Here is a 72,089-nt window from a genome sequence, read left to right as displayed (position 1 = left end):
AGTGTGTTACCAATTGTTTTCTTGGTGACTATGGTGCCAGCTGCCTTGAGATCATTGACAAGATCCTCCTGTGTAGTCCTGGGCTGATTCCTCACCGTTCCCATGATCATTGCAACTCCACGAGGTGAGATCTTGCATGGAGCCCCAGGCTGAGGGAGATTGGCAGTTCTTTTGTGTTTCTTCCATTTGCGAATAATCGCACCAACTGTTGTCACCTTCTCACCAAGCTGCTTGGCGATGGTCTTGTAACCCATTCCAGCCTTGTGTAGGTCTACAATCTTGTCGCTGACATCCTTGGAGAGCTCTTTGGTCTTGGCCATGGTGGAGAGTTTGGAATCTGATTGATTGCTTCTGTGGACAGGTGTCTTTTATACAGGTAACAAACTGAGATTAGGAGCACTCCCTTTAAGAGTGTACTCCTAATCTCAGCTCGTTACCTGTATACATTTACATTTTACATTTTAGTCATTTAGCAGACGCTCTTATCCAGAGCGACTTACAGTAGTGAATGCATACATTTCATTTCATACATTTTTTTTTTTTTTTTTCTGTGCTGGCCCCCCGTGGTAATCGAACCCACAACCCTGGCGTTGCAAACACCATGCTCTACCAACTGGGAGCCAGAAATCTTTCTGATTGTGAGGGGGTCAAATACTTATTTCCCTCATTAAAATGCAAATCAATTTATAACATTTTTGACATGCGTTTTTCTGGATTGTTTTGTTGTTATTCTGTCTCTCACTGTTCAAATAAACCTACCATTAAAATTATAGACTGATCATTTCTTTGTCAGTGGGCAAATGTACAAAATCAGCAGGAGATCAAATACCTTTTTCCCTCTCTGTACACCTCAGGTAACTCAGGCAAGCAATAAAATCAGTTTTGAAAAATGGATAAAACACCTCAAGGAACAACGTGGACTGTGCAGAGACACACACACTCTAACACATTATTCGTAGAACTGTTCCTTTTTTACCCTTTTTAGTCGTGTTCTTTAATCGTAGTGTTCTTAGTGTTGCTGTTCCTGTCCATTAGTGTTGTGATTTATGTCATGTTCTATGTTCTGTGTTCTATGTTCAGCCTATGGGGGTCCGAACAAAAATCATAAATCAGGTTTATATGTACATTGTGAGGATTTGTATGAGGCATGTGTGGCCGCAATACTAAGCAATGGGAACAGGAACACTGTTATTCATTGACCATTAGTCTTTGGTATTTATAGATTGCACAATCCTTTTAATGACCATTTATATATAACAAAGTTGACATTTCCATTCATGTCTCAATGTGTTGTTGAATGAAAAGTCATGACACTTTGCACAAATATTTGCGAGCCACAGCCTTACCAAAAACAACAGCTATTTTATTTAGAAGTCTCAGAGTATCGGCTCTGTGCCCTGAGACTGGGACCAAAGCAACTGACTCAGAACCACACAAATAGGCGCACACCCCACACACACACACACACACACACACATGCACACACGCACACAGCTAAAGTTCCAGCAGCCACAGCACTCTGTCTTGATAGGGTAATAAGGACAGTTGTAATACTTCAAAGTTAGCTAATTATTCTTCACTTTTTCATTTCCAACAGTTTCAAGAGTTATACTTTTCTCTCCAAATCAGTAGCGTATTATTTCCATTCAATATATCATTTTTCCTCTTTTCCATGCAGGAGATCAATACTCCCTCTGATAATGCAAAATGATTCATGTGGAATTCTGTGTCTGAGCCCCAGCTGCCTCCATATGGCTTACAGTACCTTCAGTATTCACACCCCTTGACTTTTTCCACAGTTTCATGTGTTAAAAAGTGGGATTGAAATGGATTAAATTGTTTAAAAAATATGTCAACAAACAATCTTCACAAAGTATTATGTAATGTCAAATCAAACTTTATTTGTCACATGCGCTGAATACAACAAGTGTAGACTTTACCGTGAAATGCTTACTTACATGCCCTTAACCAACAGTGCAGTTCAAGAAGAAGAAAATATTTAACAAGTAGACTAAAATAAAAAGTAATAATAAAAAGTAACACAATAAGAATAACAATAACGAGACTATATACAGGGCACCGGTAACGAGTCAGGGTGCGGGGGTACAGGCTAGTTGAGGTCATCTGTACATGTAGGTGGGGGTCAATGTAAATTGTCCGGTGGCGATTTTATGAATTGTTCAGCAGTCTTATGGCTTGGATGTAGAAGCTGTTGAGGAGCCTTTTGGTCCTAGACTTGGCGCTCCGGTACCGCTTGCTGTGTGGTGGCAGAGAAAACAGTCTATAAATTGGGTGACTGGAGTCTCTGACAATTTTATGGGCTTTCCTCTGACACCGCCTATTATATACGTCCTGGATGGCAGGAAGCTTGGCCCCAGTGATGTACTGGGCTGTTCGCATTACCCTCTGTAGCGCCTTACGATTAGATGCCGAGCAGTTGCCATACCAGGCGGTGATGCAACCGGTCAGGATGCTCTCGATGGTGCAGCTGTAGAACCTTTTGAGGATCTGGGGACCCATGCCAAATCTTTTCAGTCTCCTGAGGGGGAAAAGGTTTTGTTGTGCCCTCTTCACAACTGTCTTGGTATGTTTGGACCATGATAGTTCGTTGGTGATGTGGACACCAAGGAACTTGAAACTCTCGACCCGGTCCACTACAGCCCCGTCGATGTTAATGGGGGCCTGTTCGGCCCGCCTTTTCCTGTAGTCCACGATCAGCTCCTTAGTCTTGCTTACATTGAGGGAGAGGTTGCTGTCCTGGCACCACACTGCCAGTTCTCTGACCTCCTCCCTATAGGCTGTCTCATCATTGTCGGAGATCAGGCCTACCACTGTTGTGTCGTCAGCAAACTTAATGATGGTGTTGGAGTCGTGTTTGGCCACGCAGTCGTGGGTGAACAGGGAATACAGGAGGGGATTAAGCACACACCCCTGAGGGGCCCCAGTGTTAACGATCAGTGTGGCAGACGTGTTGTTGCCTACTCTTACCACCTGGGGGAGGCCCGTCAGGAAGTCCAGGATCCAGTTGCAGAGGGAGGTGTTCAGTCCCAGAGTCCTTAGCTTAGTGATGAGCTTCGTGGGCACTATGGTGTTGAACGCTGAGCTGTAGTCAATGTACAGCATTCTCACATATGTGTTCCTTTTGTCCAGGTGAGAAAGGGCAGTGTGGAGTGCGATTGAGATTGAGTCATAAGTGGATCTGTTGAGGCGGTATGCAAATTGGAGTGGGTCTAGGGTGTCTGGGAGGATGTGAGCCATGACCAGCCTTTCAAAGTACTTCATGGCTACCGATGTGAATGCTATGGGGCGGTAATCATTTGGGCAGGTTACCTTTGCTTCTTTGAGCACAGGGACTATGGTGGTCTGCTTGAAACATGTAGGTATTACAGACTCAGTCAGGGAGAGGTTGAAAATGTTAGTGAAGACACTTGACAGTTGGTCCGCGCATGCTTTGAGTACACGTCCTGGTAATTCATCTGACCCAGCGGCTTTGTGAATGTTGACCTGTTAAGGTTTTGTTCACATCGGCTACCGAGAGCGTTATCACACAGTCATCCAGAACACCTGGTGCTCTCGTGCATGCTTCAGTGTTGCTTGCCTCGAAGCAAACATAAAAGGCATTTAGCTCATTTGGTAGGCTCGCGTCACAGGGCAGCTCGCATCTGGGTTTCCCTTTGTAGTCCGTAATAGTTTTCAAGCCCTGCCACATCCGACGATCGTCAGAGCTGGTGTAGTGGGATTCAATCTTAATCCTGTATTGACGCTTTGCTTGTTTGATGGTTCGTCTGAGGGCATAGTGGGATTTCTTATAAACGTCCAAATTAGTCTCCTGCTCCTTGAAAGCGGCAGCTCTAGCCTTTAGCTCAATGTGGATGTTGCCTGTAATCCATGGCTTTTGGTTGGGATATGTACGTACGGTCACTGTGGGGACGATGTCATCAATGCACTTATTGATGAAGCTGATGACTGAGGTGGTGTATTCCTCAGTATCATTGGATGAATCCCGGAACATATTCCAGTCTGTGCTAGCAAAACAGTCCTGTAGTGTAGCATCCGTGTCATCTGACCACTTCCATATTGAGCGAGTCATTGGTACTTCCTGCTTTAGTTTTTGCTTGTAAACAGGAATTAGGAGGATAGAATTATGGTCAGATTTGCCAAATGGAGGGTGGGGAGAACTTTGTATGTAAAACACATGCAGTCGTTTTAACTAAATGTTTATATCATCACTGTATGTCTAATACTGTATGTCTAATCACTGTGTGTTTATTTAAGGAAAATAACTCCAAATATATTATTTATAATTTATTTCCATGAGCCTCCTTTTGCCATCGAAACACTTGTGTGGGCGTGTTGATACAAATCTAAATATATTTACATACACAGCTCTGATTGGCGGATAGGATCATCTAGACTCTACCTTACCCTGCTTACCCCTTCAAAGTAGGAGGACATTTATGCAAATAGAAGATGACTGGTTATTGATCAGAATAATCCGATCAGACTGTGATGTCATGCTGTTGGCCAAAAACTCCATCCCACCTGAAAATAATGAAATTCTAGTTGTTATTTTTTAAAGCTCTTACACTAAAAGGGAATTATCATAATTTTCACAATTCCAGAGTATTATTTGGACCTCAAAGTGTGAAAAAGATACAGGAAATTCACGTTTTTGACTGCACTGCCCTTTTAATGAAAAATACAACTATAATATATCTTGATACGGTAATAATTCACCCCCCTGAGTCAAGACATGTTAGAATAACCTTTGGCAGTGATTACAGCTGTGAATCTTTTGGGGTGTCTCTAAGAGCTTTACACACCTGGATTATGCAATATTTGCACATTAATCTTTAAAAAATTCTTCAAGCTCTGTCCAGATGGTTGTTGATCATTGGTGGACAGCCATTTTCAAGTCTTGCCATAGATCTTCAAGCAGATTTAGTAACTAGGCCACTCAGGAACATTCAATGTCATCTTGGTGAGCAGCTCCAGTGTAGATTTGTGTTTAAGGTTAATGTCCTGCTGATAGGTGAATTCGCCTCCCTGTGTCTGGTGGTTTTCCTTTAGGATTTTGCCTCTGCTTAGCTCCAATCCGTTTATTTTTATCCTGTTGCCGATGACAAGCATACTGTACTCATAACATGATGTAGCCACAATGCTTGAAAATATGAAGAGTGGTACTCAGTGATGTGTTGTGTTGGATTTGCCCCAAACATAACACCTTGTAATCAGGACAAAATAGTTTTGCCACATTTTTCACAGTATTACTTTAGCGTCAGAATATTTTTACAATGTATAGGCTTCAATCTTTTCACTCTGTCATTACGGTTAGTATTATGGAGTAACTACAATGTTGCTGACCCATCCTCAGTTTTCTCCTAAAATCACCATTGGCATCATGGGGATATCCATGAGCGGTTTCCTTCCTCTCCTGCAACTGAGTTAGGATATTCAGTGTCTGCTTTTTTATTTGTTTTACCCATTTACCAATCGGTACTCTTCTTAGCGAGGCATTGGAAAACCTCCCTGGTCTTTGTTGTTGAAACTGTGCTTGAAATTTACTACTCGACTCAAGAACCTTACAGACGCTTAGAAAAATAAAACCCAATAGGCCAAAAAAAAAATCACCCTATTACCTATATAGTGCAGTACTTTTGACCAGAGCCCTATTCACCCTGGTCAAAAGTAGTGCACTACATAGGGAAAGGGTTCAATTTGGGACACAGTCAAATGATCCTGGCCGGATCATGGTATGCTTTCTGCTTTGACGCTTGATTCGAGAGGATCTAGGTTTGGCACGAGACAAGCTGTGATTTGGAACCTCTTCACTGTTGACATAAAAAGTATGGCTGCCGTCATTTCTCTCTGTCCTCTGCAATGCTGAGCTCATTTATTAACCAAAGCTCAGTGTCAGATTTAAGCTCCTCGTTGGATACATGTCAAATTACCCTGGCACTGACACGTGGATAAATAACGCACCTTGTGTTGATAGCACTTTGTTTGAATTTCAGGGCGCATTTTTGGATCTGACTGACTGACTTCTGGATAAAAAATTGAGCACAATCTTCAGTTTGAATCCTGTCCAGTTCCTCCCTGCTGTAACGATGTGTGCTGAGTCGGGAAGCACATTCAGGGAGTGAGTGTATTAATAAATAAACGCAACATAACACAAAAGAAACACCAACAGCACACAGACAAGAAACAGAAACAATGATGCCTGGGGAAGGAACCAAAGGGAGTGAACTCAGCAAAAAAAGAAATGTCCCTTTTACAGGACCCTGTCATTCAAAATTCGTAAAAATCCAAATAACTTCACAGATCATTGTAAAGGGATTAAACACGGTTTTCAATGCTTGTTCAATGAACCATAAACAATGAATGAACATGCACCTGTGGAACGGTTGTTAAGACACTAACAGCTTACAGACGGTAGGCAATTAAGGTCACAGTTATGAAACCTTAGGACACTAAAGAGGCCTTTCTACTGACTCTGAAAAACACCAAAGAAAGATGCCCAGGGTCCCTGCTCATATGTGTGAACGTGCCTTAGGCATGCTGCAAGAAGGCATGAGGACTGCAGATGTGGCCAGGGCAATAAATTGCAATGTCCGTACTGTGAGACACCGAAGACAGCGCTACAGGGAGACAGGACGGACAGCTGATCATCCTTGCAGTGGCAGACCACGTGTAACAACACCTGCACAGGATCGGTACATCTGAACATCACACCTGCTGGACAGGTACAGGATGGCAACAACAACTGCCTGAGTTATACCAGGAACGCACAATCCCTCCCTCAGTGCTCAGGCTGTCCACAATAGGCTGAGAGAGGCTGGACTGAGGGCTTGTAGGCCTGTTGTAAGGCAGGTCCTCACCAGACATCACCGGCAACAACGTCGCCTATGGGCACAAACCCACCGTCGCTGAATGTCCTTGAGTGGCCCACCAGAGTCCGGACTTGAACCCGGTCGAACATCTCTGGAGAGAACTGAAAATAGCTGTGCAGCAACGCTCCCCATCCAACCTGACAGAGCTTGAGGGATTCTGCAGAGAAGAATGGGAGAAACTCCCCAAATACAGATGTGCCAAGTTTGTAGCATCATACCCAAGAAGACTCGAGGCTGTAATCGCTGCCAAAGGTGCTTCAACAAAGTACTGAGTAAAGGGTCTGAATACTTATGTAAATATGATATTTCAGTTGTTTGTTTTTTTATAAATTAGCAAAAAATTCTCAAAACCAATTTTTGCTCTGTCATTATGGAGTATTGTGTGTAGATTGATGAGTGAAAAAAACCCATTTAATACATTTTAGAATAAAGCTGTAACCTAACAAAATGTGGAAAAAGTCAAGGGGTCTGAATACTTTCCGAATGCACTGTAACCAGCAATCTATGGTCTATCTACCGGTATACTCACCACTACTGCACTGGGGACCAACGAACTCCGACCACCTATTCCGCATGATAGGTTCCTTCGGCAGAGCATGCAAATCATAGTTGGACAATCCTATAGGGCTTTTCAGTCTCAAACGGCCGTGATCCTTTGAACGTTTTGGGGGCGAGAAAACAGAGCCCCATTCAATGAAGGGAAACAAAGTGGGCGGAGGGGCGATTTGCACATGGAGAAAGATTTAAACATGCAAAAGGGGCATGATTTGTTGACATAATTGTAATCCAAACCCAACCTCATTTACCCGTTGTGACACATTGAGGTTCTATTTACACTTTGTAGTCAATTTTGACACTAAAATAAATGTTCGAGTCTCATATCGATGCCACACAGGTCGTTTTCAAAGGGATTAGTTGGTTTTTAGGGGCAGTCGCTTTTTAAAGGTGCATTATACAACATTTCCATATGCAAAGCCTGATTTTAATGTTAGCTAGCTTCTGTGTTGAGGTCAGCTGTTGTCTGGCTCTTGTAAAAACCTTCCATTACCAAATATAGCTAGCTACCTTTCTTTGCCTGTTTGTTAGCTAGCTAGCTTTCAACTGACTGGTGGTAGCTAACTACAGAGGCTAGCTGCTGGACTTTGGACAAGCAAGCTAACGTTAGCTAGCTACCTAGCTAATCAAAATATCTGTTTGCGTTTATTGATTAGCCTCAGCTTGAATACGATCATATAGCTAACTATCTAAAGTAGCCTAGGTTTGTTCGCATACACTTCTTATGATTGGCAGCCTGGTGCAAGCATCTGTGTTGTTGCTGAGCAACCGAGTTGCTCAACCTGGTGTTAGAACTCTGTGCTTCAGCTAACAAAGATGTTAGCATTGTCTGAAATACTACAAAAGGTAGCCTGGGTACTAGACTCTTTAGCTAACATTGTACTCCATGTCATGTGCCAAAGAGACTGGTCTTTCTGATATCTTAAAATATATACATTCTATAATTAATGAGCTAGAGAAGAACAAAGGATTTGATCCTGATTCGATAACCCTCATAGCTATCCTCCAATCACAACGATTATGCAAGTATTGGAACACTATGCATTTTTTCTCTCCACAGAACATGTTGGTATCCAGTTGCTATGCAACCATTTTTTGCTTGTCCAGATGAAACAGTCTGTCAAAAGTTGCTAGCTCACATGTAAATAAAACAAAATATATACTGCAATTCCAACCACAAAATGTCTTAGCTTAGATTTTAAGCCTCAAAATACACCAACTTGCCTAGCTAACAGCTAAATGTCTGTTTTTGACTTTGTTATAAATTCAGATTCATGAAAAATATGAATGTTATTTCCAACAACCACTGAGAAACTCCGCTGTAAATCCAGCTCCATATTGAACGTTGAGATTGCCAAAAGGCCGGTCTCTTTGGCAATGACAAGGAATGGAATGTTAGCTAAAGAGACTGGTACTCAGACTAACAAAAAGGTAGGACATTGTTGGTTCTTAATGGACAGAAATGAGCATGTGAGAGCAATAAATTATAAATGTAATCAAAACTGTTGCCCCTACAAACTTACTCAGCCCAAAATGTGGCAAGTCTAATGGTCACTTTTTGGACTCTGTAGTCTTGTTCTTATCCGACGCTTAGATACTGAGCTAGGTCAGGGCAATAAATTAACATTTTTTCCTAATGCAAAAATTTCAAAGACAGGATTATGTTATCATTCTAACCAAATTTCCACATAGACAAACCTTGTATGAAATATGTTGAATTTGAACCTTTAAATGTCAGGGATTTCTTCGTCGGAGGACGATATGGCGAAATCATCATCGGAAAATGAGGACCAATATGCAGCAGAGTTGAGATGGTTCATTTTGAACTTTTAATAAATTCCAAAACGAACATACAAAATAACTAAAACGACCGCATGATACACTGACAGTCCTGTTAGGTTCACGCACGCACGCACGCACGCACGCACGCACGCACGCACGCACGCACGCACGCACGCACGCACGCACGCACGCACGGAACAATCTCCCACAAATACACTGACAAACACACCCAACTAATATAGGACTTCCAATCAAAGGCAACACCACACAGCTGCCTTCAATTGGAAGTCCACCCCAATTAACTCAACATAGAAACAGATCAACCAGACTACACATAGAAATACATCAACATAGACCATAACTCAAAACCCGGAAATAATAAATCAAACGCCCTCCTAACTAACACACCACCCTGAACCACATAAAACAAATACCCTCTGCCACGTCCTGACCAAACTAAAATGACAATTAACCCTTATACTGGCCAGGACGTGACATTAAAACAACGTCAGATCTTCAACATACAACCCTGGTCTCCCATCCAGGGTTTTAACCAATCCCAGCTATGGTATTTATCACTGACTATTATCCAATGTGCTATCATTATTGTTGAGAGATCTCCACTTTTACAAACAAAATAGATTCACTGTTGCTATCAAAGTCATTCTAAAGGGTAGGTTTATTTACAGAGCAAATTAAATGTGACCATACTTTATCACTCATATAACATCAATGATGTCATTTTGGCCTATATCACCTGCAAAATTTTTTTTTTTAAATGGACAAGCTCTGGTTGATTTAAAATGTAATGATATTTAGTGATACTGAATTGTGTTTGGTTGTCAACACAACCAAATATCAACATTTGAAAGAGATTACAGTATCTGCTTCTTGGATAGTTCCATCTGTACCAATGACTTAGTCTGACTTTATTTCCAGTTTGTCTACAAATAAAAAGTTTAAAATCTCACCCAAAAATCAAAGTTAAAGAACAGGAATAAATCATATAAAACTTTATTTAACGTTCATTTAAAGTTTGATTTGATTTAGTCCTATTCTTTAGCCTTGATTTTTGGTTGAGTTAGAGAATCCAACATATAAATGGTACATTTGCTTAAAGAAAAGTGAATTAAAGTCAGAAGTCAGTGGTACAGATGGATCTATCAAAGCACTAGATACATCTCCTTTAAATGTTAATATTTGTTTGTGTTGTCAACCAAACACAATTCAAAATCACTTTTTTAATAGTTAAGGCTATCTTACAAACTATTATAACATTCAACCTTAAAATGAGTAAATCATTCATGGCCACATTGAGGTTACCGTAACTATTCTTCTTATGTAATCATATAAAGCGTGCTTGTTCAAGATAGCATGTATAGGTCATCGCAAGTGTGTGGAGATTTTCACAATTGCTGCAATAATCTGCGCAGATCACTTGCACCATGTACTTTAATGTAATCTCAACTGCAATCCAGGTAATTTGGTTGTGCTATTAGATGAAGGACAGTGATAACACATTAGTCTGTTGTATAAATAAACTGAATATCTGACATTGTATTCCAATTTGAACTTTGCTGTGCTTTTAAATGTTTGAATGTGCAGTGATAGATATTTGGGTGACAACTAAACCAAAAACCTTACATTGTTTTCCCATTGGAATCTGGTTGTGTCTGGATGAAATCATAGTGATAACACATTGGAAATTCAACTACATTTTGGCTGTCTTTTGAGTGGATGAATATCGGTTGTAATCTCATTGATCAACATCTCAACCAAATATTACTCAATTATCCACTTTGAAATGATGTGGTGTGACTGTGGCCTATTGCAGCTTTGATGACTAATGATTGACCAACAACAACCCACTGGGCACAGACGTCAGTTCAACATCTAAATCCCAAAATAATTTCACCATGTCATCCGATTTAGGTATAAAGTGTAACGCCCTGGCCATAGAGAGGGGTTTTTGTTCTTTATTTTGGTTAGGCCAGGGTGTTACATTGGGTGGGCGTTCTATGTTCATTTTCTATGTTGTCTGTTTCATTGATTTTGGCCGTGTGGCTTCCAATCAGGCACAGCTGTTGTTGGTTGTTGCTGATTGGGAGTCACACATAAGTGCCTATTTTTCCGTTGGGGTTTTGTGGGTAATTGTTTCTGTTACATATTGCACCTGACAGTACTGTTTGGCTGTCAGTTTTCTCGTTTTTGTGTATAGTGTTCTTTCGTCCATTAAAATCATGATGAACACTAACTCCGCTGCGCCTTGGTCTACTCTCTCTACCGACAGCCGTTACATAAAGTTGGGTAAATCCAAATCCAATCAGTTTTCCACGTTGATTCAATGTCATCACATTGATTTTCTTGGTTGAAATGACGTGGAAACAACGTTGATACAACCAGTTTTTGCCAAGTGGGAAGCTACACGTGTCATGCTCCACTCTTGTGAAAAGCAACAGCATAAATGATAAAATCTCTCTCTCTCTCTACTGCAGCAGTCACATTCGGATCTGTACGGACCCTTCCGGACAATTCAGTTAAAATTACACATACCCGAGACCCGTGACAATCATTCAGATCCGACCCAAACCCGTGACATTATTTAGAATTCTGGAACCGGACCCACTCGGGTCCCGGATCGGGTCTCGGGTATTCGGGTACACGTGGATCCGTGAAGACCTCTATCACGGACACAAACGCATTGATTTAGAATGCTGCCAGGTCTACAAAAGCTGGGCTGTCTTCCTACGGCCCAACAAAAGACCATTGCCTTTTAGGCCCTCTGTGTGTGTGGGGGATGTCTGTGAGGTGTACTTGTTTCAGCTTCACCAATCACCTTGGTTGTTTAATAGCGTAACGTAGTGTAAGCTCAACATAAGCCAGATAACAACCAAGGGAATACAGAGACACTAATCCTTGAACGTTGTGTAGTCTTTAATATGTTCATACAAATACTACACCCATATAATGCGTCTCAAACAAGAAGGGGGAAAAAACTGACAAATGAATCCAGTTGAAAGTGTTTGATCACAATCATAACACATAGCCTACTGTGTACATCAAGTCATGCCTAGCCCTCTAATGGTATGCATTCATTCACCAGGAGAGTAACCCCAGCTGACCCTCTGTCCTCTATATGGACCCAGCCTAATAACATGCGTGTATTTGTATGTGTGCGTTTCAAGTTTCAAAGTTTGTCAAGTGTACAGGATACAGAAGGTGTAATAAACTGCACTGTACTGTATATTTGTGTGCACTGTAACGTAAAACTGTAATTTGAGGTTTTATCAACACCTAAAATACTATGAAACGTTTGACTGCAGCATACTGCAGTATGGGCGGAGAAATATTTGCTGCATTTGAAATGATACTGTAATTCCACCCCACAGAATACAGTACCGTATCTTTCAAGACCAAAAACCTTTTGACCACTATAGTGGTTGCATGGTATTGTGGTTTCTGGGCCATTAACATATTTTGAGGCGTGCCTTGTAAGAGGCTATATTTGTTGCACCCGCGAGAGAGAATGCTGTAGCAATTGAACTCATAAGTGGTTATACAGTGAGGGAAACAAGTATTTGATCGCCTGCTGATTTTGTACGTTTGCTCACTGACAAAGAAATGATCAGTCTATAATTTTTAATGGTAGGTTTATTTGAACAGTGAGAGACAGAATAACAACAAAAAAATCAAGAAAAACGCATGTCAAAAATGTTATAAAATGATTTGCATTTTAATGAGGGAAATAAGTATTTGACCCCTCTGCAAAACATGACTTAGTACTTGGTGGCAAAACCCTTGTTGGCAATCACAGAGGTCAGACGTTTCTTGTAGTTGGCCAGCAGGTTTGCACACGTCTCAGGAGGGATTTTGTCCCACTCCTCTTTGCAGATCTTCTCCAAGTCATTAAGGTTTCGAGGCTGACGTTTGGCAACTCGAACCTTCAGCTCCCTCCACAGCTTTTCTATGGGATTAAGGTCTGGCTAGGCCACTCCAGGACCTTAATGTGCTCTTCTTGAGCCACTCCTTTGTTGCCTTGGCCGTGTGTTTTGGGACATTGTCATGCTGGAATACCCATCCACGACCCATTTTCAATGCCCTGGCTGAGGGAAGGAGGTTCTCACTCAAAATTTGACGGTACATGGCCCCGTCCATCGTCCCTTTGATGCGGTGAAATTGTCCTGTCCCCTTAGCAGAAAAACACCCCCAAAGCATAATGTTTCCACCTCCCGGTGGGGATGGTGTTCTTGGGGTCATAGGCAGCATTCCTCCTCCTCCAAACACGGCGAGTTGAGTTGATGCCAAAGAGCTCCATTTTGGTCTCATCTGACCACAACACTTTCACCCAGTTGTCCTCTGAATCATTCAGACGTTCATTGGCAAACTTCAGACGGGCATGTATATGTGCTTTCTTGAGCAGAGGACCTTGCGGGCGCTGCAGGATTTCAGTCCTTCACGGCATAGTGTGTTACCAATTGTTTTCTTGGTGACTATGGTGCCAGCTGCCTTGAGATCATTGACAAGATCCTCCCGTGTAGTTCTGGGCTGATTCCTCACCGTTCTCATGATCATTGCAACTCCACGACGTGAGATCTTGCATGGAGCCCCAGGCCGAGGGAGATTGACAGTTCTTTTGTGTTTCTTCCATTTGCGAATAATCGCACCAACTGTTGTCACCTTCTCACCAAGCTGATTGGCAATGGTCTTGTAGCCCATTCCAGCCTTGTGTAGGTCTACAATCTTGTCCCTGACATCCTTGGTGAGCTCTTTGGTCTTGGCCATGGTGGAGAGTTTGGAATCTGATTGATTGATTGCTTCTGTAGACAGGTGTCTTTTATACAGGTAACAAGCTGAGATTAGGAGCACTCCTTTTAAGAGTGTACTCCTAATCTCAGCTCGTTACCTGTATAAAAGACACCTGGGAGCCAGAAATCTTTCTGATTGAGAGGGGGTCAAATACTTATTTCCCTCATTAAAATGCAAATCAATTCATAACATTTTTGACATGCGTTTTTGGGGATTTTTTTGTTGTTATTCGGTCTTTCACTGTTCAAATAAACCTAACATTAAAATTATAGACTGATCATTTCTTTGTCAGTGGGCAAACGTACAAAATCAGCAGGGGATCAAATACTTTTTACCCTCACTGTAGTTTCCCATCAATTTAAAATGTATTGAGGACAGATTGGAGTGGCAGCAAGTCTTGATGGTTGAGCATTTTGTCATGTTATTTTGTTCTGTTTTGCCCTGTATTTGCTGCCGGTTTAGAAGCCTTTGTTAACCTGTTAGGGCTAGGGGGCAGTATTGACACGGCCGGATAAAAAACGTACCTGATTTAATCTGGTTACTACTCCTGCCCAGTAACTAGAATATGTATATAATTATTGGCTTTGGATAGAAAACACCCTAAAGTTTCTAAAACTGTTTGAATGGTGTCTGTGAGTATAACAGAACTCATGTGGCAGGCAAAAACCTGAGAAGATTCCTTACAGGAAGTGCCCTCTCTGACAAGATCTTGTTCTTATTGTCTCTGTTTATTGAAGACTGAGGATCTTTGCTGTAACGTGACACTTCCTACGGCTCCCATAGGCTCTCAGAGCCCGGGAAAAAGCTGAATGATATCGAGGCAGCCCCAGGCTGAAACACATTATCGCGTTTGGATAGTGGCCGGTCAGAGTACTCTGAGACTCAGGCTCGTGCACGAGGGCACGAGATGTTTTTATTTTCTCTCTCTTTGTACGTATACACGCTTTCCCGGTCGGAATATTATCGCTTTTTTACAAGAAAAATGGCATAAAAATTGATTTTAAACAGCGGTTGACATGCTTCGAAGTACGGTAATGGAATATTTAGACATTTTTTGTCACGAAATGCGCCATGCTCGTCACCCTTATTTACCCTTTCGGATAGTGTCTTGAACGCATCGAACAAAACGCCGCTATTTGGATATAACAATGGATTATTTGGGACCAAACCAACATTTGTTATTGAAGTAGAAGTCCTGGGAGTGCATTCTGACGAAGAACAGCAAAGGTAATAACATTTTTCTTATAGTAAATCTGACTTTGGTGAGTGCTAAACTTGCTGGGTGACTAAATAGCTAGCCCTGTGATGCCGGGCTATCTACTGAGAATATTGCAAAATGTGCTTTCACCGAAAAGCTATTTTAAAATCGGACATAGCGAGTGCATAGAGGAGTTCTGTATCTATAATTCTTAAAATAATTGTTATGCTTTTTGTGAACGTTTATCGTGAGTAATTTAGTAAATTCACCGGCAGTGTTCGGTGGGAATGCTAGTCACATGCTAGTCACAAGCTAATGTAAAAAGCTGGTTTTTGATATAAATATGAACTTGATTGAACAAAACATCCATGTATTGTATAACATAATGTCCTAGGGTTGTCATCTGATCAAGATCATCAAAGGTTAGTGCTGCATTTAGCTGTGGTTTGGGTTTATGTGACATTATATGCTAGCTTGAAAAATGGGTGTCTGATTATTTCTGGCTGGGTACTCTGCTGACATAATCTAATGTTTTGCTTTTGTTGTAAAGCCTTTTTGAAATCGGACAATGTGGTTAGATTAACGAGAGTCTTGTCTTTAAAATGGTGTAAAATAGTCATATGTTTGAAAAATTGAAGTTTTTGCATTTTTGAGGTATTTGAATATCGTGCCACGGGATTACACTGGCTGTTGAGTAGGGTTAAGGCCTCTAAAAGTGTAAGTGATACAAAACACCAAATATTCATTAATATGCTGTAATGCATAAACAACTTACCTAACAGCCAACCTGCTTGAACCACTCCCTTGTAATTACAGTAAAATACTGTTACCCCTTTTAAAGTTACTGTCAAATTCACGGCAACGCCTTTGAAGTGTGTGTGTGTGTGTGTGTGTGTGTGTGTGTGTGTGTGTGTGTGTGTGTGTGTGTGTGTGTGTGTGTGTGTGTGTGTGTGTGTGTGTGTGTGTGTGTGTAGGTGTGTATAGGTGTGTATAGGTGTGTGCGTGTGTGTGTGTCTGTGTGTGTCTGTGCGTGTGTTTAAGGAGTTCTGCGGCAGTAACTGATGGTCACAACAGCGAGAAAGAGAGAGCCTGCAGGCATTGAAATGGCTGGCAGGCAACAGTTCAATTCAATGGCCTTTCTTTCATTCCTCAAATGCATGGGGGATTAGTTTAAATTGCTGATGGTATACATTTGGCCTTTTCACACCAACACTTAAAATATTTTTTTCCATTGGCTCTTTTTCTTCCCGCATTGTAAAGTAATGATGTTATCTGGAAAACTGTAAGAATTAGGGAATTATCAATATCCAAATAGTAATGGTCTATGGTAAGTTGTGGGGTTAATGTTAATGATGCATCTATTAAAAACCCCTAAAGTCGACTCGCCTCCACAATCACCCGACCTCAACCCAATTGAGATGGTTTGGGATGAGTTGGAGGGAACGCAGGCAACAAATGCTCAGCATATTTGGGAATTCCTTTAAAGAATGTTAGAAAAGCATTCCTCATGATGCTGGTTGAGAGAGTGCCAAGAGTGTGCAAAGCTATCATCAAGGTAAAGAAAGGGTGGCTACTTAGAAGAACCTCAAATATAACATTTATTTTAATTTGTTTAACACTTTTTTGGTTACTACATGAGTCCATATGTGTTATTTCATAGTTTTGATATCTTCACTATTATTCTACAATGAATAAAATAGTAAAAAAAGAAAGAAAGAAAAACCCTTGAATGAGTAGGTGTGTCCAAACTTTTGACTGGGACTGTATATATTTTTATATATATCTACAGGGGTCCAAATATTCCAAATCAAATAGCTAAATGATCCATGGTATGACCATCTTAAAACAATTACATATGTTAGCTTAGTAGAACCCCGTTCCCCTTCCCCCAAAGGCTTAGACTTTTAGGGGTTAAGTAACAGCCACAAGTGAATGTGGTACATTTGATGGGTTGTTGTTTTGGATTTTTGTGCACACATCCATACCTTACAAATGGGATGAAGGCATTTAAGATGTCCCATCTTTTCCTATCTCTTCCCATGCATCTTTTCCTATCTTCTGGCTATGTTTTTAAGAAATGCCAGTGGTTGAAGTGGAGCATGGCTGACTGGGATTTTCTCAAAGTGAGCTCATGAACAGAATTTAACATTTGAGGTCATTCCCTCACAGACTGTAAAATACAGGGGAGCTCAGACGAGATGAGCGAGTGGTCCAAAACTGTGGCTAATGACAAGATACTTAGTCAGAGCTAGAGGAGCATCAATCTGAACTGGGGTCAGATCTATCCAGATTCCAGAAACGGAATGCATCTGGCTGCTGACAGGCTGATTTATAGCTTAGTGTGCTGAGTACAAATTGCCCTGGTCACGGCCAAAGCCTCTTCGTTCCAATTCTCTGGCCTTTCTTTTCCCCATACCAAGAGTGTGCGCTGGTACACTTCTCCCCAAGCATTTAAAAACGTTGGATTAGTGTAAGAAGGGGCTGGTTGAAGAATAGTAAGAGGAGTTTCCAGCATATTTCCTATACCAGTCATTTCCTGTTAAATCATGAAGTGAAGGGAATAAGTGTGGACTTACTTGGGAAGAAAGAACAGAGAATTGGAACACAGGGATGTAGGCTGATAGTTCTAAAGGTGAAAGGGGGAGTGGTCAGTGAGCCTATGACTCTGAACTCAATGGACCTAGATGACAGGGGTGAAATTTAAAGTTTAGGGCTGTCACGGTTGTCGTCTGGAATGGAGGACCAAAACGCAGCAGGAATGTGGATGCTCATCTTGTATTTATTTTTAATCCAAGAAAACACCAAAATAACAAACAAAACAAAGAACTCATGAACAACAAAACAGTCTTGTAAGGCTCCCACAGGCAAAACAAGAAACAATCTCCCACAAACACTAAACCAAACACATACCCATATATAGGACTCTCAATCAGAGGCAACGAGAAAGCACCTGCCTCCAATTGAGAGTCCAACCCCACATTAACCTAAACATAGAAATACAACAAACCAGAAAGAACATAGAAATACCAAAACATAGAACATAGACCAAAAACCTGGAAATAATAAATCAAACGCCCTACTAAATAAACCACCACCCCGAACCACATAAAACAAATACCCTCTGCCACGTCCTGACCAAACTACCATAACAAATAACCTTTATACTGGTCAGGACGTGACAAGGGCATCGTTCTGGAGTTTGAGGAATGTGAGAGAGACTCTCCACGTATTTAATTGAGATTGAGATCAGTGGAATAGCCGATCAAAACAAGTTTTCTTCTTGTGCTTGGAATAGAGAAAGGTATGGATGTAATAATTTCCACACCTAAGCATAGACTGCCAAACATTTTCCAGTATTTTTCAGTACCTTTAGCTTAATAAATATAACATTTTTCATCCATTCCCCTATGTCTCGGATGTTAAACTCTGTTTTGATATGCATAGGGCCCGCAATACAGATGGTCAAATGTCAGAAGAAGGGATAGACGCCAGAGGAAGAGGGAACCTCCACATTACTCTCCCCCACAATGCCCTGCTTTCTCCTGTGTCATGACTCTCCTGTGAAGATCTGAAGGATCAGTTTACAGTGGGTCCGCTCTACTCTGCACTCTCTCTCGGAGAGTGGGAGAGCGGGAAGTCGGCTGTTTTATGACAGTTGTAAATACCAAAACACCTTTCCCCCCTCTGCCAAAATGAAAGTTGAGAATCCCTTTGTTACCACAGAGAAAGACTTCGCAGTACGGTAACGTCAAAAAGTTGAATAATTGAACAGTATTTCTGTATTCCAAGCAGTTGGAGTGGTCCGTGGACACTTAAGGAACAAACATGTCGAGTTTGTTTCATTTGGTGACCTCAGGAAGGACAGGAGCCAAACATTACTATTGCTTTGTTTGAATACACTTCTCAATTATGGGGTTTGCATCTGAATGTTGGATAAAATAAATGATTGAGTATGTGATGTTAGCCTTCAAAATGAGAGTATGGGTCTTCATATAAAGTTTTAACTAGTCATATAAAGTTTTAACTAGTCATATAAAGTTTTAACTAGTCATATAAAGTTTTAACTAGTCATATAAAGTTTTAACTAGTTACATTGGCGTCATGGAATGCCCCCTTTTCTACTAAAAGTATAAAACCCATTTCCGACAAAATTTACATTAGACCAAAACATGCCGGGTGATGCTGGTGTGTGAAGTGGTTCAAACTACAACTCTACCAAAGGACAAGACCATTCCCACGTTGAAATGGCTAAGAAATCTACAAACTAAAGAACAATTATTCAGGCTGCAGCTGTTTAAGTACTTTAGTCTGGTAAACGCAACTGGTCAAATGACCGAATGACATATTCATTATAAAAAGCTACAACTTCGAAAGACTTTGATCTCTGGTGGACAAACCAGAGACTTTCTGTTGACAATCTATCCAGCAGACGGACTGGCGATTGCAGAGAGGGACAACAAAGGCATACACTTGCAAATATGTGAGCGGTTGTTCATGTTCAAAGGATAAGTATTTCCATGAGTGTAGTATATGTATGTGTGTCCACTCTGAGTTTCCCCCTCCTGAGCTGGCCCCACCCCTTTCCTTTGTCTACCAAGCCGTCATATCGGCTTAGCCCACTAGGGACTTTTCAGTGTATCATGTCAGTAACCAATGTATAACTATTGTGTGTGTGTGTTTATGTAATTCTGTGATTGATTAGTTAGTCAGTAAATAAATATTTAAGCCAATTTGTATATTGCATGATTTATGTTAGGGTTCGTGCAGATATCCAACGGTTTGCGACGTTCAGGAATGAGATTGATGAGGTAATAATACATTAATAGAAGACTGTAATCGATAAGCTATGAAAATATCTGAAGAGTTAATTCGGGATATAGAGACTATATAAACATTTTCCCGTGGTGCCCCGACTTCCCAGTTAATTAAAGTTACATGATTAGTTCTCTCACGTCACCCCGCTCCTCCGCTCTCTCCACTGGCTTCCAGTCGAAGCTCGCATCCGCTACAAGACCATGGTGCTTGCCTACGGAGCTGTGAGGGGGACGGCACCTCCGTACCTTCAGGCTCTGATCAGGCCCTACACCCAAACAAGGGCACTCCGTTCATCCACCTCTGGCCTGCTCGCCTCCCTACCTCTGAGGAAGCACAGTTCCCGCTCAGCCCAGTCAAAACTGTTCGCTGCTCTGGTACCCCAATGGTGGAACAAGCTCCCTCACGACGCCAGGACAGCGGAGTCAATCACCACCTTCCGGAGACACCTGAAACCCCACCTCTTCAAGGAATACCTGGGATAGGATAAAGTAATCCTTCTAACCCCCCCCTTAAAAGATTTAGATGCACTATTGTAAAGTGGTTGTTCCACTGGATATTATAAGGTGAATGCACCAATTTGTAAGTCGCTCTGGATAAGAGCGTCTGCTAAATGACTTAAATGTAATGTAAATGTAGTTTAATCACGTAAGGCATAATTACACATAGAGAACTGATTTGATAATATAAGTGTTCACATTTAATGATAGAAACGCTATGACACCTGCCTGTTGGAGCCGTGATGTTTACCTAAAACAGATTGGTCTCGCTTCTTTCGACACTCTCTGACAGGAGCTTTAAATCCAGAGATACACATCCGGTTCCCTGTCAGGTCATGCTCGCTTTAGATCCACACAGGGTTGGAAGGTAAAGTCCTGAGAAAATGATAAATAGAGTTCACACATAAGTGAGTGCCAGTCTGAGTGCCAGTCTGAGCGCCAGTCTGAGCGCCAGTCTTATTGTGCTATCATGCCAACACATGTCAAACGTGATCTTTGGCTTGACAATGAGCAATAGTGTTGCCAAAAGCACAAACAGATCTGGAACCAGGCTATAACTCAGTCCCTCATGCACTAGCCTCATGCACTAGCCACTAGCCTCTGGAATTACAGCCTGTGATGCAACTTCTGCTTTTGGAGGTTAACCTCCACCCAAAAACCTTATTTTGTTATTTGTTTCAATAGTCCATTTTTTATAAAGTCTGAAAATGTTTTGCATGTCAGCAATCAAGTTTTTAAGATATATAACTTTCAAAATACAGAAATACAAGCCAGTATGATGCAGGTACTTATAGCGAACCAGTGTAGTATTTTAGCTAATAGGGCAGTTCACTTCTTAAACATTGAGAAGTTCACATCAGTATCTATCTATTGCCGGACCTGGCGAGTATAGACGTGTTTATGGTTACCAGAATAAATGCATTGTAAATTCAAGACTGAATGGCGAAGAAATGTCATTGCTGCCATGGACCATTTCTCAGAAAAGTAATAAAGCAAAGATCTTCCTGGAATGTTTACAGTTGAATAATTCTTGAAGCTAGCCAGTGGAAACTTAGTTTGGAACGTTCCTTTCCTCTGCAGGCCTTAAGAGCTACACTGGTTTTCCCGTTGTACTTCTAAGAAAAGCACAAATGAGATTTCAAACCTATCGCATTTTTGCTAAATCCCTATTTGTCCAATCTGTCAATACATAACTAATCACATTTGTATAAAGACAATATTTGGTGTATATTGAATGCACAATGACAACTTGAATTAATATCCATAAAAACTTCATATACCATCTTTCAACTTTATCTAATTTACAGTTCTATTACACATAGTTTACAGTGTAAAAACATAATGATCACAGGGCTGTACTGTACACCGTTACACTGAGTCTGTATCAGATACAGCTGCCGGTGGGCTGTGGGTTTTACATACACTAAACCATGGAGGCGGACCTACATTCACAGGGGCCCAGGAAAAACTAACAGCGTAAAAATAGAGAAACAGCCCTATAATGGCCAGGTAATGTGTGTTGCCACAGTGATAAGAGATTGCATCTGTGCCGTTTAGGAGACTGGGCTGGTTCAGGCTGGCCACGCCACTTATTATGGTCTGGGGCTGGCATCGTAACCGTTCGTTACAGGACTTTCCTGGATATTAAGGCTGGCATTATCATCCACTGTGCCATTAGGAGAACGTGTGTGTGTGTGTGTGTGTGTGTGTGTGTGTGTGTGTGTGTGTGTGTGTGTGTGTGTGTGTGTGTGTGTGTGTGTGTCCGTCCGCTTACACAGGTGCCTTGTTATACACTGTAATCACTGGTTCTACTCACAGACACCCAGCCATTAAGACAACTTTCACCAGCTGGACTGACTGACTGGCTGTCTGCACCTCTCAGCCCATCAGGCTCACAGCTACTGTATCTGCAAGCTGTTAGCTTGTTTGCGAAATGGCTCTGTAGAATAAATATGTGTCCTTACCAAGTAGTTGTAACTGCATTCACAAATATAAATGAATGCGATGCAATGAATGTGAATGTTCCCCTTGGATACCTCTGTTAAGCTCTGGTTTATAACAACGTCAGGCATTGGTCATCATGTGACATAAGGGCTAGGTCTCAGAAAGGGGGCTTCCTGTGGTTTAAATGTGCTAGTGTTTTGGCCACATTGCTCTGCATCTAGAGGAAATTGAGCCAATGTGTGAATGAGTGGACCAAATGGACTGACACAATGCATATTGCACACTGACTCATTATGGTTAGCTAAAGAAGCATAGACGTCTGCCACATGTGAGTAGCCTACCACCGTCCTGCAGCCACCGAGAGATGGCTTTCAATAATGTGTTCTGGGTTCATTGTCTCTGGGTCAATTTGAACGATGACATAATTCCCTTGAGTAGGGGTTTCCACTGGGTCCAGAGGAGGGCTGCAGGACATGACTATTATTGAGTCAGAGCCCAGTCACACGGTTGCAGAGATCTTGTATTTCAATTAGACCTGGGTTCAAATAGCACTTTTAGGACTAATCCCATTGGTTCCAGTGTGTCAGGAAAGCTCCATCAAGCACAGATGAATTATAACAAAGATTTAGGATACTATTTGCACCCAGGTCTAATTTGACTCAGTACCCCCTGTAGCCTCCCTTCACTCTTGAAAAGCCTCAAGACAAGATGAAAACCATGTGTGACTAGATTTCTCACGAAGCACAAAGACAAGGATTGTGGCCATAGATAATATACATTAGGCCCATGGTTGCATCAGTACCATAGCATCAGAACCACCCAGAATATAGACTTGAGCTAGGATCAAAGTGAAGTAGATTAAATTATATTTATCATGGAGTCGATTTTGGAAAATGTAGAATTGGATAAAAACCATGCAAGATAGAAATCCTGGATCAGGACCATAGAACATAAATTATATTTCCTGGATCAGAGAGTGAAGCAGCTGTACAGACAGGTCAGGATACAGCTTGGGCCAGGTATAATATTGTCATAAAGTCTTTGATTCCCTGAACAACACCAACATCCTGCTGTACCATGGCTCTGGGGTGAAGTTTCCCCTAGGTACAGATCTAGGATCCGCTTCCCCACCCCTAATCCCAACCTTAACCATTAGTGGGGGGAAAAACAGACCTAACATCCACGTCTACTTCACCCTACACTCTACCAGGCATACGAGACCAGGGACTAAAAGTCCTATCCTGGATATCTTATTATAGTATGGAAATCCCATGATTTAGGGGTTTGCTAATACAGGGTCCCATTACAGAAGGTAATTTCACTCAATTATATAAATGTATACAACGGGTGGGTCTAATCCTGAATGCTGATTGGTCAAAACCGCATTCCAGCCGTGTCTATTCCACAAGTTACCACCGGCTAAATCTATGATGTAAAAATGCCTATTTACTCTGTTCCATCTGATTGCGCAATCTAATGTCTCATCAGCCCAGCCAGGTAACTTAGAAACTTTCTCCACTATAAAAAGCATCTAGTCATTATCTCACACTTCTTTTAGACTAACATTTAGTTTTCAACAGCGGAGATTTGTACAAACCTTGCTGTCTGTCTCGCCGACATTTGCAACATTCTTTCAATATTCAATATTCAAATTCAATCTCCAGCTGTCCCATAGTAATGAATGCGTCAGGAGTCTCAGCCAGGCGAAATCGTGAATCAGTTGGCATAATTTTTATGGATATATAAAAAGAAATGTCAATTGAAAAAAGGTAAAACGAAACAAAGTGCAGCTAGTTTGCAGTCTTTCCAGCTTCAGTTTGAAGTGATTGTGTTAGCTGTGTTGTTGGCTAGCTCTTCTGAACAGCAGTGTCCTGACGAGTGAGTACATTTTCTATGTCAGGCGAAATCGTGCCTCATTAGCTCCTTCTTATGGATGAATCCAAATAAATGTCACTAGAAAACAGCTTAAACAAAAGCAAATGCGGCTACTTTGTTGTTATTCTCGCTGCACTGTTTGACGTGACTGTAAGTTAGCAGTAGTTGCCTAGCTAGCAAGCAAGGGATGAGAATGTTGCCAGCCAGTATGGCATAAACGTTTAGAACAAACGACTGGTTCACGTCCATAGATACAGAACAAAAAGACTGAACAACTGGGTCGAGTCTCTGGCAACCGAACCGATAGAATGAACGACCAGCCAGCTTGGGTAGCAACCCTAGATTTGTGTTGGGACTATATCTTGTGGAGGGATGAAATAGTATGAATAAATGTGATCAAAATAAAAATGTAAATGAAAATATGTCAATCATTATTTGAATATGTTGGTAACCCGCTGTATGAAAGTGATAATGCCCGAGAAGCCGTTGTTTGGAGGATGTATTGGCACTGGCGTTGTTTGGCCCGAGACAAAGTCATTTCTCAGTGCTGTTTTACCTCTCTTACCAAAATGACGCTGTTGAATTCAGTCAAAATTCACATTTAAATGTGTATATTATTAAGATTATAACAAATCACTAAGCAAATAGATTACTCAGGGTTTATCCAGCTGACATATTTGAAAAGCTTTGAGGAATGTGAGGATGGATCAGCAAGGGGGAGAGATAATGACTTGATGACTTCTACAGATGGACTTGCATCTCAAATGGCACCCTATTCCCTACATATTGCACTACTATCCTATAGGCCCTGATCAAAAGTAGTGGCCTAAATAGGGGATAGGGTACCATTTGGGACGTAGACGGTGAGTCTTTGGACTGTGCACTGCCAGCGGGAGCACCAACATTGTATAGGAATGTAGGCTGCGACTGCGGTGGATGAGACATTTGATGAGATGTTTGAGGACGCCTGTTTGTAAAAGCAGACGTTATGGCATCATGGCATATAGCCTTGGTGCCTCAGAGTGACCTAAATACAAACAACCACAGATTATAGTAACCAACCACATAGAATTGTGGTGGACTTGGGACTTTTTGAAGGTGGTTTTGGAGAAATTGAAATGGTTCTTCTAAGCATTCCAACAGACACATTCCTTGTTTGTGTTTAATCCTGTGGTGGTTGTTGGTCTGAATATGAAGACGGACATCTGTGGCTCTTTTATCCTCTCATATTAAATATGAATGGGTGTAGACAAAGAAAAGCTCTCCAGTAGGTGTACCAAAATATTCAAGGTTCATTTTCTCAAAAGTGGGGTTATAAGTTTATCAACTTTCAAAGCAGAATTACTTTGCCATTGTTCCTCAACTGCAATGTATGATATACAATTTTCTAGCTCTGAAACTTTTATCCAATGTAAAAAACACAATTTAAAATGTTCCTACATAATGCAAGATCAAACTGAGGCGGTCAGTCACCTTTGAACACAACTCTTTAGTGGCAGGATGGAGCTAAAGCAGCCACAACAGTACTAACTACCGCTCTGCAAGCACATGGAACTCTGCATTGTTTTTGGGGAAAAGAGGAACAAAGCTGAGAATGTCAAACTTCAAGGACTGATCTCTTTCCTTTTTTCTTCTCCTTTGAATTGAATTTATTAAGGACAAAAGACATATACAACAAAATGCACAATATGGACCCAGAGGATATCACTTGAAAGTATTAATTAAAACGCTTGTTTCCAAAGTGGTAGAGAGAACAGCTGGGAACATATATACGTGTCTTGATTAAGATTTTGAAAAGAGATGAAGTGACTATTTTAATAGTCTGTAAAAAGGTTATTTTAGAAAAAGGGTGTGGGCATGTTCACACTGAGTCCAATAACACGGTAATGGGAACTTAGCTTTCTAGCCAACACTGACCACAAGGCTGATGCCATCTGTATGCCTAAAAATCATCTACCTTCTTCAAAGTTCACCAGACATTTACCACGTGTCTTGTAACATCAATGAATAAATTCAATGTATGACATCCATTCTGCAAGCCTGTCAAATTACTCATTTACAGAAAGAAATGTACTGAGAACGGATCACATGTACAATTGCTTTAACATCTGCTAGGCCTATTGCTTCATGACTGTTTGCTCTAGTCAATTAGTTTTGTGAAAGAATCTTGTTATTTTTTCTCCTGTTGTACGATATGTTCTTTTATAGACTTAATTTATTATCCCACATTTATCGATACTACTGCCTTGTGTTCTCTTCAATACCTTGGCCACACAGACACGATTGAGATGCAAGAATGTGCTACGCATCAGTTTTCCTGTCAGAGAAACTGATCCAGAAAGCAAACATTCTGTTTACCAAGATCTATGTATATGACATCGATAAAGTTTCAATATGTTGACATTTGAGTAGGGGTGTAACAAATGACTGTCAGGGGGCGGTGTTCGGAAGTCACCGTCCGGCATTTTGATACTCCTCCATAGGAAAAGCCTCCGTAGGAATTTCATTGTCATGTTTCAAGAACAAAAATACATGGACTGCACCAGATTTGCCAGTTCTTGCTGTGAGATGTTACCTCACTCTTCCACCAAGGCACCTGCAAGTTCCCAAACATTTCTCCTATCCAACAGGTCCCAGACGTGCTCAATGGGATTGAAATCCGGGCTCTTCGCTGGCCATGGCAGAACACTGACATTCCTGTCTTGCAGGAAATCACGCACAGAACAAGCAGTATGGCTGGTGGCATTGTCATGCTGGAGGGTCATGTCAGGATGAGCCTGCAGGAAGGGTACCACATGAGGGAGGAGGATGTCTTCCCTGTAACGCACGGCGTTGAGATTACCTGCAATGACAACAAGCTCAGTGTGACACACGCCAATGTAAAATGGGGTTTTTGGATATAAATATGAACTTTATCGAGCCAAACATACATGTATTGTGTAACATGAAGTCCTGTGAGTGCCATCTGATGAAGATCATCAAAGGTTAGTGATTTATTTTAGCTGTATTTCTGTTTTTTGTGACACCTCTCCTTGCTTGGAAAATGGCTGTGTTTTTTCTTGTCTCGGCGCTGTCCTAACATAATCTAATGCTATGCTTTCACCATAAAGCCTTTTTGAAATCGGACAATGTCGTTGGATTAACGAGAAGTTCATCTTTAAAATGGTGTAAAATAGTTGTATGTTTGAGAAATGTCAATTATGAGATTTTTGTTGTTTTGAATTTGTTTGTGTCCCGCGGGTGGGAATTTGTGTGTGTCCCATTTGTTGATGTTATTAAAACCTCTCTGGGAAATGTTCCAACTTTTCCCAGAGAGGTTTTAATAACATCAACAAATGGGTTATAGTTTTTTAAGCTCGCTAGCATACACAGACATTTGCTTACATGCGTTGCTATGGTTACAGCCTGTACCCCAATAACATTTTCTACACTAATAATTTAGATACTTGCATATGAAATGTCTTCCCACATCCCTTGAATTGGTGCTGGCTGCATCCATATGCCGCACATCGTGGTATTATTGACAAGTTGGCTATTTTAATGTGGGACATGGTTTTTCCCTGGTCCACTTCCATTACTCAAAGCCCCGAAGTAGTGTGATAATGGCAGTCTGGTGGCTTCAAAGGTTCTTATTGGCCAAGACATAACGTCAGCTATCCAGGGTTTATATATGTCCGGAATATATTAATACATTAAACTATATATATAGTGCCTTCAGAAAGTATTCATACCACTTGACTTATTCCACATTTTGTTGTTTTACAGCCTGAATTCAAAATAGATTAAATTATGTTATTTTAGCACATTTATTGAAAATGAAATCTTGAAATATCTCATTTACAAAAGTATTCACACCCCCGAGTCAATAATCGGAGTCTTTCTGGGTAAGTCTCTAACAGCTATCCATACCTGGATTGTGCAACATTTGCCAAATATTATTTTAAAAATTCTTCAAGCTCCATTAAATTGGTTGTTAGTCATTGCTAGACAACCATTTTCAGGTCTTGCCATAGATTTTCAAGCTGATTTAAGTCAAAATTGTAACTCGGTCACTCAGGAACATTCACTGTCTTCTTGGCAAGCAACTCCAGTGTTTCATAGAAAGCAGGTTTTCCTCTAGGATTTTGCCTGTGCTTAGCTCCATTCCGTTTCTTTTTTATCCTGAAAAAATCCCCAGTACTTAGATTACAAGCATACCCATAACATGATGCAGTCACCACTGTGCTTGAAAATATAGGAAGTGGTACTCATTAATGTGTTTTATTGGCTTTGCCCCAAACATAACACTTTGTATTCAGGACCAAAAGTTTATTGCGTTGCCACATTTTTTGCAGTATTACTTAAGTGCCTTGTTGCAAACAGGATGCAAGTTTTGAAATATTTTAATTCTGCACAGGCTTCCTTCTTTTCACTTTATCATTTAGGTTAGTATTTTGGAGTTCCTACAATGTTGTTGATCCATCCTCAGTTTTCTCCTATCACAGCCATTAAACTAAAGTCACCATTGGCCTCATGGTGAAATCACTGAGCGGTTTCCTTTCTCTCTGGCAACTGAGTTAGGAAGGACGCCTTTATCTTTGTAGTGACTGGTCGTACTGATACACCATCTGAAGTGTAATTAATAACTTCACCATGCACAATGGGATATTCAATGTCTGCTTTTTTTACCCATCTACCAATAGGTGCCATTCGTTGCGAGGCATTGGAAAACCTCCCTGGTCTTTGTGGTTTAAAATTCACTGCTCGACTACAGATAAATGTATGTGTGGGGTACCGAGATGAGGTAGTCATTCAAAAGTAATGTTAAACACTATTATTGCACATGCAATATATTATGTCAATTGTTAAGCAATTTCTACTCCTGAACTGATTTAGACTTGCCATAACAAAGAGTTAAATACTTATTGACTCAAGACATTTCCTATTTTAATTTTTTATAAATTCTTTGAAAAACATAATTCCACTTTGACGTTATTGTGTGTAGGCCAGTGACAAAAAAAGCGAAATTCAATAAATTTTTTATTCAGGTTTGATAAGAGAATTATCTAATGAAGGTAAATGAATCAATAATCCATCATTAATAAGTAGTTATGTAGCATGGATAATTAATAATTAATGTACTGAACATTAGTCCCATCAAGTCTAGACATGGGTGTGTGAGATAGCGGGAGTTGCCTTCAAGGTTCTCCTAATCTATGGGGAAAGGAACAGGCAGTGCTGGAACAGTGGTAGGAGGTCAAGGAAGAGATACTCTTCACCTACTGTCTGTGCGTATGTGTGTGCATAGGTTATCTACTTTTGGGTGTGGATGTGTGTGCGTAAGCTGAGAGAGGATAAAATGAACATCTTTGTGTATGTTGGGCAAAACGTTCTCTGAATAAACTGTACAAGACCTTTTGCAGAAAGCTGAGTCCTTGCCTAATTATTAACCCAGTGTCTTACAAACCCTGAGGATTAGTCAAGGCTTATTGATTGCTAATTATTATCATTAAGATATAAAATTCCTTTGACAAGGTTGTAAAACAACAAAAAAACGGAAATATCAAATCAAATGTATTTATATAGCCCTTCTTACATCAGCTGATATCTCAAAGTGCTGTACAGAAACCCAGCCTAAAACCCCAAACAGCAAGCAATGCAGGTGTAGAAGCACGGTGGCTAGGAAAAACTCCCTAGAAAGGCCAAAACCTAGGAAGAAACCTAGAGAGGAACCAGGCTATGAGGCGTGGCCAGTCCTCTTCTGGCTATGCCGGGTGGAGATTATAACAGAACATGGCCAAGGTGTTCAAATGTTCAAAGAAAGATAATAATAATAATCACAGCAGTTGTCGAGGGTGCAACAAGTCAGCACCTCAATAATAAATGTCAGTTGGCTTTTCATAGCCGATCATTAAAAGTATCTCTACCGCTCCTGCTGTCTCTAGAGAGTTGAAAACAGCAGGTCTGGGAGGTAGCACGTAGCACGTCTGGTGAACAGGTCAGGGTTCCATAGCCGCAGGCAGAACAGTTGAAACTGGAGCAGCAGCACGGCCAGGTGGACTGGGGACAGCAAGGAGTCATCATGCCAGGTAGTCCTGAGGCATGGTCCTAGGGCTCAGGTCCTCCGAGATAGAGAAAGAAAGAAAGAGAGAGAGAAAGAGAGAATTAGAGAGAGCATACTTAAATTCACACAGGACACTGGATAAGACAGGAGAAATACTCCAGATATAACAGACTGACCCTAGCCCCCGACACAAACTACTGCAGCATAAATACTGGAGGCTGAGACAGGAGGGGTCAGGAGACACTGTGGCCGCATCCGACGAACCCCCGGACAGGGCCAAACAGGCAGGATATAACCCCACCCACCTTGCCAAAGGACAGCCCCCACACCACTAGAGGGATCACTTCAACCACCAACTTACCATCCTGAGACAAGGCCGAGTATAGCCCACAAAGATCTCCACCACGGCACAACCCAAGGGGGGGCGCCAACCCAGACAGGAAGACCATGTAAGTGACTCAACCCACTCAAGTGGAATGGCATGGAAGAGCACCAGTAAGCCAGTGACTCAGCCCCTGTAATAGGGTTAGAGGCAGAGAATCCCAGTGGAGATAGGGGAACTGGCCAGGCAGAGATAGCAAGGGCGGTTCGTTGCTCCAGAGCCTTTCCGTTCACCTTCACACTCCTGGGCCAGACTACACTCAATCATATGACCTACTGAAGAGATGAGTCTTCAGTAAAGACTTAAAGGTTGAGACCAAGTCTGCGTCTCTCACATGGGTAGGCAGACCATTCCATAAAAATTGAGCTCTATAGGAGAAAGCCCTGCCTCCAGCTGTTTGCTTAGAAATTCCTCATAAGTATTCAGACCCTTTACTCTGTACTTTGCTGAAGCACCTTCGACAGTGATTACAGCCTCGAGTCTTCTTGGGTATAATGCTACAAGCTTGGCACAGCTGTATTTGGGGAGTTTCTCCCATTCTTTTTTGCAGATCCTCTCAAGCTCTGTCAGGTTGGATGGGGAGTGTCGTTGCACAGCTACTTTCAGATCTCTCCAGAGATGTTCAATTGGCTCTGGCTGGGCCACTCAAGAACATTCAGAGACTTGTCCCAAAGCCACTCCTGTGTTGTGTTGGCCGTGTGCTTAGGGTCATTGTCCTGTTGGAAGGTGAACCTTCGCCCCAGTCTGAGGTCCTGAGCGCTCTGGAGTAGGTTTTCATCAAGGATCTCTATGTACTTAGCTCTGTTCATCTTTCCCTCGATCCTGACTAGTCTCCCAGTCCCTGCCGCTGAAAAACATCCCCACGGCATGATGCTGCCACCACCATGCTTCACCGTAGGGATGGTGCCAGGTTTCCTCCAGACGTGACACTTGGCATTCAGGCTAAAGAGTTCAATCTTGGTTTCATCAGACCAGAGAATCTTGTTTCTCATGGTCTGAGAGTCTTTAGGTGCCTTTTGGCAAACTCCAACTGTCATGTGCCTTTTACTGAGGAGTGGCTTCCGTCTGGCCTATCTACCATAAGGGCCTGATCGGTGGAGTGCTGCAGAGATGTTTTTCCTTCTGGAACTCTGGAACTCTGGAGCTCTGTCACAGCAACCATCGGTTTCTTGGTCACCTCCCTGACCAAAGCCCTTCTCCCCCGATTGCTCAGTTTGGCCGGATGGCCAGCTCTAGAAGAGTCTTGGTGGTTCTTCCATTTAAGAATGATAGAGGCCACTGTGTTCTTGGGGACCTTCAATGCTGCAGAAATGTTTTGGTACCCTTCCCCAGACCTGTGCCTCGACACAATCATGTCTCGGAACTCTAGGGACAATTCCTTTGACCTCAAGGCTTGGTTTTTGCTCTGACATGCACTGTCAACTGTGGGACCTTATATAGACAGGTGTGTGCCTTTCCAAAGCATGTCTAATCAATTGAATTCACCACAGGTGGACTCCAATCAAGTTGTAGAAACATCTCAAGGATGATCAATGGAAACAGGATGAACCTGAGCTCAATTTAGCAAAGGGTCTGAATACTTACGTTAATAAGGTATTTCTGTTTTAAATTTTGTATAAATGTGCAAAAATGTCAAAATAATGGTTTTCACTTTGTCATTATGGGGTATTGTGTGTAGATTGATGAGGGAATTAAATATATATATATATTAGAATAAGGCTGTAACGTAACTAAATGTGAAAAAAGTCAAGGGTGAACAAAAATATAATCGCAACATGCAACAATTTCAAAGGTTTTACTGAGTTACAGTTCATATAAGGAAATCACTCAATTGAAATAAATAAATTAGGCCTTAATCTATGGATTTCACATGACTGGGCACGGGTGCAGCCATGGATGGGCCTTGGAGGGTATAGGCCCACCCACTGGGGAGCCAGGCTCAGCCAATCAGAATGCATTTTTATTACAGACAGAAATACTCCTCAGCACCCCCCCCTCCTCCTCAGATGATGATCCCGTGGGTTAAGAAGCTGGATGTTGAGGTCCTGGGCTGGCGTGGTTACACGTGGCCTGCGGTTGTGAGGCTGGTTGGATGTACTGCCAAATTCTCTAAAACAACGTAGGAGGCAGCTTATAGTAGAGAAATTAACATGCAATTATCTGGCAACAGCTCTGTTGGACATTCCTGCAATCAGCATGCCAATTCCATGCTCCCTCAAAACTTGAAACATCTGTGGCATTGTGTTATATGACTAAACTGCACATTTTGAAGTGGCCTTTTATTGTCCGCAGCACCAGGTGCATATGTGTAAAGATTATGCTGTTTAATCAGTTTCCATAAACCACACCTGTCAGGTGGATGGATTATCTTGGCAAAGAAGAAATGCTCACTAACAGGGATGTAAACAGATTTGTGCTCAAAATTTGAGAGAAATAAGCTTTTTGTGTGTATGGATCCTTTCTGGGGCTTTTATTACAGCTCATGAAACATGGGACCAACACTTTACATGTTGCATTTATATTGTTGTTCAGGGTAGTTGTGCCACCGAAGCAGTATGTCCTGCCTACTTTGATCTCTACATGAGGCACTACAGAGGGTAGTTTGAACAGCTTAGTACATCACTGGGGCCAAGCTTCCTGCCATCCAGGACGTCTATACCAGGCGGTGTCAGAGGAAGGCCCTAAAAATTGTCAAAGACTCCAGCCACCCTAATCATAGACTGTTCTCTCTGCTACCGCACGGCAAGTGGTACCGGAGCGCCAAGTCTAGGTCCAAGGGGCTTCTAAACAACTTCTACCCCCAAGCCATAAGACTCTTGAACATCTAATCAAATGGCTACCCAGACTATTTGCATTACCCCCCCCACCCTTTCACACCGCTGCTACTCTCTGTTGTTATCATCTATGCATAGTCACTTTAATAACTCTACCTACATGTACATATTACCTCAACTAACCGTTGCCCCCGCACATGGACTCTGTACCGGTAGCCCCCTGTATATAGTCTCGCTATTGTTATTTTACTGCTGCTCTTTAATTACTTGTTACTTTTATTTCTTATTCTTATCTGTATTTTTTTTAAACTGCATTGTTAGTTATGGGCTCGTAAGTAAGCATTTCACTCTAAGGTTGTATTCAGCGCATGTGACTAATACAATTTGATTTGACAAAATAAAACCACTAGACCTATAGGCTATGCCTACACTACGTTGTATGCCTCTTGAGAAGATCTGAGCTTAAAAATACATTGTAGGCTATTCCGTTAAAACACTAGAGCATAAGGGCATGTTCTAATCAAAATTCAAATCTTAATTGGCCCATTTCAAACGATCCTTTTGTGAGGCGCAGCCGAGAAGTAGTTCTGTCTGTATGATGGCAAGTGGTGGGGCAGATAAACCAGATCCTCCATCATCATTTAAATCTCCAGTGTGGGAACATTTTGGCTTCCCAGAAGAAGCACATTGAACATAGTAGGAAATCAACTAAATGTATTGCATTTAGTAGGAAATCAACTAAATGTATTGCATTTAGTAGGAAATCAACTAAATGTATTGCATTTAGTAGGAAATCAACTAAATGTATTGCATTTAGTAGGAAATCAACTAAATGTATTGCATTTAGTAGGAAATCAACTAAATGTATTGCATTTAGTAGGATATCAACTAAATGTATTGCATTTAGTAGGAAATCAACTAAATGTATTGCATTTAGTAGGAAATCAACTATATGTATTGAATTTAGTAGACCATTCATTAATTTGCCAAAGATGATAAGACATGAACAAAATGCATAAGTGATTCGTATTTTCCTTCAACTTTCTGAAGGGTTTTCGCTATACCAAAACTGAACTGTGACCCCAAAACAACAATACGTCCCGAACCGTGGGTTTGGTGAACCGTTACACCCCTACTATTGAATATATCCAAACCAATTAAACAAGATCAGAATCTCTCAGATAAGGAGCATACAAACAAAGCACAATTTTTACATCCTGACAAAAATGTTAGGTTATTGCCCAGTTTATTTTAGTTCCAGACCACAATGATCATTTCCTTCCTACCTCAACAGTTACACCCGGCACCTGGCCCCACCTCTTGCACTACTTGGATATGAGCCTGTGTCGTTGTGTGTTTTTTTTGTTTATTATCCAAAGGAGAAATTAAAGATGTTAAAAATTGGAATTTACAATTGGCCCAGCGTCGTCCGGGTTTGGCCGGGGTAGGCCATCATTGTAAGTAATAATTTGTTCTTAATTGACTTGCCTAGTTAAATAAAGGTTAAAAACAAAATACATTTAAAAAAAAAATTATTGATAACCTATATTGGGTAGACCATGGAAAATCACATGGAGGGTTTTACGTTGTCAATAATATGGTGGATATTCTTTCTATAGGCGCTCTACTGCTTTGGGTTTTGAAACATTTGTTGAAAGGAACCTAAATACCTGCTGAAGGTGAAGAGATTAGCTGTGTTGTAAGACCTTAAAGTCTGTGGTATGTTCATATATCACTCAGTGTCTCTAACCTCAGGCCTCACACATGTGCAGGAAACCAGATTGAGAGTGCTGCAGTCCCACACTTGACCAGCATCAAACCAATACCTGCCAACTTCTGCTCTATGCAGTAGTGAGTCTCTCCTCTCCCTCAAGGCAATACAAGGATATCAAGTTCCAAAACAACTTCCAAAACTTCCTGAATTCCACGATCTTAGATAATGACGAGTTATAAAGGCAAATGAAGCTCAGTGTACTTTCAGAGACTATGTGCGCCATCTTTGACATCACTATAGACAAAAGGCTCAATAGAAATGTACTGACCATTTATCCTCCAATAAAAAGTCAGGAAGGTGTCAACAGAGCAAGATCTGATGGTTTCAAATGGACAGATCCAAGTATGTTGTGTGTGAACTATAGATACTTATTATTTAGGCATACTTCATGTAGATAGCATCTATATACCTCTGTTAAAAGCTAAAACTTCACATGAGTTTCACATTGACACTATTTTTGGCAAAAACAAGGCACCATATTTAATCAGAACTGGTTACTGGGGTAAAAAAATAAATAATAATTTCCAGAGCAGTGAGAAGAAATCCACTCATTGATCATTTTCAAACTTTTTTGATCTACACAGAGAAATGTGCACGTGACTACTTCACACACAAACACGTTACGTGTTACACATCCAAAGAGCAGACCTGTATCCTATTTGTGGGTAACGTTAATCTGTGACACACTGTCTAACAAACTCTCTCCATCCTACAGTTTAATCTACAACAGGCCTGTTGGACTGATAAGAAGACAGTCTAGGAGGAAAGGGCAGATCCACAGACTGTTATTAAAACCACCAGTAGAGAGGTAGAAAATACTCTTTATTGTGGACTGGAGAACTATAGGGCTTTGCTAAATGGAACATGGAAGGATGGAAAGAGACTTCAAGACAGTGGTGATGTATACAATAACATGTTGTGATTCTATTTCCTCCGGATTAAAGGTTTTGCTCTCCAAATGCAACACTGACCACACACACGGAGTCAGAGCCCCCTGTGTCTCTTCTTTGTTAGCTGCAACTTCAATACATTTGTGCTGGCATCAGCTAACCATTTAACCACAGTGCTATTGGCAAAAAAGCTTGCAGCAGCTAGCCATTTAACTACAGTGCTATTGGCAAAAAAGCTTGCAGCAGCTAGCCATTTAACCACAGTGCTATTTGGGAAAAAAGCTTGCAGCAGCTAGCCATTTAACCACAGTGCTATTTGGAAAAATAGCTTGCAGCAGCTAGCCATTTAACCACAGTGCTATTTGGAAAAATAGCTTGCAGTAGCTAGCCATTTAACCACAGTGCTATCTGGAAAAAAAGCTTGCAGCAGCTAGCCATTTAACCACAGTGCTATTTGGAAAAATAGCTTGCAGCAGCTAGCCATTTAACCACAGTGCTATTTGGAAGAATAGCTTGCAGCAGCTAGCCATTTAACCACAGTGCTATTTGGAAAAATAGCTTGCAGCAGCTAGCCATTTAACCACAGTGCTATTTGGAAGAATAGCTCGCAGCAGCTAGCCATTTAACCACAGTGCTATTTGGAAAAATAGCTTGCAGCAGCTAGCCATTTAACCACAGTGCTATTTGGAAAAAATAACTTGGCTCAATAGGTTCTTATATGAGTCTGCAGCTCGACCACACGTAGAAGGTGGTGACTGGTAGCTTCTGTTGGGCACACTAGCCAGCACAGGAGCCTTATGTAGAATATGAGAGAGAGAGATAATACTGATTACAAAGGATGACAGGGTTCAACAGAACATATACTGAAAAAATATTTAAATGCAACATGTAAAAACGGCATGTACTTTTAGTTAGTATGTTCTCTTAGTTCTTGTCTGTGAACTCGAACATTCTCATAGGTCTTTTGCTCTGTTTCACAATTTACCCACAATGCATCACATATTTGATGCTTTGGAACACGGTCAATGTGTGTGAGCCCAACCAGTGGCTTGTATCGTGACTGTGTGTGTGTGTGTGTGTGTGTGTGTGTGTGTGTGTGTGTGTGTGTGTGTGTGTGTGTGTGTGTGTGTGTGTGTGTGTGTGTGGCCAGAGGAAGTGCTCTTGCCTCACTGTGACAGTGCATCAGTTGAGGGTGTGAACTGTGAAACGCTGTCCGTGATTAGTAACAGTATATCAGTGTAGATGACATGCTCCCTCTGGCTTATCTCCAACACACAGAGCCAAAGACCATGTTCAACAAGGATCCCCTGCTACTGGCCCTCCAAGCCTGACGACTCCACAGGCCTCAGGATCCCCCTGCTACTGGCCCTCCAAGTCTGACGACTCCACAGGCCTCAGGATCCCCCTGCTACTGGCCCTCCAAGTCTGACGACTCCACAGGCCTCAGGATCCCCCTGCTACTGGCCCTCCAAGCCTGACGACTCCACAGGCCTCAGGATCCCCCTGCTACTGGCCCTCCAAGTCTGACGACTCCACAGGCCTCAGGATCCCCCTGCTACTGGCCCTCCAAGTCTGACGACTCCACAGGCCTCAGGATCCCCCTGCTACTGGCCCTCCAAGCCTGACGACTCCACAGGCCTCAGGATCCCCCTGCTACTGGCCCTCCAAGCCTGACGACTCCACAGGACTCAGGATCCCCCTGCTACTGGCCCTCCAAGCCTGACGACTCCACAGGACTCAGGAGCAGATAGGTGAGTTATTCAGGCTATATCACGCATTTATTGCAGTATATGTATGGTAGAAGTGTACTAAGCCTACATATCTGTGCTTAAAATATATGCTGTAGTAGTAACAACACACATTTTAAAAGGTAATTTACAGTCATGTAAAGTATCTGTACTTTACTTGAGTATTTATATTTTTGACTACTTTTACTTCACTACATTGCTAAAGACAATTGTACATACATACATTTTCCCTGATACCCAAAAGTACTCGTCACATTTTGAATGCTTAGCAGGACAGGAAATATTCAAATTAACACACATGTCAAGAGAACATCCCTGGTCATCCCTACTGCCTCCAATCTGGCGGACTCACTTAACAAATGCTTAGTTTGTAAATTATGTCTGAGTGATGGAGCTTGCCCTTGGCTATCCGTACATTTAAAAATCAAGAAAATGGTCCCATCTGGTTTGCTTAATAAGGAATATAAGGATTTATTTTTGATTCTTACACTACCGTTCAAAAGTTTGGGATCACTTAGAAATGTCCCTGTTTTTGAAAGAAAAACACTTTTTTTTGTCCATTAAAATAACATCAAATTGATCAGAAATACAGTGCAGACATTGTTAATGTTGTAAATGACTATTGTACCTGGAAATAGCAGATTTTTTTATGGAATATCTACATAGGTGTACAGAGGCCCGTTATCAGCAACCATCACTCCTTTGTTCCAATGGCACGTTGTGTTAGCTAATCCAAGTTTATCAATTTAAAAGGCTAATTGATCATTAGAAAACCCTTTTGCAATTATGTCAGAACATCTGAAAACTGTTGTTCTGACTAAAGAAGCAATAAAACTGGCCTTCTTAACACGGAACCCAAACCGGCTGCGCGCGTGCGCCATCGTGCGTACATTTATTTTGTCCCCCCAAAACAAACACGGCACACAGGTTAAAATATCAAAAGAAACTCTGAACCAATTACATTAATTTGGGGACAGGTTGAAAAGCATTAAACATTTATGTCAATTTAGCTAGCTTGCACTTGCTAGCTAATTTGTCCTATTTAGCTAGCTTGCTGTTGCTAGCTAATTTGTCCTGGGATATAAACATTAAGTTATTTTACCTGAAATGCACAAGGTACTCTACTTCGACAATTAATCCACATATAAAACGGTCAACCAAATCGTTTCTAGTCATCTCTCCTGACTTCTATTTTAGCCCTTGGCAACGCAGATGCTCGTTGGCGTGCGCGAGCAGTGTGGGTGCAATAATTGAATAGTATAGGCTTCTAAATTTATTCTGCAATGCTCGCGCAGGCTCAAAATGGCCAGAAACAAAAAACTTTCTTCTGAAACTCTTCTTAACAATGTCTACACTGTATTTCTGATCAATTTGATGTTATTTTAATGGACAAAAAATGTTGTTTTTCTTTCAAAAACAAGGACATTTCTAAGTGGCCCCAAACTTTTGAACGGTAGTGTATTTTTAAAACCAAATACTTTCAGACTTTTACTCAAGTAGTATTTTACTGGGTGACTTTCACTTTTACTTGAGTAATTTTCTGTTAAGGTATCTTTACTTTTACTCAAATATGACAATTGGGTACTTTTTCCACTGGTAATTTAGCCAGAAGTTATTTCTGACAATTACTGCTGGTCACATGTGGCCAAATATACTTTTTTACTCTGAATATAAATGGCATTGATGCACAGCATGAGAATAACTTGCTATCATATCATCCAAGTTAACCAAGATACATTATATATACAAAAGTATGTAGACACCCCTTCGGCTATTTCAGCCCAACCTGTTGCTGACAGGTGTATAAAATTGAGCACACAGCCATTGAATCTCCAAACACTACTAAAAAGCTCAGTGACTTTCATTGTGGCACCGTCATAGAATGCCAAATTTTGGGGCAGACGAATGCGTAGCGTGTAAAAATCGTCTGTCCTCGGTTGCAACACTCACCACAAGTTCCAAACTGCCTCTGGAAGCAACGTCAGCACAATAAATGCTGGTCGGGAGCTTCCTGAAATGGGTTTCCAAAACTGAGCAGCCGCACACAAGCCTAAGATCACCATGCGCAATGCCAAGCGTCGGCTAGAGTAGTGTAAAGCTCGCCGCCATTGGACTCTGGAGCAGTGGAAACACGTTCTCTGGAGTGATGAATCTCATTTCACAAGCTGGCATTCTGGGTTTGGCAGATGTCAGGAGAACGCTACCTGCCCAAATCCATAGTGCCAACTGTAAATTTGGTGGAGGAGGAATAAGGGTCTGGGGCTGTTTTTCATGATTCGGGCTAGGCCCCTTAATTCCAGTGAAGGGAAATCTTAACGCTGCAATATACAATGACATTCTAGACAATTCTGTGCTTCCAACTTTGTGGAAACAGTTTGGGGAAGACCCATTCCTGTTTCAGCATGACAATGCCCCCGTGCACAAAGCGAGGTCCATACAAAAATGGTTTGTCTAGATCGGTGTGGAAGAACTTGACTAGCCTGCACAAAGCCCTGACCTCAACCCCATCGAACACCTTTAGGATGAATTGGAACGCCGACTGCGAGCCAGGCCTAATTGCCCAACATCAGTACCCGACCTCAGTAATGCTCTTGTGACTGAACGGAAGCAAGTCCCCGCAGCAATGTTCCAACATCTAGTGAAAAGCCTTCCCAGAAGAGTGGAGGCTGTTATAGCATCTTAATGCCCATGATTTTCGAATAACATGTTCGACTAGCTGGTGTCCACATACATTTGGTAATGTAGTATATTATCTTCCGATTGTTTCCACCATGTCTCTGTTTCCTATGCTCTCTTCTCAACAGAGGGGCTATTGGTTACTATAGTTTTACTAATAGGGCCTATTATTTAATAGGGCGTATATTTATTTTGGGGTGTTCGGGGAGGGGGGGCAGAAAGACCTGACTACTAGAATTCTGAGCATTTTGGGTGTTATCAGTAAAAATAAAAACCTTCCCAATGGGGCAACCTCAGAGCAGGCTCAACTTGTGTGACTGCTCAAGCAATAGGGCTTAATGTCCATCCTGCTACTCCAGTTTACTACGGAACCCACTCCATAAGGTGAAGCTAAGATAGATAAGATAGATAGAAACCTGGAAAATATGAATTTAATCAGATTTCACCAACACATTGGGTTATGGGTAAAGTTAAAAACATGTTAGCTACACAATATATGAAAATAAGGGAGAGCCGCACACTCTAGGAGCTCAGATGCAAAAAAATTACTTTGCCATTGTAATTGTTTGTAAGCTTGTGTAGTCTAAAATGAATCTATGATCGTATGCTATCCATTTGTTTTTTTTGTATGCTGTTCTTTGTATGCCATTTTTATATTTGAGAATTAACCAATGATATTAGGCCACACTTGGCCATGATTACAGACACCTGTGTGTCTTTTGACACTATATAAATGAGTCATCTCGCAGTGTTTGATCATACCCTGATGAAGACAGCTTGGCTGTCGAAACGTGGGATATTACATTTTTGCATCTGAGCTCCTAGAGTGTGCGGCTCTCCCTTATTTTCAAGTTTTCTACTCCGCTAGCCAGCACCTCGCCTTAATAGTTGTGTGTTTCTTTTTCTTCTAGCTACACAATATAGCCACACAGGTGGACCTCCAAATTAGTCAACACATTTTGTAACATAAGTTAGAAAGAGGAAAGAAAGGGTACGATGGAAAGTTGTGCTTGACAGAGAGCCTGTCCTCAACTTCCCCATTTACTGTGAGTGTCCTGGTCGAGATAGCACTGTGGCCGTTAGTAGGAAGTTACAACACGTGTACACACACACACACACACACACACACACACACACACACACACACACACACACACACACACGGCTTCCCTGGCCAGAAATAGTAGGGAGAATGCGTGTTGATATGACTTGATGAATAGCTACTGTATGCCATCTGTCTGTGTGTCCTCAGAGCTTGACCCCATTGGAGTGCCACTATGGGGAATGTGATGAGGGGTGGGGAAAATAGGAACAAAACAAATACAAACTGCCATGACAATGCACTAAAGGGTAAGATTTAAAGTAATTATTTGCAATATCATACTGTAGTTTGTAAATATAATGTGATGAGGCTTTAACAGATATGATGATTACACTACAGTACTTGGAATTCAATCGACATACCCTTATCAAAATGTATAAATGTTTGATATCGTTCACTTGGAAGTCAATTAGAAGTAAAAGACAATTATTTCCCTCATGTCAGGAAATGCATCACTAAGTGTCGCCTGTGCTAATGTTGATGTCCATCTAATTGTGTAACATTGGTGGTTGCTGAGCAGGAGAAGACGACACACTTGTTGTTCTCCATGACTATCCTTTTCCAGACATCAGTGAGCCGATCTTCAAGATGGGAGAGAAGCTGAGGGTCTTGTCTCAGTAAGTACAGTCAATGCTTTATCTGTCTGTGAAAGCAATTACTGTATAAACCCGTGGTCTGCACATGTATTTTTTACCAGATAGGCCAGTTGAGAACAAGTTCTCATTTACAACTGCGACCTGGCCAAGATAAAGCAAAGCAGTGCGACAAAAACAACAACACAGAGTTACACATGGGATAAACAAACGTACAGTCAATAACACAATAGAAAAATCTGTATATAGTGTGTGCAAATTAAGTAAGGAGATAAGGCAATAAATAGGCCAATAGTTGCGAAGTAATTACAATTCAGCAATTTACACTGGAGTGATATATGTGCAGATGAGGATGTGCAAGTAGAAGTACTGGTGTACAACAGAGCAGAAAAACAAAAACAAATATGGGGATGAGGTAGGTAGGTGGTTGGATGGGCTATTTACAGATCAAATCAAATCAAATCAAATTTATTTTTATATAGCCCTTCGTACATCAGCTGATATTCTCAAAGTGCTGAACAGAAACCCAGCCTAAAACCCCAAACAGCAAGCAAAGCATGTGAAAGAAGCACGGTGGCTAGGAAAAACTCCCTAGGAAAAACTCCCTAGAAAGGCCAAAAACCTAGGAAGAAACCTAGAGAGGAACCAGGCTATGAGGGGTGGCCAGTCCTCTTCTGGCTGTGCAGGGTGGATATTATAACAGAACATGGTCAAAATGTTAAAATGTTAAAATGTTCATAAATGACCAGCATGGTCAAATAATAATAATCATAGTAGTTGTCGAGGGTGCAACAAGCACGTCCGGTGAACAGGTCAGGGTTCCATAGCCGCAGGCAGAACAGTTGAAACTGGAGCAGCAGCACGGCCAGGTGGACTGGGGACAGCAAGGAGTCATCATACCAGGTAGTCCTGAGGCATGGTCCTAGGGCTCAGGTCCTCCGAAAAGAAGAGAGAAAGAGAGAATTAGAGAGAGCATATTTAAATACACACAGGACACCGGATAAGACAAGAGAAATACTCCAGATGTAACAGACTGACCCTAGCCCCCGACACATAAACTACTGCAGCATAAATACTGGAGGCTGAGACAGGAGGGATCAGAAGACACTGTGGCCCCATCCGATGATACCCCGGACAGGGCCAAACAGGCAGGATATAACCCCACCCACTTTGCCAAAGCACAGCCCCCACACCACTAGAGGGATGTCTCCAACCACCAACTTACCGTCCTAAGACAAGGCCGAGTATAGCCCACAACGATCTCCGCCATGGCACAACCCAAGGGGGGGGGCGCCAACCCAGACAGGAAGACCACGTCAGTGACTCAACCCACTCAAGTGACGCACCCCTCCCATGGACGGCATGGAAGAACACCAGTAGGCCAGTGACTCAGCCTCTGTAAAAGGGTTAGAGGCAGAGAATCCCAGTGGAAAGAGGGGAACCGGCAAGGCAGAGACAGCAAGGGCGGTTCGTTGCTCCAGCCTTTCCGTTCACCTTCACACTCCTGGGCCAGACTATACTTAATCATAGGACCTACTGAAGAGATAAGTCTTCAGTAAAGACTTAAAGGTTGAGACTGAGTCTGCGTCTCTCACATTGGTAGGCAGACCATTCCATAAAAATGGAGCTCTATAGGAGAAAGCCCTACCTCCAGCCGTTTGCTTAGAAATTCTAGGGACAATTAGGAGGCCTGCGTCTTGTGACCGTAGCGTACGTGTAGGTATGTACGGCAGGACCAAATCGGAAAGATAGGTAGGAGCAAGCCCATGTAATGCTTTGTAGGTTAGCAGTAAAACCTTGAAATCAGCCCTTGCCTTAACAGGAAGCCAGTGTAGGGAGGCTAACACTGGAGTAATATGATCAAATTTTTTGGTTCTAGTCAGGATTCTAGCAGCCGTATTTAGCACTAACTGAAGTTTATTTAGTGCTTTATCCGGGTAGCCGGAAAGTAGAGCATTGCAGTAGTCCAGCCTAGAAGTAACAAAAGCATGGATTAATTTTTCTGCGTCATTTTTGGACAGAAAATTTCTGATTTTTGCAATGTTACGTAGATGGAAAAAAGCTGTCCTTGAAACAGTCTTGATATGTTCTTCAAAAGAGAGATCAGGGTCCAGAGTAACGCCGAGGTCCTTCACAGTTTTATTTGAGACGACTGTACAACCATCCAGATTAATTGTCAGATTCAACAGAAGATCTCTTTGTACCGATCACTGCAGCTGTACACAGATGGGCTGTGTACAGCTGCAGTGATCGGTGAGCTGCTCTGACAGCTGACGCTTTAAGTTAGTGAGGGAGATATAAATCTCCAACTTCAGTGATTTTTGCAATTCGTTCCAGTCATTGGCAGCAAAGAACTGTAAGGAAAGGCGGCCAAAGGAGGTGTTGGCTTTGGGGATGACCAGTGAAATATACCTGCTGGAGCGCCTGCTACGGGTGGGTGTTGCTATGGTGACCAGTGAGCTGAGATAAGGCGGCGCTATACCTAGCAAAGACTTATAGATGACCTGGAGCCAATGGGTTTGGCGACGAATATGTAGCAAGGACCAACCAACGAGCACATACAGGTCGCAGTGGTGGGTAGTATATGGGGCTTTGGTGACAAAACGGATGGCACTGTGATAGACTGCATCCAATTTGCTGAGTAAAGTGTTGGGGGCTATTTTGTAAATGACATCGCAGAAGTCAAGGATCGGTAGGATAGTCAGTTTTACGAGGGTTTGGCAGCATGAGTGAAGGAGGCTTTGTTGTGAAATAGGAAGCCGATTCTACATTTAACTTTGGATTGGAGATGCTTAATGTGAGTATGGAAAGAGAGTTTACAGTCTAGCCAGACACCTAGGTATTTATAGTTGTCCACATATTCTAAGTCAGAACCGTCCAGAATAGTGATGCTAGTCGGGTGGGCGGGTGCGGGCAGCGATTGGTTGAAGAGCATGCATTTAGTTTTACTTGCATTTAAGAGCAGTTGGAGGCCACGGAAGGAGAGTTGTATGGAATTGAAGCTCGTTTGGAGGTGTGTTAACAGTGTCCAAAGAAGGGCCAGAAGTATACAGAATGGTGTCATCTGCATAGAGGTGGATCAAAGAATCACCCGCTGCAAGAGTGACATCATTGATATATACAGAGAAAAGAGTCGGCCCGAGAATTGAACCCTGTGGCACCCCCATAGAGACTGCTAGAGGTCCGGACAACGGGGGGGGGGCTTGGTGGGCCAGTTGCTGCGGGGGGTACAGAGCTGTTGGCTGGGGTTGGGTTGGGTTAGCCAGGTGGAAAGCATGGCCAGCCGTAGAGAAATGCTTATTGAAATTCTCGATTATCGTGGATTTATCAGTGGTGACAGTGTTTCCTAGCCTCAGTGCAGTGGGCAGCTAGGAGGAGGTGCTTTTACTCTCCATGGACTATACAGTGTCCCAAAACTTTTTGGAATTAGTGCTGCAGGATGCAAATATCTGTTTGAAAAAGCTAGCCTTTGCTTTCCTAATTGACTTTATGTATTGGTTCCTGACTTCCATGAAAAGTTGCATATCGCGGGATATTATTCGATGCTAGTGCAGTACGCCACAGGGTGTTTTTGTGCTGGTCAAGGGCAGTCAAGTCTGGAGTGGACCAAGGCCTATATCTGTTCTTAGTTCTAAATTTTTTGAAAGGGGGATGCTTATTTAAGATGGTGAGGAAAGTACTTTTAAAGATAAATGTACTAAACACTTCCTAGAGCAGAAATTGATAGATGCACAGTTACAGAGCACATGAGGTTGGTGGCACCTTAATTTGGGAGAACGGTCTAGTGGTAACAACTGGAGTAGAATAGGTGGAATGGTATCACATACATGGTTTCCAGGTGTTCGATGCCATTCCATTTGCTCCGTTCCGGACATTATTATGAGCCGTTCTCCCCTTAGCGGCCTCCTGTGTTATAGACATAGATATCGAGATGACACAGGACGACACACAAAAACTCCCGCAAGCCACAGTGCAAACCAAAATACAATACAAAGCTATGCAACATTACAATACAAAACTGTGCAAGCAATAACATGCACAATAGAGAATGAACACATTAGGGGAAATGAGATGTATAGCACTATTGTCTTGCAGCTTTAATACAATATGGGGAACTACAATTTCAGATTATTTTCAGTCACATTTCCCCTTTTAATTTGTGTGCTTTCTTTAGGGAAGGTAACTGGTGGAGAGTCCGGTCTGGCCAATCAGGAAGGGAGAACTACATCCCTAATAACTATGTTGCCAAAGTCTACCATGGGTAAGCATGGTTGTCTCCCACTGCTTAACATTCAGTCTACAAAGATTCATATAGAGACTAAAATGTTTCGTAAGTGTCAATAGAATTAAATGATAAATTAGTTGCAACCAGAAAGACTATCGCATCATAATATAATATGCCTACTGTATATCATATAGTATGTACATGTATGTTCTAAGATGGTTGTTTGAGGGAGTGGCGAGGCAGAAGGCTGAAGAACTACTTCGCCTCCCTGGAAACAGAGTGGGATCCTTCATGATCAGAGAAAGCACACAGCAGAGAGGTGAGCCCATGACTTTTTAAAGCCCTACCAAGTTATACAGGAGGTCGGTAGGATGGTAGTAGATGGGTATCTATGAGGATCTATTTAGGCCTACAGATGTAGGAGCTTCATTGGATCACCCTGTTGCAGGAGAATTTTCAAACTTGTAGTATGTTTGAGATTTAAAAAGGCTTCTGAAGTTTGTCATTTCCACTTTGACATTTTAGACTTGATTTTCCCTTACGAACAACGCACAATCAACCCCTACGTAATAATTCAAATTTCCTGTTGCTGCAGTATTATTTCCTGCTGTAGGAAACTAGCTCAAAATAAGATATTCCATCTGTATATTGTACGTGCAGGTGTCTACTCCATGTCTGTAAAGCACAGATCCATCAAGCACTATAAAATCTATCGCTTGGAGAACAACGGCTGGTACTATATCTCTCCTCGTCTGACATTCCAGTGCCTGGAAGAGATGGTCAACCACTACTGTGGTGAGTCTAAAACAGAGACAGACACACTGAAAATAACCTCAAGCATTTTTAAATAGATTTCTTCTTATCAGATGCTTGCTACGTTCCGTTGTGCTTTGGCCTAGAGTACACACTAAGAACAAGACAGGAAGTGATGGTTTTGTTGCTGATGACCATGTGGACATATTTTTACTGAGTCTAGGTCTTTCATATTGACTGTAACATGAATGTTTTAGAAGGCAGATGTTTGTGTTTGTGTGTGTGCTCGCGTGTATTTATGTTCATGGCACGAGCATTTGTGAGCACATATGCTTGTTTATATGGGGATGTCTATATGTCTGTGTCTAACACGGGGGACTGTCTATATGTCTGTGTCTAACATGGGGGATGTCTATATGTCTGTGTCTAACATGGGGGATGTCTATATGTCTGTGTCTAACTCGGGGATGTCTGTGTCTAACATGGGGGATGTCTATATGTCTGTGTCTAACTCGGGGATGTCTATATGTCTGTGTCTAACTCGGGGATGTCTATATGTCTGTGTCTAACTCGGGTATGTCTATATGTCTGTGTCTAACTCGGGGATGTCTGTGTCTAACAGTGGGGACTGTCTATATGTCTGTGTCTAACATGGGGGATGTCTATGTCTGTGTCTAACACGGGGGACTGTCTATATGTCTAACATGAGGGACTGTCTATATGTCTGTGTCTAACACGGGGGACTGTCTATATGTCTGTGTCTAACACGGGGAGGTCTATATGTCTGTGTCTAACACAGTCCATCTCTGATCTCCTAGACTCTGCAGATGGGCTGTGCTGTGTTCTCACTGGCCCGTGTCTGTGTGGGACCGCCAACCTCCTCGACACCACCACTCAGCCACCCCCTGTAGTGATGCGCCACAATAACTTTGACTGGAAGAAAGTAGACAGGTACGGACTCATAGTTCAGTAGTTTAGAGTCTATCATCATTGTTGCTCTCAGATCTCTCCAATTATCCAATGAAATTGTAGTCCTGCTTTTGACTTGGCCAATGGAAAACTTGGCTTGCGGGAACACTTGACAGATGTGACTCTGCATCCTGAATCCTGATGATGATTGGCTCAAACACGTTTAAATCACCTCTCTCTCTCTCGCACTCTCTCTTTCGCTCTCTCTTTCGCTCTCTCTTTCGCTCTCTCTCTCTCTCTCAATCAAAAGGAAAGACCTGATCAGTGCAGGGGCTCCCCAGGGGCAGCAGAACAGGGACACCATGGTGAGCTATGGAGTCAGGAACAGCATCGCCTCTTACCTCTCTCTTGCCGGGGCTCCGGGCCCTAGACAGCAGCAGAAGAACCACAAGAAGAAGAATAAATCCGTCTACGTCACCTCCCACAGTCTCAGCCATATGGACCTGGAGGAGGACTATGATACGTAGTGGCCTGCATAGGCCAGTGGTTCTCAAACCTCTCTTTGGGGACCCCCAGACGTCCATGTATTTTATCTATTCCAGAGCTAGCACACTTGATTCAACTTGTCAACATGTACTTGACTAGGTGAATCACGTCAGCTAGTAAGGGCTATAACAAAATTGTGAAACGTCTGGGGGTCCCTGGGGAGAGGTTTGGGAAGAACTGGCCTAGGCTACCAGATTCGGCATGGGTTCGAATCCAAACAACTGCCTTTCTGACTTGCTATCTTTCTTGTCGCCTCTTCACTCTCCTATCTCAGTAACAGAAATGAAGCCCACAGAAAATACATTTAAAAAAAGACTATGAGACTTAGAGGAGCAACAGCTCAAGGACCCAGACTGCGACACAGAAATTAGCACTTTGAACCATGGAACTGGATAAACTAAAAAAAATGATTCTGATCTCGACACCCAGAACCAAATCTTGCTTGCACGCTGGCCAGAGTCCCTATTTAAATGTTAACCTCTGTTACGAGATACTATGTTTTCCTCCAATACACACACTGGTCCTTATCTGAGCCTTTGGGATTGAACTGATAAGGAATTGGAAGCTCAGTGGGAAAAATCAACAGTGAAGTTGAGGTCCGTCCAGAGTCCAGAGCACTGACGAGTGTCCTGCAAAAGTACAACACATGTTAGCATCATGACAGTCGTACATCATGACAGTCGATAAAATATTTGAATGCTGTGTTGTGGGTGTTTGTGTGAATGTGTAATATTCTGGGGAAAGAAAAATGGAAGGAAAGGAGAATACTTAGACAGCTGCACAACTGAATGCATTCAACTGAAAATGTGTCTTCCACATTTAACTCTGAATCAGAAAGGTGCGGGGGGCTGCCTTAAATCGACGCCATCGGCGCCCGGGGAGCAATTGTTGTTATTGTAGATGTGTGTGTCTGTCGACGTGTGTAAATGTCAATGGTTACCAGCTTCAGAAGCTTTAGCCTAACCCCTTGCAAAGTGATTTCTGTCGAGTTCATCTTGTTCATATAAATAAAAGTAAGGTATTGTATAATCTCGGCAAACCAGAACCAAATCTTGTGTGTGATCTGGCCAGCTCTTCTGTCACGACTCACGAGAGACTAGTGAGTACATACTGTTTCAAATTATTTCTGGAAGGGCTATGGAGAGTTACGTCCAAAGAAGCTAGAACTGCACGCAGATGATAAAACATCACAAAGATGACTGCCCAGAACAAGTTGTCCTCTTGAAAGTAACCCAGGGCTTCAAGCCTGCACCAAATTGAATAGGAATCAACATAGCATTCCCGAATCCAAGCAAACATTCGAGAAAACAGCACAGTTTAAAGGTTCTGATTTACCTCAGTCTGAGTCTGTGTATTGTCTAGTGTGTTGTTGTTGTGGCTGATTGTCTCGCCAAGGCCTTATGGCGGCCATATGTGAAGCTGATTAGTTCATTGTTACTGTGAAAGCTGCTGTCTTATCTTAGGATGTGAACTAATCAACTCTGTCTGATGCAATGATAATGCAACAGATCAATTCCAATTGTCTCAATTGTGTTGTGGGGAAGTAAAGCAACAATGTCCCATAACTAAGATGTACAACCACAATGGACTTATCATACCTCTGTCTTCACAACTTCCTCATTATCACTTAAAGGGATACTTCTGGATTTTGGCAATGAGTCCTTTTATCTATGTCCCCAGAGTCAGATGAACTGGTTGATAACATTTTTATATCTCTGTGTGCAGTTTGAAGGAAGTGGCAGACTAGCACTTGCGCAATTGCTACCTAGCATTAGCATAATGCCTGGAAGTCTATGGTATCTGCTAGCATCTTAGCAGATACACATAGACTTCCAGTCATTGCACATAACGCTAGTTAGCATTGACTCGCAAAACTACCTATAAAGTCCTTCATACTGGACATAGTGGCATAAAAATGGTTTCCACCAGTTCATCTGACTCTGGGGAAGTAGATAAAATGCCTCATTACCAAAATCCTGAAGTATCCCTTTAAGGCCTCAAACTGACCAATATCCAAGCATGGGAACATGGCTTAACCCTTGTATAAAGTACTTCCTGAATAGCTCTGAGAATGCAAGTCTGAAGCAGGGAACCATGTTCAGTAGTCGTGTAGTATTCTAAGGAGAAACCCTATCCATGCTGATAAGATGTCTAGAAGTGACTAAAGTTTATACAGTGAACTTTGCCAGCATAACCCAACATTGGATATTTTAAACATTATGAGGAAGTTTACGAGGAACCTTATGACTGTCCATTCTTCCACTTTCCTCAAGGCAATCACCAGTGAAATCCAGAAAAGAACAAGATGAGTATTACTTATGAACTTGGCAGGCTACAAATGTTGTATCTGGAACCCATTGAAGCTACAAAGTCAGCAACATGGCCATACAGTTCATTAGATTTCATGAGATTTCTCAGTCACCTGTAGGAACTCCTCACAGTGAGAGCTGACTCCTTGTTACAAACTCAGCACTTTCTCATTATTGAATTCACGACGGGATCAAATATTTGTTTTGTCTGCTTTTAATGCCCCCATTAAATATCTGCAAGGCCAACTAAAACAGCTGATTGTGTGTGTGTGAATATTTGTGAGAGAGAGAGAGTCCGTGTCTGTGTGTACAGTGGCTTGCGAAAGTATTCACTCCCATTTTTCCTATTTTGTTGCCTTACAACCTGGAATTCAAATGTATTTTTTGGGGGGGTTGTATTTGATTTACACTACATGCCTACCACTTTGAAGATGCAAAATATTTTTTCTTGTGAAACAAACAAGAAATAACGCAAAAAAACTCAAACCTTGAGCATGCATAACTATTCACCCCTCCAAAGTCAATACTTTGTAGAGCCACCTTTTGCAGAAATTATAGCTGCACGTCTCTTGGGATGTCTCTATAAGCTTGGCACATCTAGACACTGGGATTTTTGCCCATTCTTCAAGGCAAAACTGCTCCAGCTGACCTGTTTGGAGAGCTCCTTAGTCTTCATGGTGCCGCTTGCTTGGTGGTGGCCCTTGCTTAGTGGTGTTGCAGACTCTGGGGCCTTTCAGAACAGGTGTGTGTGTGTGTATATACTGAGATCATGTGACACTTAGATTGCACACAGGTGGACTTTATTTAACTAATTATATGACTTCTGAAGGTAATTGGTTGCACCAGATCTTATTTAGGGGCTTCATAGCATGGGGGTGAATACATATGCACGCACCACTTTTCCATTTTAAGTTTTTATTTATTTTTTGAAACAAGTACATTTTTGAATTTGACGTCACCAATTTTGATTATTTTGTGTATGTCCATTACATTAAATCCAAATAAAATCATTTTAAATTACAGGTTGTAATGCAACAAAATATTGAAAAATGCCAAGTGGGATGAATGCTTTTGCAAGGCACTATGCATGTGTGAAACAGTTGGTGCCTGTACTTTGCATTATGAGCGGGGCAGGCCTGAACAGCTGCTTGAAGCCACATCATACAGTCTTCTATACAGTCATCTATACAGTCAGGGAAAGCCATTAAACGGATTACTAGCTGCCTCATAATTTTAGCAGAGCAGATGGATGCTGATGCTGTGGTGTCAACACAACAGCCTCTGCTAGTCTGGTTTCATTACTGTTTGTAGCATTAGTTAACGTCATTGCTAAAGCATCACCTGTCTGGTGATGTAGATTTCTGCTTGTCAGCTTGTCAGTTTTGTTCATTCAGTGTATTTCCCTCCAATGTGACAAGCCCTTTCCCTTTTCCATGGATTTCACATTTTCACAAGCAAACATCTAACAAGAAATGACAGCATTTCCCAGAAATCCCAGAAATGTTTAAGTGTTTAACAAATGCAGATTTGTTAAAGGAATACCTCAATGCTCTGCCAACGATCACACAGACGTGAGGATGTGTCGACCAAAACAATAGAACATGACAGGCGAAGAGAGCAGAAGACAGGATCAATTCAACATGAACAAACTGAAGAACTGGACATCCTCACAGGATAGTACATGTTGTCTTCTATCCCAGCAGAACCTCAAGACCGACTCTGTTTCAGATGGGAGTAGAAATCCTGTGAATATAACAAACTACACACTCTCCTCTTCTCTCCTGTTCTCTTCTTTTCTCTCATCTTCTCTCATCTTCTCTCACCTTCTCTCCTCTTCTGTTCTCTCCTTTCTCCCCTCTCCGCTTTCCTTCTCTTCTCTCCTCTTCTCTACTCCTACAGTTCTGATTTCACCGTTCTATAACAAACTATACACTCTCGTCTTCTCTTCTCTACTCCTACAGTTCTGATTCCACCGTTCTATAACAAACTAATCACTCTCTTCTCTCCTCTCCTCTCCTGTTCTCTTCTCTCCTTTCTCTCCTCTTATTTTCTCTCCAATTCTCTTCTCTCCTCTTCTCCTCTCTCCTTTCTCTCCTCTTATTTTCTCTCCAATTCTCTTCTCTCCCCTTCTCTTCTCTCCTTTCTCTCCTCTTCTCTTCTTTTCTCTCGTCTTCCTTTCTAATCTCTTCTCCTACAGTTCTGATTCCACCGTTCTATAACAAACTACACACTCTCCTCTTCTATTCTATTCTATTCTATTCGATTCTATCCTCTCCTCTCCTCTCCTCTCCTCTCCTCTCCTCTCCTCTCCTCTCCTCTCCTCTCCTCTCCTCTCCTCTCCTCTCCTCTCCTACAGTTCTGATTCCACCGTTCTATTCCTGTGGTCTCTTTGATGTCACACTGTATCTAAAGCACCAAGGAAAACAATGAATGAGAATGAAAACAAAGGAACGCTGATGGATTCAGAGTCGTACCTCATCTTTTACACCCCCCCAGGCCTTTCTAATCTAACCTCATCCTCAGCTCTGAAGGCCCAGACCCAAACAGACCCAGCTGTCCAAATGTCTGACAGCATCAGACTCTCTGGAGGCTCAACATCTGACAGGATCATGCTCTCTGGAGGCTCAACGTCTCGACACTCAACGTTTTGCACTACTGCCATATGGACCCTGGAATAGTGTGCCGTTTGCGTTGCAGTCCTATTGCTTCACTTTTCCTTTTCAAATTAGCAGTGACGATTTTAGCATGTACATCTTGGTGGGGCAAAAAACATGTAAACAAATTGGGGGATGCATTCCAGCAAAGCCACTGCACAACACAACGCTAAACAATACATTACTTGCACTATAACAGTGACAAACAGTGCCCAAAAACAATTAGGGCCTACATAAAGCTGTCCCAACAGCAGTGTCCCAACAGCAGTCCCAACACCTTACCACTACGACACCTGGCTATCAGCAGAGCCTTGTCTGGCAGTGAAACAGTTCATTCAGCCTCATTTACTGCCTTTTAAAAAAACATTGCTGATATGGCTGACTTGCTTAAACAAATGGGGTTTCTACTAACAATTGAGATGAACAAACTATGGCATAAGGGGATGACAAGCGGATAAAAGGCAATCCGTAATTTTGATTAAGACATTAATGAGCAAGCTAGGACGGACGTAGTCGCTGTACATGGGCCATTCTTACAGTGTTCTCCCTGTACACCAAGTCAGAACCGTAGGATAAATATATATAAGTATATAAATAGACAAAAGATCTTACAATATTCAATAATTATGTTGTGGAAATTCTTACACAGGACACTCAAAGTCAATATTAAATGAATCACTCTTTATTGTCAGCAAGAGGTCACAGTCAAATCTATTTTTTTTACCCCGTTTTCTCTCCAATTTCACATTATCCAATTGGTAGTTACAGTCTTGTCTCATCGCTGTAACTCCTGTACGGACTCGGGAGAGGTGAAGGTCAAGAGCTGTGCGTCCTCCGAAACACATCCCAACCAAGCCGCACTGCTTCTTGACACAATGCCCACTTAACCCAGAAGCCAGCCGCACCAATGTGTCGGAGGAAACACCATACACCTGGCGACCGTGTCAGCATGCACTGCACCTAGCCAGCCACAGGAGTTGCTGGTGTGCGATGGGATAAGGACATCCCTGCCGGCCAAACCCTCCCCTAACCGGGACGACGCTGAGCCAATTGTGCGCAGCCCCATGGGTCTCCCGGTCACGGCCGGCTGCGACAGAGCCTGAACTCGAACCCAGAATCTCTGACTACTCACAGTCAAACTTAGATGCATAAGTACCGGCCTGAAGTGAGCTCCAAAAGGGCATAGAGTTTTATATACTGCTATCTAAACCTACATAAACACGATTCATTGGATCGGTTCCTACATGTGACTAGCTTTGTCTCCTATCTTAACTTAAAGAACATATTCTGGGCATTCTGCCAGATGTTCCTCCCCCCATCTCTTCACCAGACACAAGCAGGTACCAAGGATTGTTTATGACACCAAAGATAAGATGCACAAAGAGAACTTGAGTGATAATAATAATTACATTTTAAAGTAAGCATTAGATTTGAGCTTCTATCAAAAGGAGGTTCTATCAAATGACATCATTATAATAAATCATAATAAAGGTTATACTTATATTAACTACATCAATATAGAAAATCATAATAAAGCTAAAATCTCCAATCAAACGGTTATAACCAATGGGAGTGAGTATCAAAAATACACACACATACACAAGGGATCTGTAGATTCAGATGTGAATAAATCTCTCAATGTTAACCATTTTTTCCATATCTCTTACCACAATTGGGTTGGGTTGACCTATGATATTTCTAACTGCCCCTGGGACATCAAGTCAAAATATAAAACCCAGTTGTTTAACAATTATGCCAAGCTGGCTCATCAGCTCAGTGTTCCACATGATGGAAAACAGATTAAGGGTTTAGATGACCTTACCCTTAACTTGTTAAAAGAAAACAACCTTCAATCATTACTCATCGTCCATATCTACAGGGGGAAGGGTGAGCTCATCCAGAGTTGGCAGCTCATTAGTTTCACCATCCTCTGGAGGAGCAGAAAACATGATAGCTGCTGAAATCTTACCAGCCATAGAGGCACAGATCGCCTTTCAGCATGTTAATAACACAATTAAGCAATCTAAACAAAAAAATCCAACCAAGTTGCAAGCATCCAATCTGGTTATGGAGAAGAGCGCGATGTGACAATGACATCCCTGCCGGCCAAACCCTCCCGCCTGGACTCGAACTGCGATGCAGTGCCTTAGACCACTGCGCCACTTGGGAGGCCGCTGGAATGCGCTTTTAACCAATCAGCATTCAGGATTAGACCCACCCATTGTATAAATCTTGACAGTGAGATGGATAATACTGTAAAACAAGCACTACTGGACAGAATCAACTCTCAGTGTGGAAGGCTATTGACTGTTGGCTGACCTAAGATATACTGTACATAGCAACCTTAAAATAATCTACAACATCCATCAACAGTATGTATTTGGAACTTGCAGCTGCTACTGAGTTCAAAGAGTATAAATGTTCAATAATTGTCCAATATATTGGATTTCAAACATATATTGGATTTCAAACATTCTACTCAAAGTATTTAGCAATCTAGCCTTTCAGAGCTGTGTGGTGCAACTGTGCTAATGACCTGCCCTGTTATGACTGGTTGTGGCACATCCGTCCATGACCGCATCCAGCCGTGAGCTGAATAGAGAACAGAATATTACAATTCACTCAACAAAAAGGTTTTTTCAGTATTTGGTCTTTTAGCAACACAGGGTCTGGGGAGTTAGAAATTAAACCCCTGGGTGTCTCTCATCATTCCATTAAACATGTAAGGAGGAAATTATATCTTTAAATAAAAGTATTGTAGTTTAAAAACGGTAGTGGTATAGGAAACAAACTATTTTAAAAGCATCGGTTATTACCTCTCTAGGACCACTGACATGTTATTCTCTGTTCTCACTGACAATCTAGCTGAACATTCTTCAGATCACTCTGAAGCGTAGGCTACCCACTGTAAAAGGTCAGTTTCTATTTGTGTAGAGAGAAAGTCAACAAGATTTCCAGTAAACAGCTGAGTTCAGACTTTCCCATGCAAACAGAAAATAACACACAACATAATAAAACAGTACATAATACCACACATTATTACACCACTACTCCACCATAACATATCTACAATACAACACATTATTATACCACTACTCTACCACTACATATCTACAATACAACACATTATTATACCACTACTCCACCACTACATATCTACAATACAACACATTATTACACACTACTCTACCACTACATATCTACAATACAACCCATTATTACACCACTACTCTACCACTACATATCTACAATACAACACATTATTACACCACTACTCTACCACTACATATCTACAATACAACACATTATTACACCACTACTCTACCACTACATATCTACAATACAACACATTATTACACACTACTCTACCATATCTACAATACAACACATTATTACACACTACTCTACCACTACATATCTACAATACAACACATTATTACACACTACTCTACCACTACATATCTACAATACAACACATTATTACACACTACACTACCACTACATATCTACAATACAACACATTATTACACACTACACTACCACTACATATCTACAATACAACACATTATTACACACTACTCTACCACTACATATCTACAATACAACCCATTATTACACCACTACTCTACCACTACATATCTACAATACAACACATTATTACACACTACTCTACCACTACATATCTACAATACAATACATTATTATACCACTACTCTACCATATCTACAATACAACACATTATTACACACTACTCTACCACTACATATCTACAATACAACACATTATTACACCATTACTCTACCACTACATATCTACAATACAACACATTATTACACACTACTCTACCACTACATATCTACAATACAACCCATTATTATACCACTACTCTACCACCACATATCTACAATACAACACATTATTACAAACTACAACACATTATTATACCACTACTCTACCACTACATATCTACAATACAACACATTATTAAACCACTACTCTACCACTACATATCTACAATACAACACATTATTATACCACTACTCTACCACTACATATCTACAATACAACACATTATTACACCACTACTCTACCACTACATATCTACAATACAACACATTATTACACACTACTCTATCACTATGTATCTACAATACAACCCATTATTACACCACTACTCTACCACTATATATCTACAATACAACCCATTATTATACCACTACTCTACCACCACATATCTACAATACAACACATTATTACAAACTACAACACATTATTATACCACTATTCTACCACTACATATCTACAATACAACACATTATTAAACCACTACTCTACCACTACATATCTACAATACAACACAGTATTACACCACTACTCTACAACTATATATCTACAATACAACACATTATTATACCACTACTCTACCACTACATATCTACAATACAACCCATTATTACACCACTACTCTACCACTATATATCTACAATACAACACATTATTACACACTACTCTACCACTATATATCTACAATACAACCCATTATTACACCACTACTCTACCACTACATATCTACAATACAACACATTATTACACCGCTACTCTACCACAACATATCTACAATACAACACATTATTATACCACTACTCTACCACCACATATCTACAATACAACACATTATTACAAACTACAACACATTATTATACCACTACTCTACCACCACATATCTACAATACAACACATTATTATACCACTACTCTACCACTACATATCTACAATACAACACATTATTATACCACTACTCTACCACTACATATCTACAATACAACACATTATTAGACCACTACTCTACCACTATATACAGTTGAAGTCGGAAGTTTCCATACACTTAGGTTGGAGTCATTAAAACTCGTTTTTCAACCACTCCACACATTTCTTGTTAACAAACTATAGTTTTGTCAAGTCAGTTAGGACATCTACTTTGTGCTTGACACAAGTCCTTTTTCCAACAACTGTTTACAGACAGATTATTTAACGTATAATTCACTGTATCACAATTCCAGTGGGTCAGAAGTTTACATAAACTAAGTTGACTGGGCATTTAAACAGCTTGGAAAATTCAAGAAAATGGTTTCATGGCTTTAGAAGCTTCTGATAGGCTAATTGACATCATTTGAGTCAATTGGAGGTGTACCTGTGGATGTATTTCAAGGCCTACCTTCAAACTCAGTGCCTCTTTGCTTGACATCATGGAAAAATCAAAAGAAATCAGCCAAGACCTCATAAAACAAAGTGTAGACCTCCACAAGTCTGATTCATCCTTGAGAGCAATTTCCAAATGCCTGAAGGTTCCACGTTCATCTGTACAAACAATAGTACGCAAGTATAAACACCATGGGACCACGCAGCCGTCATACCACTCAGGAAGGAGACGCGTTCTGTCTCCTAGAGTTGAACGTACTTTGGTGCGAAAAGTGCAAATCAATCCCAGAACAACAGCAAAGGACCTTGTGAAGATGCTAGAGGAAACAGGTACAAAAGTATCTATATCCACAGTAAAACGACTACTATATCGACATAACCTGAAAGGCCGCTCAGCAAGGAAGAAGCCACTGCTCCAAAACTGCCATAAAAATGTTGGCTAAACAGTTTGCAACTGCACATGGGGACAAAGATCGTACTTTTTGGAGAAATGTCCTCTGGTCTGATGAAACAAAAATAGAACTGTTTGGCCATAATGAATATCGTTATGTTTGGATGGAAAAAGGGAGACGCTTGCAAGCCGAAGAACACCATCCCAACCGTGAAGCACGGGGGTGGCAGCATCATGTTGTGGGGGTGCTTTGCTGCAGGAGGGACTGGTGCACGTCACAAAATAGTTGGCATCACAAGGAAAGAAAAGTATGTGGTTATATTGAAGCAACATCTCAAGATATCAGTCAGAAAGTTAAAGCTTGGTCGCAAATGGGTCTTCCAAATGGACAATGACCCCAAGCATACTTCCAAAGTTGGGGCAAAATGGCTTAAGGACAACAAAGTCAAGGTATTGGAGTGGCCATCACAAAGCCCTGACCTAAATCCTAGAGAAAATGTGTGGGCAGAACTGAAAAAGCGTGTGCAAGCAAGGAGGCCTACAAACCTGACTCAGTTACACCAGCTCTGTCAGGAGGAATGGGCCAAAATACATCCAACTTATTGTGGGAAGCTTGTGGAAGGCTACCTGAAACATTTGACGCAAGTTAAACAATGTAATGGCAATGGTACCAAATACTAATTGAGTGCATGTAAACTTCTGACCCACTTGGAATGTGATGAAAGAAATAAAAGCTGAAATAAATCATTCTCTCTACTAATATTCTGACATTTCACATTCTTAAAATAAAGTGGTGATCCTAACTGACCTAAGACAGGGAATTTTTACTAGGATTAAATGTCAAGAATTGTGAAAAACTGAGTTCAAATGTATTTGGCCAAGGTGTATGTAAACTTCTGACTTAAACTGTATCTACAATAGAAAATGTATAATACCACAATACAACAATATTACAATATTACAATGTACGTGTCACGTCTGATTTGGACTGGCGGATAGGCGGAATCAAATGCAGGAGACAGAGGTGCTGGAGGTGAGTGTCTTTTAATAAAACTGACACACACACTAACGCCGAAAAGCACAGGGCGCTATACAAAGTTCAAGTATTTTTAACTGCGCCCATAAAACACAAAATATAATTCCAAGGCACAAAAAGGCAAGGAGCGCAGCCCGGTAAATCCCTCGACAAAACTGTCGGTAACACAACGTGGACAATAAACAATCCCGCACAAAATCCCAACTGAAAACACACATTAAATAAGCCCCCACTAATGACATACACAAAACAGGTGCGGAACAGACAGACAAAACTAAAAGACACAGAAACAACGATCGGTGGCAGCTAATAGGCCGGCGACGACGACCGCCGAGCGCCGCCCGACCGAGGAGGGGCGCCACTTTCGTTGGATCCTGTGACAGTACGTGTGTGTAGAGAGCGTGTTTTAGCGTGTGTGTGCGTGTCTTCACATGTGTTGTCATCGTTAAAATGATACTATCTAGTCTGTGTCGTGTGGTCTAAATGTTGCAGCCCTCTCTGGGGACTGAAATTGCTTGCAGGTTCCCCTTTAACGTTCCATTTTATGTGAAACAATAAACCATGATAACTACCAAGAACAAAACACCACTTAAAAATTAAGTCAAAGGGGACAAACTATGAGTCATTATTTTATTTGTTTGAGTTGTTCCTTACTGAAATAAATAATTTCCTCTATATTATATCCTTTATGTTTAGTCACAGCATTTCAAAATATGGTAGGCCTATTCAACCTTTTGTATCTAACTAAGTGCATTCATATGGAAGACAATACTTAAACGTCAAGACAAAATAGAGACAATGTCCAAAAGACCCAATACTAATATGGACCCAATACTAATACGTCCCCGACGCCGGCCTCGGGGACGGCCCGGAGGGCGAGGCGCCGGCCAATCCGGTCGTCGACGGTGGAAGTCCAGCAGCATAGAGGGGTCCAGAACGTCCGCCGCCGGAACCCAGCACCTCTCCTCCGGACCGTACCCCTCCCAGTCCACGAGGTACTGCAGGCCCCCTACCCGACGTCGGGAGTCCAGGATGGCTCGGACTGTGTAAGCCAGGCTCCCCCCGATGTCCAGGGGGGGCGGGGGGGCCTCCAGCACCTCACTGTCCTGCAGTGGACCAGCTACCACCGGCCTGAGGAGAGACACATGAAACGAGGGGTTAATGCGGTAATACGAAGGAAGTTGTAACCTGTAACACACCTCGTTTATCCTCCTCAGGACTTTAAACGGCCCCACAAACCGCGGACCCAGCTTCCGGCAGGGCAGGCGGAGAGGCAGGTTCCTGGTCGAGAGCCAGACTCTATCCCCCGGGTTAAACACGGGGGCGTCACTGCGGTGGCGGTCAGCGCTCTCCTTGTGTCGTTCGCTCGCTCTCCTTAAACATTCCTGGACCGCGTTCCAGGTCTCCTGAGAGCGCTTGACCCATGCCTCCACCGCAGGAGCCTCTGTCTGGCTCTGTTGCCATGGCACCAGGACCGGCTGATACCCCAGCACCACCTGGAAGGGTGACAGGTTAGTGGAGGAGTGGCGCTGAGAGTTCTGGGCCATCTCAGCCCATGGCACGAACTGCGCCCACTCCCCTGGCCGGTCCTGGCAATACGACCGCAGGAACCTGCCCACATCCTGGTTAATGCGCTCTACCTGCCCATTACTCTCGGGGTGGAACCCCGAGGTCAGGCTGACCGAGACCCCCAGCCTCTCCATAAACGATCTCCATACCCTGGACGTAAACTGGGGACCCCGATCAGATACGATATCCTCGGGCACCCCATAGTGCCGGAAGACGTGGGTGAACTGGGCCTCCGCGGTCTGCAGGGCCGTAGGAAGACCGGGCAAAGGGAGCAGACGGCAGGACTTAGAGAACATGTCCACAACGACCAGGATCGCCGTGTTCCCCTGAGACGGCGGGAGATCCGTAAGGAAATCCACCGAGAGGTGAGTCCAGGGCCGCTGTGGAACGGGGAGGGGCTGTAATTTCCCTCGAGGTAGGTGCCTAGGAGCCTTACACTGAGCGCATACTGAACAGGAAGAGACATAACGCCGAACATCCTCAGCCAAGGTGGGCCACCAGTACCTTCCCTTCAGGCCCCGCACTGTCCGTTCCACCCCAGGATGACCCGAGGAGGGTAGAGTATGGGACGATCGGATCAGGCGATCGCGAACACCAAGCGGAACGTATTTCAGGCCCACGGGACACTGCGGTGGAGTGGGTTCTGATCGACCCGCCCGCTCGATGTCCGCATCCACCTCCCATACCACCGGTGCCACCAGACAGGAGGCGGGGAGTATGGGAGTAGGATCGATGGTCCGCTCCTCGGTGTCGTAGAGACGCGACAGTGCGTCAGCCTTCCGGTTCCGGGAACCTGGAATGTACGAGAGAGTGAAGTTAAACCTCGTAAAAAACATGGCCCACCTTGCCTGACGGGGATTAAGCCTCCTCGCTGCCCGAATATACTCCAGGGTACGGTGGTCGGTCCAGATGAGAAAAAGGTGACGTGCCCCCTCAAGCCAATGACTCAACACCGTCAAAGCCCTGACCACGGCTAACAGCTCCCGGTCCCCCACATCATAGTTGCGCTCCGCCGGGCTCAGCTTCTTAGAAAAGAATGCGCATGGGCGGAGCTTCGGAGGAACGCCCGAGCGCTGCGATAGCACAGCTCCTACCCCAGCCTCGGACGCGTCCACCTCCACTATGAATGGCAAAGAGGGGTCCGGATGCGCCAGGACAGGTGCATTGGTAAACAGAACCTTCAGACGATGGAAGGCTCTGTCAGCCTCTGCTGACCATCGTAGCCGCACCGGCCCCCCCTTCATCAGTGAGGTAATGGGAGCTGCCACCTGGCCAAAACCCTGGATAAACCTCCGATAATAATTTGCGAACCCCAAGAACCGCTGCACCTCCTTCACAGTGGCTGGGGTTGGCCAATTACGCACAGCCGTCACGCGGTCACACTCCACCTACACCCCCGAGGTGGAAATGCGATATCCTAGAAATGAGACGGCTCTTTTGAAGAACTCACATTTCTCAGCCTTGACGTATAGGTTATGCTCCAGCAGCCGCCCAAGCACTTTACGCACCAGGGACACATGCTCGGCGCGTGTGGCGGAGCAGATCAGGATGTCATCTATGTACACCACCACACCCTGCCCGAGCATGTCCCTAAGGACCTCGTCCACAAAGGATTGGAAGACAGCGGGAGCATTCTTTAACCCATACGGCATGACGAGGTACTCATAATGGCCCGATGTGGTACTAAATGCGGTTTTCCACTCGTCTCCATCTCGGATACGCACCAAGTTATACGCACTCCTGAGATCCAATTTCGTGAAGAAGCGCGCCCCGTGAAATGACTCCACTGCCGTAGCAATGAGAGGTAGCGGGTAACTGAAACCCCCTGTGATAGCATTTAGACCTCTATAGTCAATGCACGGGCGCAGACCTCCCTCCTTCTTCTTCACGAAAAAGAAGCTCGAGGAGACGGGGGATTTAGAGGGCCGAATGTATCCCTGTCTCAAGGACTCAGCGACGTATGTATCCATAGCCACTGTCTCCTCCTGAGACAGAGGATACACATGACTCCTAGGAAGAATCGCGTCAGCCTGGAGGTTTATCGCACAATCCCCTCGTCGATGGGGTGGTAATAGAGTCGCCTTCGTCTTACTGAAAGCGATAGCCAAATCGGCATACTCTGAGGGAATGTGCACGGTGGAGACTTGGTCTGGACTCTCCACCGTGGTCGCACCGATGGAAACTCCTATGCACCTACCTGAGCACTCCCTCGACCACCCCGTTAGAGCCCTCTGCCCCCACGAAATCTGGGGGTTGTGTGTGGCTAGCCAGGGGATTCCCAGTACCACTGGAAACGCTGGGGAGTCAATGATGAACAGGCTGATACGCTCCACATGACCCCCCCACGTCTGCATAACCAGTGGCACGGTGACCTCCCCTACTTGGCCTGACCCTAGCAGTCGACTATCTAGGGCGTGCACGGGGAAGGGGTGGTCCAGCTGAACCCGGGGAATCCCTAACCTCTTAGCTAACCCATGGTCCATAAAACTCCCAGCTGCACCTGAATTGACTAGCGCCTTATACTGGAAGTGAGGGGAAAAATTAAGAAAACAAACGGAGGTGTACAAGTGGTCGACAGGGGGCTCTGGGTGTGGCTGGTGCGGACTCAGCTGGGGGGTCGAAGCAGTGCTCTGCCTGCCCTCCGAACTCCCGGAGGGACCTCTCCAGCACCGGTCCACAGTGTGTCCTCTGCGTCCACATCGGGTGCAGGAGAGACCCCCCCTCCGGTCCTCCTCGATGCAGCCCCCCCTATCTCCATGGGCTGTGGAGCGGGAGGCGGAACGAACAGGCCCCGACTGGAACGTCCCCGGGCAGCCAGCAGGTTGTCCAATCTAATGGACAAATCCACCAGTTGGTCCAGAGTGGTCGCCAGGTACAGTTCCATTTGGAGGAGGAACCCCTTGCACCCAGCGGCCGTCCCATCGAACTCCCTGGGAGGTGAAATCCGGATCCCGCTGGCACCCGCTTCAGTGGATGTGGGTAGGGGCGCAGGGTGAGGGACCGGAGCTGGTCCGGCTGGGGAGGCACCTCTCTCCCATCTCTCCAACCGGGCCAACACCTGATCCATGGCCGAGCCTAGGCGGTGGAGGAGGCCGGCATGTTGGGAGACCTGCTCAGCCATGGATGGCGCTTCTGCTCCTGCTGACTCCATAAGTTTCGGTGCGGAATTCTGTCACGTCTGATTTGGACTGGCGGATAGGCGGAATCAAATGCAGGAGACAGAGGTGCTGGAGGTGAGTGTCTTTTAATAAAACTGACACACACACAAACGCCGAAAAGCACAGGGCGCTATACAAAGTTCACGTATTTTTAACTGCGCCCATAAAACACAAAATATAATTCCAAGGCACAAAAAGGCAAGGAGCGCAGCCCGGTAAATCCCTCGACAAAACTGTCGGTAACACAACGTGGACAATAAACAATCCCGCACAAAATCCCAACTGAAAACACACATTAAATAAGCCCCCACTAATGACATATACAAAACAGGTGCGGAACAGACAGACAAAACTAAAAGACACAGAAACAACAATCGGTGGCAGCTAATAGGCCGGCGACGACGACCGCCGAGCGCCGCCCGACCGAGGAGGGGCACCACTTTCGTTGGATCCTGTGACAGTACGTGTGTGTAGAGAGCGTGTTTTAGCGTGTGTGTGCGTGTCTTCACATGTGTTGTCATCGTTAAAATGATACTATCTAGTCTGTGTCGTGTGGTCTAAATGTTGCAGCCCTCTCTGGGGACTGAAATTGCTTGCAGGTTCCCCTTTAACGTTCCATTTTATGTGAAACAATAAACCATGATAACTACCAAGAACAAAACACCACTTAAAAATTAAGTCAAAGGGGACAAACTATGAGTCATTATTTTATTTGTTTGAGTTGTTCCTTACTGAAAGAAATAATTTCCTCTATATTATATCCTTTATGTTTAGTCACAGCATTTCAAAATATGGTAGGCCTATTCAACCTTTTGTATCTAACTAAGTGCATTCATATGGAAGACAATACTTAAACGTCAAGACAAAATAGAGACAATGTCCAAAAGACCCAATACTAATATGGAATACCTTTCCACAAGGGAAGACACATACAGTCTATGCCTGTTTTCTAAGAATACCTGAGACGGCTGAGTGAGGGAGGACGTTTTGGATTGAAACCAACCAGAATGACCTGGCTGAGTCAGAGAGTACGTGGTACCATCATTCAAAAGGCACTAAAGTTATGACCTGTAAGATCCCAGACAGCAAGCAGACTACAAGCTATTAAGATACGATCTTCTTTAGACACTCTCTCATTCCATAAAGAGTCTGGGAACAACTGTGCTCCAGATGGGTTGCAAATGAAGAAAGTGATAAATGAAAATGAGCAGAACGTGTGGGCATCTAATTAGTTGTACCTATATGAATGCACACATACACGAATGAGGACCATAACTAAGGCACTGGGTGTAAAGGATCCACAAGGCTCAGACGTTAAGATTTTGCATTTTGACATTCACTCTCTGGTGAAGTATCTAAGGAAATGTCAAGGTTCTAAATAGATAAATGTTGGTCCGAGCAGGTAGTTTGTGCCTCACGTCCTTATGGTACCTGGTACAAACTGTTATTTTTCATTGCCCATTTGTCTTTACACAATATGGCAGAAAGTCATAGGCATCAGGAATGAGTTTAAACCTTCCAGGTAAGGCAAAGAAAGGACAGAGGCCAGGTCAAACCAGAGTGAACAAAACAATGTGGACAAGGATGGGTCACACCACACTATATCTGTAAGCAGGACTAGATCTATCTTAATGTGACCAGTTTCTGACAGCAGGAAAATAATCATGCAGCAAAAGGAAATGTGAATTATTTTGTGAATTATAATTAATGGACATTTTTTGTAGGAGTTGATACATTTTTCATTAGGGCAAACAAAACCTGACATTTTTAAGTGGAAATTACATTATAAGCCTTTTTAAACATCTAGTAAACTACAAGTTTGCATTTCCTTCTGCTCTGGAACATTCTCTACAACAACAGTGATTAAATTAAGATAACAGATTTGTACCAGCAAGGCTACCTCAGGCCAGGCTGTCTGAAAGTCAGTGAAGCCATTATCAAAACCAAGAGTTCATGCGTCAACATCACATCACAGTCCCCCTCACTCCTCTAATCTCCTCAAACCCTGACCTAGATGATGAATGCGAAAGCTCATGCACTGGGTTTAGTGCCCGATGTTAGTGTGAGCCGCCAGGGACACATAAATATGTTGACTGATATCTTCCTCCTTGATGAAAACCAGGCGGGAGGATGGAAGAAGCTGAGTAGAGAAATGTTTGTCCTCCTTTAATCATGTGGTGGTTTGGCCCGTGCCCTGCTCTGACCATCAGGAGTACTTCCTCTGTCTCCAACCTGCAGCCAGGAAGTCCTCCAACAGTAAGTTGAGAGTCTGTTTTGACACAATGGGCACCATCATCAGTGTGGAGGGAATCTCATCACCCAGAACCAAATCTAACAAAAGCTAATTCCAACCAATGTCTTGTTGTTGTTGTTGTTGTTGTTGTTGTTGTTGTTAGATAGAGGGGATAGAGGGGATACAGGCCAGGCCAGAGGTGGATAGAGGGGATACAGGCCAGGTCAGAGGTGGATAGGGGGGATACAGGCCAGGACAGAGGAGGATAGAGGGGGATACAGGCCAGGGCAGAGGATAGAGGGGGATACAGGCCAGGACAGAGGAGGATAGAGGGGATACAGGCCAGGACAGAGGAGGATGGAGGGGGATACAGGCCAGGACAGAGGTGGATAGAGGGGATACAGGCCAGGACAGTGGTGAATAGAGGGGGATACAGGCCAAGACAGAGGTGGATAGAGGGGATACAGGCCAGGACAGAGGAGGATGGAGGGGGATACAGGCCAGGACAGAGGAGGATAGAGCGGATACAAGCCAGAACAGAGGTGGATAGAGGGGATACAGGCCAGGACAGAGGTGAATAGAGGGGGATACAGGCCAAGACAGAGGTGGATAGAGGGGATACAGGCCAGGACAGAGGAGGATGGAGGGGGATACAGGCCAGGACAGAGGAGGATAGAGCGGATACAAGCCAGAACAGAGGTGGATAGAGGGGATACAGTCCAGGACAGAGGTGGATAGAGGGGATACAGGGTGATACAGGCCAGGTCAGAGGTGGATAGAGGGGATGCAGGCCAGGACAGAGGTGGATAGAGGGGATACAGGCCAGGTCAGAGGTGGATAGAGGGGATACAGGCCAGGACAGAGGTGGATAGAGGGGATACAGGCCAGGTCAGAGGTGGATAGAGGGGATAGAGTCCAGGACAGAGGTGGATAGAGGGGATACAGGCCAGGACAGAGGTGGATAGAGGGGATACAGGCCAGGACAGAGGAGGATAGAGGGGATACAGGCCAGGACAAAGGAAGCTAGAGGTGATACAGGCCAGGTCAGAGGTGGATAGAGGGGATACAGGCCAGGCCAGAGGTGGATAGAGGGGATACAGGCCAGGACAGAGGAGGATGGAGGGGGATACAGGCCAGGACAGAGGAGGATAGAGGGGATACAGGCCAGGACAGAGGTGGATAGAGGGGATACAGGCCATGACAGAGAAGGATTAAGGGGACACAGGCCAGGACAGAGGAGGATAGAGGTGCTACAGGCCAGGACAGAGGAGGATACAGGGGATACAGGCCAGGACAGAGGAGGATAGAGCAGATACAGGCCAGGACAGAGGAGGATAGAGGGGATACGGGCAGGAGTCAACCATTTATGGTTTTTCTTGAACTATCAGACTACGGGCCCCATTCTAGGAAAACTGGTTACCAGGTTTCCAAGACACGTAGGACAGAGCCTTTAGGTTCTAGAAACATTAACTAAAATGAATAGAGCTTTTATGGCATCACACACAGCAACACTAGGACAAAGTTAGGCTTTTTCAGTCACAACAGACGTGTGATTATCTGTTGTAAGATCATCAGAGACATGTGTGAGCTGCTGTCTCATGCTGCTGTCTCATGCTGCTGTCTGATTTGTGAACTAGTGTCTCAGTCATGTTCAGAAACAATGCACACAATCACTTTCTAGAGAGGAACTTGTTTTTGCGTCACTGACAACAGAACAAGAGCAAAGGGTGGCCTGTTTGGTCAATAGCGATTTCTTCCTGTGATGTCATCAGAGAGAGAAATGCGTGAGCTGGTCTGTTTGGAGCGTGATCAGCAGAAAGATTAAAACCATAATGTCTCCATAACGTTACCACATGATCAGAGTGGGCACTGAGCCAGTTCAACACTGACGTCCACCCATCTCTATAACCACCAACCATCACTCTCATCAATCATAGCCCACATGAAAAATACTACAGTTTACTATAGAATACTACATTATCCTTCGTCATGTGTAGTACTTACTATAGAATGTTTTAGTATACTAGAATACTATAGTAAATTCTACAGTATTATCCGGAAAAAGCACTGTAGTAAATACTACAGTAATGTCCGCAAAAACCCTAAGATACGCAAAAACACTACAATTTTTTTACTATATTAAATACCACACGCCCCTCCCCCATTTCACAATATGTGCCACCCATAAGTTAGAAAACTACATGCCAAGTAGAGACCATATATTGTGTTCACTACAGGTTATAGAAAAGAGCTGACTTCTGAATTATCCGTTCAGAACTCAGTCGTAACTACCTACAGGTTATTGAAAATGAGCTCTTTTAGGAGAAGGCTTACACTTCTATGACAAAGACAATAAAAACAAAAACCCTACAGTAAATACTACATTATAATACAGTCAGCAAAAACACTACAGGAAATACTACAGTATAGTACAGTCCACAAAAACACTGCAGTAAATACTACAGTATAATACAGACCACAAAAACACGACAGACAAAACTACAATAAAGTCAGCAAAAACACTACAGTAAATACTACAGTATACTACAATCCACAAAAACACTACATTAATTACTATCAAATCAAATGTATTCCTAAAGGGGCGTGGTTATGACATTGAACTGAGCGGACGTGTTTTAGTGCTCTCCTGCCAATTTTGGCTGAAAATCTTTTAAATTATTTTCATTTCACTCCAAGGAAGCATTGGTTGTCTCGGTTAGGGAGACGGGGGAATGGGATTCAGTGTTTTACTGTTAAGATAGATTTATGTTTCTTTGTTCCAACAGATCTTTACATATTTTCCTCACTACACAATAGTCATGCTTTTCTTGTGGTTACTTAACATATTTTAGATATGCCTTTATGCTATAGCTTATTCCATGTTTACATCTTTGGTTAAATGACTTCAAATATAAAACTGAAATGTACTTTGTTTAATGTCTGTGGAGTTTGTAAACTATCAAAGCTTAAACAGGTTATTACAACTACATTCATCTATTGTGTTCCTACAAGAAACTCACTTGTTGAAGGATGAGCTACTTAAAGTACACAGGAGATGGCAAGTAACAGCATCATGTTTCTCCTCTCATTCTCATGGTTTTAATTCACAAATCTGTTCCGTTTCAAATGGATAATATTAGAACTCATACAGCTATACATTTTGATACAGGGAACTCTCCTGAATGAGTGTATTTGTTTCAGGAGTCTTTTGAAGAGGAGCCAGAAACAAAGCCCATGAGAGACAGAGAGTGGTGCTTGACCTGCCTTAACCAGCATTAACACATCATCTTATAATACCGGCACTTGAGCATTTAATAGTAGAAATATTGTCAAAAGAGGGAAAAAACTAAATAAATTCGTCTGTGACTTTGAAACGATAATCCAGGATTCTCTCAAGAGTGGATTTTCCATCAAGGAATAACCAATCTCCTGGGATCAGACGCTGTCCTCCCGTAACTACATGGAGAATAGGCATTACTAGCTCACACATCCAGAGATGTACGCTGGTTCCAACATGAAATAATCCAAAAGCATTTACTGAAACTAATATTCAAGTGAATAAAGTGGCTCTTAACTTTTGGCATCATAACTACAGTATATTGTCCTCTGATAACATCAAATTCAGGTGTCTCTCTTTTCTTTCAAACAAGAAAAGCTAGTAAGTAACTGATTGGAAGGACACAACATCCCTTTACTCAATCTTCTCTCAGTTTTCTGGTCTTAAAGATGGAATCTGCAGTAGGGAGAAACAGCGCCACTGGCCGCTCCACCTCTGCTGGTATTGATTTGGTTGCCGAGCTGCGCAGAATGTAAAAATAAATTGCAGTACATATTGTTCTCTTCTATCGGTTGTGCAATGATTTCAGAGGGGAAAAACTGTGTTGGTTGTTTGCAGTAACTTCTTTGTTTTTGTAATGTCCCAAACAGACGTGGCTGTTTCACTATTAAAGATTCCAGCTTTAAATGAAGCAATTGCAAAAGAATGTGTTGAGCTTCAGAAACAGCTGTGCACTTCAGAATGTTGAACTTTCAAGATAATGATGGTTATTGATGTACAGTAGCGTAAGAAGGGACAGACCAGCCATATCAAACACTTTGAAAAGTCCAACAACTGACTGTCTGTTCCAACAGTTCTCAGTTGCTTTGCCTGGTAAAGAATGGGGAAATGGTCAAATCAGTGCCTGATGACCGGGCGACAGGTCTTCCATACTGATAGATAACTCCTCAGAGGCTTGTGGTCTAAACCATATTTCAGATGATTCTTGGCTGTAAGATCAGGAAAGGCTCCTTTTCCAGTGCGCAGCTTTATTTAATGAAGCAGACCGGGAAAAGACTGCATCCAGCTGTTAAAAGCCAGACAACCACAGGCACATCCTGGAGCCATGACACAAATGTGCTTTGTTGCCCTAATGATAAAGTTCTACTGATCCCTTATCAGGCAAATGTTTGGCTGGGTGGATGAGGTATGTAGACGACTAGAGTGCTGACTGGCTTATAGGGAGCCAGAGAATGTTACTCCATCGAGGGATCGAGGCAAACAAGGATAGAAACAACCATGTTGCAACATTAGCTGACGTGGAGCTAGAGGCAGAAGCCTCGCCGGCTGCTGTCGGTCTGTAGCAGCAGCAAGTTGAGGTCCCAGTCTGCTCATAATCATCATCAGTCAGAGTAACACATTGGAGTGGTGTGTATATACAGTGTGTGTGTGTGTGTGTGTGTGTCTGAATGAGCCCTACAATGCATGTGCTGAGATGTCTGAGGAA

At 42.7% G+C, this 72,089-nt stretch overlaps 1 protein-coding gene across 2 annotated transcripts; it reads left to right on the top strand.

The window, feature by feature from the left end:
• Positions 1–36,075: 36,075 nt before the first annotated feature.
• Positions 36,076–51,340, top strand: LOC106588974 (src-like-adapter). 2 transcript variants are annotated; one of them, XM_045709441.1, is made up of 9 exons: positions 36,076–36,231; positions 37,504–37,976; positions 41,902–41,999; positions 42,272–42,368; positions 46,519–46,605; positions 46,785–46,888; positions 47,230–47,364; positions 48,141–48,273; positions 48,542–51,340. In XM_045709441.1, exons 3-9 carry the CDS (start codon positions 41,927–41,929, stop codon positions 48,756–48,758), a joined length of 846 nt encoding a protein of 281 aa, XP_045565397.1. In that variant the 5' UTR covers positions 36,076–36,231; positions 37,504–37,976; positions 41,902–41,926; the 3' UTR covers positions 48,759–51,340. The 2 variants fall into 2 exon arrangements, with proteins under 2 accessions (XP_045565397.1, XP_045565396.1); XM_045709440.1 differs by lacking the exon at positions 36,076–36,231 and having other exon boundaries at positions 37,404–37,976.
• Positions 51,341–72,089: the final 20,749 nt, after the last annotated feature.

The sequence above is a fragment of the Salmo salar genome, chromosome ssa27 (assembly GCF_905237065.1).
Source record: "Salmo salar chromosome ssa27, Ssal_v3.1, whole genome shotgun sequence".
In the NCBI taxonomy this organism is placed as follows: Eukaryota; Metazoa; Chordata; class Actinopteri; order Salmoniformes; family Salmonidae; genus Salmo; species Salmo salar.
Note: the sequence above shows the minus strand (reverse complement) of the source record. Positions and strands in the feature narration are given on the sequence as shown.

What these genes read in the sequence shown, in the direction of transcription:
- LOC106588974 (XM_045709441.1), top strand. Translation starts at nt 41,927, where the DNA reads ATGGGGAATGTGATGAGGGGTGGGGAAAATAGGAACAAAACAAATACA. An exon ending in CCATGACAATGCACTAAAGG is followed by an intron (nt 42,000 to 42,271) that starts GTAAGATTTAAA and finishes GTTGCTGAGCAG; the next exon opens with GAGAAGACGACACACTTGTT. An exon ending in GACTGGAAGAAAGTAGACAG is followed by an intron (nt 48,274 to 48,541) that starts GTACGGACTCAT and finishes CTCAATCAAAAG; the next exon opens with GAAAGACCTGATCAGTGCAG.